Here is a 72,089-nt window from a genome sequence, read left to right on the forward strand (position 1 = left end):
ATTCTGAAACGGTACCTGAGATAACAGCTAAGATTTAGCTCTGCAACAGCTGTAACATTAGCTTATGCTGTTATTACATCGAGAATACCCTAGTGTATCATACTAGTCCTATAAACTAGGAGTCTGTATGTTGTGGTTCTCCAGAATACAAGTCTTGCAGTTTTTAGGGCATGCTGGGAGCAGTAGTTATTGATTGGCCGTGGAGCTTCAAGATGAGGATCGCAGCTGCATACACCGTGTAATCTATTTGAAATCTTTTGGAAACAATAACAGTAAATGTAATCTGTAGGACAGAATCAGGCAGAACACAAATGCTGCCCCCGAGGTACGTTCTTGTGATTGTTAACTCCTTCCTCTCACTGACACATGTCCTGCAACATAAAGAAGAATTTTTAAAGCAGATCTGTTGAGTGATTATTACAACCACAAGACTATTAGCCATGATGACACAAAACAAATTGCACCCTGCCTCGCCCTACACACAGACCTCTCTCCGCACTGATAGATGTTTGTGACCGTTTTTAGAAAATTTTGATCAATGAAGCCCCTGTTTTTGTGCAATTTTGACTAATAATAAAGTGGATCTGCATCTATAATATGTTGTCAACTAAAGTAGCTGTGGATCCACAATCACAGGGGCTTGAGATGGGAATAACAAATGTACACCCGTCACTGTGGGGATCTTTTACAAAACTGCCCACTCCGACACTGCCCTGCCGATCGCTGCTTAGCCATCCTACAGTGTTAGCCGTCCTGACACTCCCTCTGTCGATTATCAGCAGGTTTTCCCGCAATGCTTCCCACAAACACTCACTTGTCCATCACAAGTTGGGCCTCCTGCACTGCAGTGTGTCTCACTCTATCACTACATTGTCCATCATCAGTGGGCCCTCATGCAATGCCTCCCATTCTAACTCCCCCCCTGTCCATCACAAGTAGGCCTTCCTGCAATGTTTCCTACTCTAACACTCCCCCTTTCCATCACAGTAGGCCTTCCTGCAATGCCTCCTACTCCAACACTCCCTCTCTCCATCACCAGTAGGCCTTCCTGCAATGCCTCCTACTCTAGAACTCCCTCTCTCCATCACCAGTAGGACTTCCTGCAGTGCTACCCACTCCAACACTCCCCCATCCATCATCACTGGGCTTTCCTGCAATGCCTCCTACTCTAACACTCCCCCTCTCCATCACCAGTAGGCCTTCCTGCAATGCTACCCACTCCAACACTCCCCCTCTCCATCACCAGCAGGCCTTCCTGCAATGCTACCCACTCCAACACTCCCCCTGTCCATCACCAGTGGGCCTTCCTGCAATGCCTCCTACTCTAACTCTCCCCCTCTCCGTCACCAGTAGGCTTTCCTGCAGTGCCAGCCACTCCAACACTCCCCCTGTCCATCACCAGTGGGCCTTCCTGCAATGTTTCCTACTCTAACACTCCCCCTCTCCATCACCAGTAGGACTTCCTGCAATGCTACCCACTCCAACACTCCCCCATCCATCATCACTGGGCTTTCCTGCAATGCCTCCTACTCTAACACTCCCTCTCTCCATCACCAGTAGGCCTTCCTGCAATGCCTCCTACTCTAGAACTCCCTCTCTCCATCACCAGTAGGACTTCCTGCAGTGCTACCCACTCCAACACTCCCCCATCCATCATCACTGGGCTTTCCTGCAATGCCTCCTACTCTAACACTCCCCCTCTCCATCACCAGTAGGCCTTCCTGAAATGCCTCCTACTCTTACACTCCCCCTCTCCATCACCAGCAGGTCTTCCTGCAGTGCTACCCACTCCAACACTCCACCTGTCCATCACCAGTGGGCCTTCCTGCAATGCCTCCTACTTTAACACTCTCCCTCTCCATCACCAGTGAGCTCTCTTCCAGTGCTGACAGCCCTTACAGTTCCCTTTTCCATCATCAGGAGCCTGCATTGCTACCAGTTCTGTGAGCACACAAGCTATTGGAGTGGGTATAACTTCAGGAATTCCCCTGTGATCATGAGCGGGGGAACTCTGGGCCTTCTAGTTACGCCTCTGGCCATTGGCCAACATTTAATCAGTGTAAGTCTGACCTTTGGGATTCATGTCTCATCGTATCAAAGGGCTCTGGGTGCTTGGGTAAATACTGCATACCCCATCATTTTTCAGAAAGACATCTATCTTATGAGTGGTTGTCGCAGACATTAAGCTTAGCCCAAGAAAGGGTCATAGCACTTGAAAAAGTATTATGGACCCTTCACAATGTAGAATGTTGGGAGCTCCTGTGGTCAGACCCCAATCAATCGAAAATTCATGGTCTATTTTAAGAATAAGTCATTAATTGAAAGTCAGAAGAATCTCTTCAACTGGTTTATCTACCGTTATATCAATCCATTGACTTTAGATCATTCAGTAGGTTAAAATTACAAAAACCCAACATGAGTTGTGCTAATGACCAACACATCTAATAGATATCTATGCATCCATCATAGATCATAGATCATATCATATCATAGATATCGATATGTATCTATGTATATCTAGATATATCTATCTACCATTCTTCCCTTCCTTTAGGCTGTGAGCTTTTTCTCTACCTGTCCTGCTATTGTAGTCTAGCAGATTTCCTCCTCGTTTGAAGCCGTCATATACGGTAATTATAATGAATGCAGGGGCAGCAATGTCAAGTTTTATTATCTCTTGTCATTAAGGAGAAACTTTTAGTGTTTAACTTACTTTTAACATTTTCTTATGTTTCAACTTGTCCCAATGAACTTATAGATACTTGTATGCCGGCCTCAGGCTAGCTCCTCATTCCATACATTATATGGGACAACGTAATGTGACACACCGCCAATATATGCAGCACTGGGGATACACAGATATGGACTTTCATAAATGGCTCTATTGAAGGTTCTGCATCGCATAGCAAGAAGGATTACGCTGCCCTCTCCATCATGGGATTCTTTAATGGATTTTTAACTGAGGCCCTCAATGTCATCCATTCCAGTTGCACTACATGGAAAATTACCCTTATTCTCCTGCTTTACCTACAGTGTTCAGGTAAGAACGTAGAAGCTTTTAGTGAATTAATTTACCAAAAATTGGATAGGGCTCAATGGCACCCTGAACGTGTCCTCAAAGGAGAAAAAATTCAGAGTCCACCCCTTTTTTAATTATTAGGTAGGAATTACAGTTTTTTGTGGACATTACAGCTTCCCACATTCTTCTTTACAAAGTTTTGAAGATTTATCAAGTGCTGTGAAAGAGCAGAAAACTTCCCATACAAGCTGAAATTCTCAGTTGAGGTCTGGAGTTGACCATCGTAGACCACTATAATGGCTGTTTTTGAGAAATTCCTCTTTAAAAAATCCTTTTAGCATTATATTTGGTGTTACTATTGTGTGCTGTTAAGTTGCAGCACTGTTATAGACTGCAGATGGTTTTCCTCTAGTATACAGTATATTATATCTCATTGTATGCTTTGATACTCTAGGGTCTGAAGCAGAAAAAACTTCACATTTTCCACTTCTATGCTTTATTGTGTACTTTTGGCTTTATATTTGGTGTTATTATTGTGCTGCTAAGTTGCAGGTCTCTTGAAGACAGCAGATGGTTTTCCTCAAGGATTTACCTTATTATTATTATTTTTTAATAATTTCACTGTGTACCCCATTGCAGTAAGGACTGTTGTAGATAAGCTGTTGTAGATGTTCCTCTACGGTGCTCTACTGTGCACTTGTGGCTTTATAGTTAGGGTTACTGTTGTGATATATTAAAGTTCTCTTGCAGACTGCAGCAGGTTTTCCACCAGGTGTTTTATTGCCTTAATTTCGATATGCGTTCTACAAGGTTTTCTCTTCACGGAATAAAGTCCACTACGATGCTTGAGGCCAGTTACACGTGTTTGCATTTGTGCTCTTGTATTATGGCCACGAGTCTCGATCTGATGACAGCTCGAATCACGCAGGATACTAACATCATAGGAGTCTATGATACTGTCAGTTTGGGTCATTAAACCTATGGTCAGGGCAAAACTTTGGGTTCCAATATGGGAACAGAAATTCCCCAACATAATGTTCACTCTCTACTTGATTGAATATGCCATCAATTCCTAATCAGCGAGGATCAGGCAGCTAACATCTTCATTGATGATGAGAACTGAGCAGCTGTTTGACATAGGTGTGGTCCTATCAATTTTTTCTAAGTCAACTTCGAAAACAAAACCCTGTACAGTGTTTTTCAATTGGTGGAGACAGATGGACAGGTCGGGTCACGTGCTCCTCCACCAACAGCAATTTAGTGAGCAGGAGAACTGTGGAGGAAGGAGGAGAACCCATAGGATTAATATATTAGTAAGTATCACAAACCATGTCCCCAACTGATCTGTTAAAAGAAAAACAAAGTGGACAAACCATTTAGGTGATTTTATGATGTAATGTATAATAAAAACGGCAGCAATAATCTATAGCTCAGGTTGCTCACTATTCCCAGTATTTCTTATTTCCTCCTCGTTTGTAGAACTCCCACTACACATTACATTTGTATGACAATATGTCAGAATTTTAGAAGCTCGGGTTGTACATTTTTTGTATAAACACTCTATAAAGGCCCTGTGATTAGCTTTATAATTCTGAATTATGATGACTGTCATTTTTATTGTAGTTATAACACCATCTGTTTAGCTGTTCTAGTTCTTTTGTGTAGGTTGAGTATTTATTTTTTTATGTTGTTTCTTTTTGTTGTTTTTCATTGTTGTTTTTTATGGGGTTTTTTTTTATTCAAGGGCCTTTTACAGTATTGCTCCTCCCATATGGGTGAAGGGACCTTTTGAGCCCTTCTAAACCCGGCAACCCCTGCACCTACTGTAGTTACGCCACTAGCTACCTTGTTGTTCTCATCTCCTAAGATAATGGCATAATCTTATAGGATTACAGAAAAGGAACTAAAAGGCATTAATCCACTATTTAATTTAATATTATTTTTGAGGGTTGACCTTAAAATTTGACCAGTTAATTAGAAAATCATAGCAATTATAAGATTGTTTTGAGTTGGTCTCTAGTGTGATATTCCCTTCGACCTGTAAATCTGATCTTGAGAAGGGAGAAATGGAAATGTTTTATCTATGGGGATAGATGAAGAATAAGAGCTGTAAATGATGATAGTGGAAGGTTAGCCCTGCTTCTTCTCTGGTAACCTCCAGGCCAGTACCATATGCAGATTATATAAGACTAATGTGAGTACCCCATACACATTAGACTGACATCGGCCAAACGACAGATATTGGCTGGATTTGTCAACAATCGAAGGGGAGCTAAGTCCATCGGCATCAGGGGCTTATCTACAGCATTCTGTAATGCTGTAGATAAGCCCCCAATGTATCCTGAAAGATGAGAAAAGAGGTTACATTATACTCACCCAGGGGCGGTCCTCTCTGACCTTGCCCGGCGCACTGTAGTACTTCGCTCTGCCCTCAACAGGGCAGACAAAGTACGCCTGTGCTGAAGCCGCAGTGTGAAGACAAGAAGAGGACATCATCGTAAGAAGATGGGAGGCCCAGGACCGGACCGTGGCGCCCATCGGACCAGACCGCAGCGGGACCGTCCCTGGGTGAGTATAATCTAACCTCTTTTTCTCATCTTTCAGGATACATCGGGGTCTTATCTACAGCATTACAGAATGCTGTAGATAAGCCCCTGATGATGGTGGGCTTAGTTCACCTTCGATTTTGGGGGTGACAGGTTCCCTATAATAATGGTTGAGAAAAGGATCCGGCATATCTGATTTCAAACTGCAGTTCGTTTGCTCTCTGAGAGATAAGACTATGCAAGAGGAGTAGTTCTGTTATAGAAAAAACAGGAGCACTTGACTAAGTGCTCTAGTATATTGGGATACGTGAAGGATCGCTGTTGACCGAACAATCATCCAAACCATCATTCACCCAACAGTTCTCTCTTATCTAAGGTGGTGATATAGACTTTTAATCCTTGTGGGACATTTTACAAGAATGGCTATAGGACAGATTTATTTCCAAATTCGTCTTGATTTCTTGCAATATCCCCAGGACAGCCCATAGAATGACATCTAGTAAAGCTAAAATGATTGATCTTACTACTTTCTACATTGTATCCATGTGAATAATGAAGATTTAGGGCAGACTCAATTTTTATACTATCTGAACATTACCCAGGGGTAAAGCTGCTACAGCTGCACAGGGATGAGGAACCCAGCAAGTAATAGTGGCCACACTGCATGCATCTCAGCCAGGACACTGCTATAATCATTCTGTTTTCTCTCTGGGTAAATTCTCCTCCTGACATTGAGAGAGAGACACCCAGCAGCTATCTATGCTCAATCTACGTATATAGTTAATCAATTATTTGATATTCTTTTAGTTTGTCTTTCCAGGATTTAAGCTCCCAATGTGTAAGCTTGGCAGGCAGAATCTTTTGAATTTTTAGTCACAGGTTACACTGCTAAGTATAGGAGGATTTTCTCTGCCTGAAGGTCTAAAGCAGTATTCTTCTTTACAGGCATATTGTATTGGTAAATAAATACACCTTTTTATATCAGAAAATATCAATATAGAGTATTTAAGAATTAAAGCCACAGTCAAAAGTTTTATTCTTTAAAAAACAGGTATGAAAAATGATTGAAAAACAATAGTATCAATACATGTTTTAATACACTTTTTAAAAATAATTGTCACAAATCAGTAAATAATATGGACATATTTGGTATTTCTGTAATTATAACAACCCATACTTTAAAGTGAACAGATTATTTATGGTGATTGGTAAATGTCAATAATAATTTTTTTTTATTGTTATTTTTCTCCATTAGAGCCATGTAAAGTTAAGGGGAATGTAACTCTTACATACTTGTTAGGAAAAATGGCTCTTGAGTTCTGTGTAAATTCAAAATTATAAAAACAAATGTAGCATGCTTTATAAAATGCCTCAATACTAACAGACATGTAGATTGTCACTAATGGGGACAGAAAGGACTATATTTGTAAAGTGTTGTCAATATTAATGGGGCTATATAAACAAGTAAAATGAAAAAATAATAATAAAAAAAAAATCTGTAATTTGATGCTACATTGAGCACCACACAATAACACACAGGCTAAAAATGCTGGTAAGAAAATATATGAAATTCATGCATCTCTAATCATGACTTTATGTTATTATTTTACAGAAAGTTTAAAAACGGCAAAAATTGACAAACGCATCACAAATGTACCGACAACATATCCTTCTAAAGGTAAAGGAACAGAGACTACAAAAGTTATAACAACAGGAAGATCAATTGAAAGAACAACTATGAAGGTTAAAACTAAACAAATTACAATGGCACCTTCTGAAAGTATAGGTGGGGAAACAACAAAGCTTACAACTAAAAGAGGTACAACATCATCTTCTAAAAATAAAGGAGTAGAAACAGCAATGGTTACAACTAAAGTGAGTAAAATAGCATCTCCTAAAAGAAGAGTAGTGGAACCCACAATGGTTACAACTAAAAGAGCTACAACAGCATCTTTTAAAAGTACAAGCACAGAAAGTACAACTAAAGGAGGTAAATTGGCATCTTCTGAAAGTACAGGAGTAGAAACTACAAAGCCTACAAATAAAGGAGGCATAACGGCATCCTCTGAAAGTAAAGGAGTAGAAACTACAACAGTTAAAGCTAAAGGAGGTACAATGACATCTTCTAAAAGTACAGTACCGGAAACCACAAAAGTCACAACTAAAGAAGGTAGAATGGCATTTTCTGAAAGTACAAGAGCAGAAACTACAAAGATTACAACAAAAGAAGGTACAACGGCACCTTCTGAAAGTACAGAAACAAAACCCTCAATGGTTACAAGTAAAGGAGGTATAACTCCATCTTCTGAAAGTAAAAAAGGAGCAGAAACAACAAAGATTACTACTAAGGAAGGTACAGAAGCATCCGAAAGTAAAGGAGTAGAAACTACAATGGTTACAACTAAAGGCGGCACAACAGCATCTTCAGAAAGTAAAGGAGTAGAAAATGAAATGGATGCAACTAAAAGAGGTACATTGGCATCTTCTGAAAGTAAAGGAGTACAAACTACAAAAGTTACAACTAAAGGAGGTACAACAGCATCTTCTGAAACTAAAGGAGTAGAAACTACAATGGATACAACTAAAGGATATACAACAGCATCTTCTGAAAGCATTGGAGCAGAAATCACAGTGGTGCCAACTAAAGGAGGTATAATAGCATCTTCTGAAACTAAAAGAGTAAAAACTACAATGGTTACAAATGAAGGAAGTACAACATCATCTTTAGAAAGCAAAGGAGTAGAAACAACAATGGTTTCAACTAAAGGAGGTATCACTGCTTCTTCTGAAAGTAAAGGAGTAGTAAATACAATGATTACAATTAAAGGAGGAACAACATATTCTGAAAATACAGGAGCAGAAACCACATTGGTTACAACTAAGGGAGGTACAACAGCATCTTCTGAAAGTACTGGAGCAGAAACCACAAAAGTTACAACTAAAGGAGGAACAACAGGATCTTCTAAAAGTAAAGGAGTAGAAAATACAATGGTTACAACTAAAGGAGGTACAACGGCATCTTCTGTGAGTAAAGGAGCAGAAACCACAATAGTTACACCTAAAGGAGGCACAACAGCATCTTCTGAAACTAAAGGAGCAGAAACTATAATGGATACAACTAAAGGAAGTACAATAGCAACTTCTGAAAGTAAAGGAGTAGAAAATACAATGGTTTCAACTAAAGGAGGTAAAACGGCATCTTCTGAGAGTAAAGGAGTAGACACTACAGTGGTTACAACTAAAAAAGGTACAACAGCATCTTCGGAAAGTAAGGGATTAGAAAATACAATTGAAACAACTAAAGGAGGTACAAGAGCACCTTCTGAAAGTGAAGGCATAGAAACCACAATGGCTACAACTAAAGAAGGAACAACAACATCTTATGAAAGTAAAGGAGTAGAAACTACAATGGTTAAAACTGAAGAACGTACAACCGCATATTCTGAAAGCACGGGAGCAGAAACCACAATGGTTACAACTAAAGGAGGTACAACAGGATCTTCGGAAAATACAGGAGCAGAAACCAAAATGGTTACAACTAAAGGAAGTACAACGGCATCTTCTGAGAGTAAAGGAGTAGAAACTACAATGGTTACAACAACTAAAGGAGGTACAACGGCATCTTCTGAGAGTAAAGGAGTAGAAACTACAATGGTTACAACTAAAGGAGGTACAACAGCATCTTCTGAGAGTAAAGTTGCAGAAACTGCAATGGTTACAACTAAAAGAGGTACAACATCACCTTCTGAAAGTACAGGAACAGAATTCACAGTGGTTACAACTAAAGAAGGCACAATGGCATCTTCTGAAAGTAAAGGAGCAGAAACCACAATAGTTATAACTAAAGAAGGTACAACAGGATCTTCTGAGAGTAAGGGAGTAGAAAATACAATGGTTACATCCAAAGGAGGTACAACAGTATCTTCTGAGAGTAAAGGAGCAGAAACCACAATGGCTCCAACTAAAGGAGGAATAACGACATCTTCTGAAAGTACAGGAGCAGAAATCACAATGATTACAACTAAAGGAGGCACAACAGCATCTTCTGAGAGTAAAGGAGTAGAAACTACAATGGCTACAACTAATGGAGTTACAACAGCATCTTCTGAAAGTAAAGGAGTAGAATCTACAGTGGTAACATCTGAAGCAGGTACAACATTTTCACAAAGTAAAGGAGCAGAACTCACAATGGTTACAACTAAAGGAGGTACAATGGCATCTTCTGAAAGCAAAGGAGCAGAAACCACAATGGTTACAACTAAAGGAGGTATAACAGCATCTTCTGAAAGTAAAGGACTAGAAACCACAATGGTTACCACTAAAGAAGGTATAACTGCATCTTCTGAAAGTAAAGGAGCAGAAACTACAGTGGTTACCACTAAAGGAGGCACAACAGCATCTTCTGAAAGTAAAGTAGAAACCACAATGGTTACCACTAATGAAGGTACAACAGCATCTTCTAAAAGTAAAGGAGTAGAAACCACAATGGTTACCACTAATGGAGGTATAACAGCATCTTCTGAAAGTAAAGGAGCAGAAACCACAATGGTTACCACTAAAGAAGGTACAACTGCATCTTCTGAAAGTAAAGGAGTAGAAACCACAATGGTTACCACTAAAGGAGGTATAACAGTATCTTCTGAAAGTAAAGGAGCAGAAAACACAATGGTTACCACTAAAGGAGGTATAACAGCATCTTCTGAAAGTAAAGGAGAAGAAACCACAATGGTTACCACTAAAGGAGGTACAACAGCATCTTTTGAAAGTAAAGGAGAAGAAACCACAATGGTTACCACTAAAGAAGGCACAACTGCATCTTCTGAAAGTAATGGAGTAGAAACTACAGTGGTTACAACTAAAGGAGGTACAACAGCATCTTCTGAAAGTAAAGGAGTAGAAACCACAATGGTTACCACGAATGAAGGTACAACAGCATCCTCTGAAAGTAAAGGAGGAGAAGAAACCACAATGGTTACCACTAAAGAAGGTACAACAGCATCTTCTGAGAGTAAAGGAGCAGAAACCACAATGGTTACCACTAAAGGAGGTACAACAGCATCTTCTGAAAGTAAAGGAGTAGAAACTACAGTGGTTACAACTAAACAAGGTACAACTGCATCTTCTGAGAGTAAAGGAGCAGAAACCACAATGTTTACAACTAAAGGAGGTATAACAGCATCTTCTGAAAATAAAGGAGCAGAAACCACAATGGTTACCACTAAAGGAGGTACAACAGCATCTTCTGAAAGTAAAGGAGTAGAAACCACAATGGTTACCACTAAAGAAGGTATAACTGCATCTTCTGAAAGTAAAGAAGCAGAAACTACAGTGGTTACCACTAAAGGAGGCACAACAGCATCTTCTAAAAGTAAAGTAGAAACCACAATGGTTACCACTAATGAAGGTACAACAGCATCTTCTGAAAGTAAAGGAGTAGAAACCACAATGGTTACCGCTAAAGGAGGTACAACAGCATCTTATGAAAGTAAAGGAGCAGAAACCACAATGGTTACCACTAAAGGAGGTACAACAGCATCTTCTGAAAGTAAAGGAGCAGAAACCACAATGGTTACCACTAAAGGAGGTACAACAGCATCTTCTAAAAGTAAAGGAGTAGAAACCACAATGGTTACCACTAAAGGAGGTATAACAGCATCTTCTGAAAGCAAAGGAGCAGAAACCACAATGGTTACCACTAAAGAAGGTACAACTGCATCTTCTGAAAGTAAAGGAGAAGAAACCAAAATGGTTACCACTAAAGGAGGTATAACAGCATCTTCTGAAAGTAAAGGAGTAGAAACCACAATGGTTACCACTAAAGAAGGTACAGCTACATCTTCTGAAAGTAAAGGAGTAGAAACTACAGTGGTTAAAACTAAAGTAGGTACAACGGCATCTTTTGAGAGTAAAGGAGCAGAAACCACAATGGTTACCACTAAAGAAGGTATAACAGCATCTTCAGAAAGTAAAGGAGTAGACACTACAGTGGTTACAACTAAAGGAGGTACAACAGCATATTCTGAAATTAAAGGAGTAGAAACCACAATGGTTACCACTAAAGAAGGTACAACAGCATCTTCTGAAAGTAAAGGAGCTGAAACCACAATTGTTACCACTAAAGGAGGTAAGACAGCATCTTCTGAAAGTAAAGGAGCAGAAACTACAATGGTTACCACTAAAGAAGGTACAGCTGCATCTTCTGAAAGTAAAGGACTAGACATTACAGTGGTTACCACTAAAGGAGGTACAACAGCATCTTCTGAAAGTAAAGCAGTCGAAACCACAATGGTTACCACTAAAAGAGGTATAACAGTATCTTCTGAAAGTAAAGGGGATGAAACCACAATGGTTACCACTAAAGAAGGTACAACTACATCTTCTGAAAGTAAAGGAGTAGACACTACAGTGGTTACAACTAAAGGAGGTACAACAGCATCTTCTGAAATTAAAGGAGTAGAAACCACAATGGTTACCACTAAAGAAGGTATAACTGCATCTTCAGAAAGTAAAGGAGCAGAAACTACAGTGGCTACAACTAAAGGAGGTACAACAGCATCTTCTGAAAGTAAAGGAGCAGAAACCACAATGGTTACCACTAAAGGAGGTACAACAGCATCTTCTGAAAGTAAAGGAGCTGAAACCACAATTGTTACCACTAAAGGAGGTAAGACAGCATCTTCTGAAAGTAAAGGAGCAGAAACTACAATGGTTACCACTAAAGAAGGTACAGCTACATCTTCTGAAAGTAAAGGAGTAGAAACTACAGTGGTTAAAACTAAAGGAGGTACAACAGCATCTTCTGAAATTAAAGGAGTAGAAACCACAATGGTTACCACTAAGGAAGGTATAACTGCATCTTCAGAAAGTAAAGGAGTAGACACTACAGTGGTTACAACTAAAGGAGGTACAACAGCATCTAATGAAATTAAAGGAGTAGAAACCACAATGGTTACCACTAAAGAAGGTATAACTGCATCTTCAGAAAGTAAAGGAGCAGAAACTACAATGGTTACCACTAAAGAAGGTACAGCTGCATCTTCTGAAAGTATAGGACTAGACATTACAGTGGTTACCACTAAAGGAGGTACAACAGCATCTTCTGAAAGTAAAGCAGTAGAAACCACAATGGTTACCACTAAAAGAGGTATAACAGTATCTTCTGAAAGTAAAGGGGATGAAACCACAATGGTTACCACTAAAGAAGGTACAACTACATCTTCTGAAAGTAAAGGAGTAGACACTACAGTGGTTACAACTAAAGGAGGTACAACAGCATCTTCTGAAATTAAAGGAGTAGAAACCACAATGGTTACCACTAAGGAAGGTATAACTGCATCTTCAGAAAGTAAAGGAGCAGAAACTACAGTGGCTACAACTAAAGGAGGTACAACAGCATCTTCTGAAAGTAAAGGAGCAGAAACCACAATGGTTACCACTAAAGGAGGTACAACAGCATCTTCTGACAGTAAAGGAGCTGAAACCACAATTGTTACCACTAAAGGAGGTAAGACAGCATCTTCTGAAAGTAAAGGAGCAGAAACTACAATGGTTACCACTAAAGAAGGTACAGCTGCATCTTCTGAAAGTATAGGACTAGACATTTCAGTGGTTACAACTAAAGGAGATACAACAGCATCTTCTGAAAGTAAAGGAGTAGAAACTACAATGGTTGGAAATAAAGGAGGTACAACAGCATCTTCTGAAAGTAAAGGAGCAGAAACCACAATGGTTAGCACTAAAGGAGGTACAACAGCATCTTCTGAAAGTAAAGGAGCAGAAACAACAATGGTTACCACTAAAGAAGGTACGACTGCATCTTCTGAAAGTAAAGGAGTAGACATTACAGTGGTTACAACTAAAGGAGATACAACAGCATCTTCTGAAAGTAAAGGAGCAGAAACCACAAAGGATACCACTAATGAAGGTACAACTGCATCTTCTGTAAGTAAAGGAGTAGATGCTACAGTGGTTACAACTAAAGGAGGTACAACAGCATCTTCTGAAAGTAAAGGAGTAGAAAATACAATGGTTACCACTAAAGGAGGTACAACGGCATCTTCTGAAAGTAAAGGAGCAGAAAGCACAATGGTTACCACTAAAGGAGGTAAAACAGCATCTTCTGAAAGTAACGGAGCAGAAACCACACTGGATACCACTAAGGAAGGTACAACTGCATCTTCTGAAAGTAAAGGAGTAGACACTACAGTGGTTACCACTAAGGAAAGTACAACTGCATCTTCTGAAAGTAAAGGAGTAGACACTACAGTGGTTACAACTAAAGGAGGTACAACAGCATCTTCTGAAAGTAAAGGAGTAGACACTACAGTGGTTATCACTAAGGAAGGTACAACTGCATATTCTGAAAGTAAAGGAGTTGAAACTACAATGGTTACAAATAAAGGAGGTGCAACGGCATCTTCTGAGAGTAAAGGAGTAGAAACTACAATGGCTACAACTAAACAAGGTACAACGCCATCTTCTGAAAGTAAAGCAGCAGAAATCACAGTGGTTACAAATAAAGGAAGTAAAACAGCATCTTCTGAGACTAAAGGAGCAGAAACCGCAATGGTTACAATTAAAGGACATACAACAGCATATTCTGAAAGTAAAAGAGTAGAATCTACAGTGGTAACATCTGAAGGAGGAATAACAACATCTTCAGAAAGTAAAGGAGCAGAAACTGCAATGGATACAACTAAAGGAGGTACAACAGCATCTTCTGAAAGTACAGGAACAGAAACCACAATGGTTACCACTAAAGGAGGTATAATAGCATCTTCTGAAAGTGAAGGAGCAGACACCACAATGGTTACAACTAAAGGAGGTACTGCAACATCTTCTGAAGGAAAAGAAGTACAAACTACAATGCTTACAACTAAAGAAGGCACAACCACAACTTCTGAAAGTAAAGGAGTAGAAACTACAATGTTTTCAACTAAAGGAGGTACAACAGAATTTTCTGAAAGTACTGGAGTAGAAACTGCAATTGGTACAACTAAAGAAGGTACAACGGCATCTTCTGAAAGTAAAGGAGAAAAAACTACAATGGTTACAACTAAGGGAGGTTCAACAGCATCTTCTGAAAGTAAAGGAGTAGAAACTACAATGATTTCAACTAAATCCAATGCAGCAGCATCTTCTCAAAGTAGAGGAGCAGAAACCACAATGCTTACAGCTAAAGCAGGTACAACAGCACCTTCTGAAAGCAAAGGAGTAGAAACTACAATGATTACAACTAAAGGAGGTACAACAGCATCTTCTGAAGGTACAGGAGTAGAAACCACAATTGTTACCACTAAAGGAGGTACAACAGCATCTGAAATTAGAGGAGTAGAAACTACATTGGTTACAAGTAAAGGAGGTACAACAGCATCTTCTGAAAGTACTAGAGTAGAAACTCTTACAACTAAAGTAGGTTTAACACAATCTTCTGAAAGTACAGGAGCAGAATCCTCAATGGATACAACTACAGGAGCTACCGCAGGACCCTCTGAACATGCAGGAATGGAAACCACAAAGGATACAAGTAAAGGAGGAACAACAGCATCTTCTGAAAGTACAGCAGTGGAAAGTATGACGGTGACAACTAAAGAAGGTTCAATGTCATCTTTGGAAAGTGCAGGAGTGGAAACCACAATGGTTGCAACAACATCTTCTGAAAGTAAGTTTACAACTAAAAGAGGTACTACAACATCTTCTGAAAGTAATGGAGCAGAAACTACAATGGTTACAACTAAAGGAGGTATAACCACTTCTTCTGAAAGTAAAAAAGCAGAAACTACGATAGTTACAACAAAAAGTGTTACAACAGCTTTTTCTGAAATTGCACAAGGTGAAATTAAAAAGCTGATAGCTGAAGGAAACTCCACAGTCTATGAATCATCATCAGTAAAGGTTTCTACTATAGGTGTTACAGAAAACACAAGTTTGGAAACTACTAGAGTTACTACAACAATGACTAAATCTGGTAAAACACCAGTCGATACTACAGCATTAACATCTGAGAGAGCTACTAAAGAACCCTTCACGTCAGATGGAACACTAAGTAAAGGTGCAACAACACCAATTTCTGATGTCACAACAAAGGTGACAATAGTAGGTACAACAAAGTCATTTATAGAAAGTACATTAGTGCCATCCACAAAAGAAGCTATAACATCAACCACTATGTCAGGTGGATCTAAATTAATAAACACAAATGGTCAATTAACAACAGCTCTAGTAGAAATGACTGTCACAAAATCTAAACAAGCTCTAACAACCGCTATTACATCAGCCACTACAAAATTACATGAAACAGTTCCTGCAACAGAAATGATAAAAAAGGCAACAACAGGTGGCGCTATTTCTCCAGTTACAGAAAATACTATAACATCAAATGCAGAAGTAACAGCAAAATCTTCAGAAAGTTCACCAAAATCTACAGGAGGTATAACAGACCAATCCAAAACAGGTACAACTGCAACAGATACGGGTGGGTTAACAACTACAGGTATAGCAACCACATCAGTAGCGAAAGGGTCGACAGCTGTATTAATGGAAAGTACAGCAATGTTTTCACTAGGTACCACAGGAAAATCTAGCACAGGTACTACCTTCTTGTCAACGGTGCCACATAAAAGCTCAATATTAACAACAGTTATAACCACAGAAAGCACATTTTCCAAAGGCACAAAAACAACAATATCTGCCAAAATTCCAAAAACAGAAATTAATACGGATACCACAAAATCAATGAGTAATGATACACCACAAATATCAGCCACAACAAATCCAAAAATATTGATAGTTTCGTCAACATATGATACAACCTCAAGTGTGAATGCCATTCCATCATCTGAAAGAGGCACTGAACCAATGGGAAGTTCTTCGGAAGGTACAATTTTGACTAGTACAGCGCATACTGAACCATTGTCTACAAAGGACTTACCCGTGTCACCTACTGTAGGAATAGGACCATCAACAACAGTATCAGAACATGGTACCACAGCAGCTATCTCCACAAGCTCAATTTTAGAAGACTCTTCAAAAGTTGCAACCACAAAATTGAGCAGTGAAAGCATAAAAGTAACAACTTATGCAATAACACAAAGCATAGTAGTGTCAACACATGGAGAGACCTCAAGTATAGGAGATACTAAATCAATAACTGCAGATGGTGCGATAGTATTCACAACTGAAGGTGTAAAAGTAACATCAAGAGAAGATACTACAACAGGTCCACCGTCATCAAAGTCAGTTAGTTACGTGGTATCATCTACAACTGGTCCAGCAATAGTCTCTACAGATATTACAGCAGCAAAAATAAGCAAAGATTCCGAAACAGCTGCAACAGTCAGATCGGAATTGCCAACCACAGTACAAACCATGGAACCTGCTAAGGAAACATCATCAACTTTTACAACCATAACTTCTCAAAAGCATCCAGTTGTAGATCTAGGAACCTCAACAACCAGACAGAGTGAAATCAGTGCTTCCAGCATAGGTCCAACAGGATCACTTTCTGAAGGTTCCATAGCAATCATATCAGAAAGCACAACAGTGTCAACTTCTGGACCTACAGTGGTATCAACCTCCAAAGGTATGACCAAAAATACAACAAACCTAACTACAAAGGGAATCACATCAACAATCAGAAAAGATACAACAAGCACAAATGGTGTAACAGTATCCATGAGCGATGGAACAACAGAAGGAGCATCCAAAGCAGATATAAACTTCACTCTAAATCCTTCTGTTAGCTCTTTTTTTGAAAACTGTACAGAACTAGGTGATTGCATCATCCCTTTACATGAAAAACCCTTAGAGAGTCCAGGAATTATTCATACTTCAAGTACAAAACCTACAGATACAAATGTCACAGGTATGGTAAAAATGTTTTTCTCAATATAGTTGTGACAAGAATGCATGGCAAGGCTGGTTTCAGATAGCCATAAAGTGGTCAGTAGGGTTGAGCGACTTTCATTTTTTTAAGATCGAGTAGGGTTTTGGGAAACCCGATTTTGTCCAGAGTCGAGTCGAGTGCAGTCGGCCGATTATCGCTAAAAGTCGGGGATCGACCGAAACACGAAACCCAATGCAAGTCAATGGGGAAGCATAGTCGGCAGTGAGTGGAGGCCAGGAAAACATCTACAGTGCCCATTTTAATGCCAAAAACATCCATTCTTGTTTCTGAAGCTTGCCAATCTTAATTAACTGTATAATAATAGTTGGGCATAGGGAATTGGGGGAAAGTTGTGGGGGGAGTAGGGCTGGCTCAAGTTTTTCGTGGGCCCAGGAAATGCGGACTACGTCACGGCGGTGTTGCAGGGAAAGGTAAGTATTTAAAAGTTGCAAGTGCTGTGATCCTGAGCAAGCAGGGGGGGGGGCCCACTCGTTCGCATTGCCACTGGCACAGGGCCCCTCAAAGTACGGCGGTGTGTTTGCATGGCGGGGGCGCCTCCCACCAGCAGCGACACTTTTGCGTACTCTGAGGGGCCCTGTGCCAGTGACGTCGCCAACGAGTATGCCCCCCCACCTGATGAAGGAACCTGCACTTTCATCTGCACCTTCCTCTTTGTCCCTGTGTAAGATGGTATAACATGCGGGAAGGGGAACCTTACTTTCAGCAGGGACAGATTCTGGCTGTGTAGAGTACAAGGGGAATGTAGTGGTCTAGGTCAATGTACCAGCAGACTCATTTAGCAGTGGCTGGGCAATGGGCAGGATGAGGAGGAAACAGATATAGGGCCAAAGAATAAAGTAGGCTACATGCAGTTCAAAATTGGTAACAGGACTAAACAGGCGGCATTGCTTTGTTCAGTGGAGTAGCAAACCCAAGAGCAGCAGACACTGTTTCAAGGGCCTAACCACACTAGTAGGCCAAATGCAGTTTAATATCTGATAGTATAGGGCGAAAGCCAGAATGTGGAAGCTCAGCTTTGTTCAGTTGAGGACAACACCAGGGAGGGGCAGACACCTTTAGTAGGCCGGAAAAGCCTATTGCATTTTTTAAAATGGTAATTTGGAGCAGAAGGTTGAAGCTCAGCTTTATTTAGTTGAGGGCAACACCAGGGAGGGGCAGAAGCCGTTAGTAGGCCCTAACCACCATTTTTTTTTTTTAAAACCACTTAATGAGAGCCGGAAGGTTGAAGCTCAGCTTTATTTAGTTGAGGACAACACCAGGCAGGGGCACACAGACAGACACCTTTAGTAGGCCGGAAAAGCCTATTGCATTTTTCAAAATGGTAATTTGGAGCAGAAGGTTGAAGCTCAGCTTTATTTAGTTGAGGACAACACCAGGCAGGGGCACACAGACAGACACCTTTAGTAGGCCGGAAAAGCCTATTGCATTTTTCAAAATGTTAATTTGGAGCAGAAGGTTGAAGCTCAGCTTTATTTAGTTGAGGGCAACACCAGGGAGGGGCAGAAGCCGTTAGTAGGCCCTAACCACCATTTTTTTTTTTTAAAACCACTTAATGAGAGCCGGAAGGTTGAAGCTCAGCTTTATTTAGTTGAGGACAACACCAGGGAGGGGCAGAAGCCGTTAGTAGGCCCTAACCACCATTTTTTTTTTTAAAACCACTTAATGAGAGCCGGAAGGTTGAAGCTCAGCTTTATTTAGTTGAGGACAACACCAGGCAGGGGCACACAGACAGACACCTTTAGTAGGCCGGAAAAGCCTATTGCATTTTTCAAAATGGTAATTTGGAGCAGAAGGTTGAAGCTCAGCTTTATTTAGTTGAGGGCAACACCAGGCAGGGGCACACAGACAGACACCTTTAGTAGGCCGGAAAAGCCAATTGCATTTTTCAAAATGGTAATTTGGAGCAGAAGGTTGAAGCTCAGCTTTATTTAGTTGAGGGCAACACCAGGGAGGGGCAGAAGCCGTTAGTAGGCCCTAACCACCATTTTTTTTTTTTAAAACCACTTAATGAGAGCCGGAAGGTTGAAGCTCAGCTTTATTTAGTTGAGGACAACACCAGGGAGGGGCAGAAGCCGTTAGTAGGCCCTAACCACCATTTTTTTTTTTAAAACCACTTAATGAGAGCCGGAAGGTTGAAGCTCAGCTTTATTTAGTTGAGGACAACACCAGGGAGGGGCAGAAGCCGTTAGTAGGCCCTAACCACCATTTTTTTTTTTAAAACCACTTAATGAGAGCCGGAAGGTTGAAGCTCAGCTTTATTTAGTTGAGGACAACACCAGGCAGGGGCACACAGACAGACACCTTTAGTAGGCCGGAAAAGCCTATTGCATTTTTCAAAATGGTAATTTGGAGCAGAAGGTTGAAGCTCAGCTTTATTTAGTTGAGGACAACACCAGGCAGGGGCACACAGACAGACACCTTTAGTAGGCCGGAAAAGCCTATTGCATTTTTCAAAATGGTAATTTGGAGCAGAAGGTTGAAGCTCAGCTTTATTTAGTTGAGGACAACACCAGGCAGGGGCACACAGACAGACACCTTTAGTAGGCCGGAAAAGCCTATTGCATTTTTCAAAATGGTAATTTGGAGCAGAAGGTTGAAGCTCAGCTTTATTTAGTTGAGGACAACACCAGGCAGGGGCACACAGACAGACACCTTTAGTAGGCCGGAAAAGCCTATTGCATTTTTCAAAATGGTAATTTGGAGCAGAAGGTTGAAGCTCAGCTTTATTTAGTTGAGGACAACACCAGGCAGGGGCACACAGACAGACACCTTTAGTAGGCCGGAAAAGCCTATTGCATTTTTCAAAATGGTAATTTGGAGCAGAAGGTTGAAGCTCAGCTTTATTTAGTTGAGGACAACACCAGGCAGGGGCACACAGACAGACACCTTTAGTAGGCCGGAAAAGCCTATTGCATTTTTCAAAATGGTAATTTGGAGCAGAAGGTTGAAGCTCAGCTTTATTTAGTTGAGGGCAACACCAGGGAGGGGCAGAAGCCGTTAGTAGGCCCTAACCACCATTTTTTTTTTTAAAACCACTTAATGAGAGCCGGAAGGTTGAAGCTCAGCTTTATTTAGTTGAGGACAACACCAGGCAGGGGCACACAGACAGACACCTTTAGTAGGCCGGAAAAGCCTATTGCATTTTTCAAAATGGTAATTTGGAGCAGAAGGTTGAAGCTCAGCTTTATTTAGTTGAGGACAACACCAGGCAGGGGCACACAGACAGACACCTTTAGTAGGCCGGAAAAGCCTATTGCATTTTTCAAAATGGTAATTTGGAGCAGAAGGTTGAAGCTCAGCTTTATTTAGTTGAGGACAACACCAGGCAGGGGCACACAGACAGACACCTTTAGTAGGCCGGAAAAGCCTATTGCATTTTTCAAAATGGTAATTTGGAGCAGAAGGTTGAAGCTCAGCTTTATTTAGTTGAGGGCAACACCAGGGAGGGGCAGAAGCCGTTAGTAGGCCCTAACCACCATTTTTTTTTTTAAAACCACTTAATGAGAGCCGGAAGGTTGAAGCTCAGCTTTATTTAGTTGAGGACAACACCAGGCAGGGGCACACAGACAGACACCTTTAGTAGGCCGGAAAAGCCTATTGCATTTTTCAAAATGGTAATTTGGAGCAGAAGGTTGAAGCTCAGCTTTATTTAGTTGAGGACAACACCAGGCAGGGGCACACAGACAGACACCTTTAGTAGGCCGGAAAAGCCTATTGCATTTTTCAAAATGGTCATTTGGAGCAGAAGGTTGAAGCTCAGCTTTATTTAGTTGAGGGCAACACCAGGGAGGGGCAGAAGCCGTTAGTAGGCCCTAACCACCATTTTTTTTTTTAAAACCACTTAATGAGAGCCGGAAGGTTGAAGCTCAGCTTTATTTAGTTGAGGACAACACCAGGCAGGGGCACACAGACAGACACCTTTAGTAGGCCGGAAAAGCCTATTGCATTTTTCAAAATGGTAATTTGGAGCAGAAGGTTGAAGCTCAGCTTTATTTAGTTGAGGGCAACACCAGGCAGGGGCACACAGACAGACACCTTTAGTAGGCCGGAAAAGCCTATTGCATTTTTCAAAATGTTAATTTGGAGCAGAAGGTTGAAGCTCAGCTTTATTTAGTTGAGGGCAACACCAGGGAGGGGCAGAAGCCGTTAGTAGGCCCTAACCACCATTTTTTTTTTTAAAACCACTTAATGAGAGCCGGAAGGTTGAAGCTCAGCTTTATTTAGTTGAGGACAACACCAGGCAGGGGCACACAGACAGACACCTTTAGTAGGCCGGAAAAGCCTATTGCATTTTTCAAAATGGTAATTTGGAGCAGAAGGTTGAAGCTCAGCTTTATTTAGTTGAGGGCAACACCAGGGAGGGGCAGAAGCCGTTAGTAGGCCCTAACCAAAGTTGAAGGCCAAATGCAGTTTAATTTCTGATACTATAGGCCGAAAGCCAGAAGGTGGAAGCTCCGATTTAGACAGTGGAGGACAATTTGAATTAGGGACTGCAGACAGACTTAGTAGGCTGTCCCCTGTGGACCATGCATCCACCACATTAACCCATTGCGCCGTAATGGACACGTAATCTTCCGTGGCCATGCCTACAGGTCCATGCGTCTGTTGTCAGGTGCACCTTTGTACTCACAGATTGCCAGAGTGCATGGACAATGCGGTCTTCTACATGCTGGTGGAGGGTTGGGATGGCTTTTCTCGCAAAAGAAGTGTCGACTGGTTAGCTTGTAGCGTGGTACAGCGTAGTCCATCATGGCCTTATTAATAGTAAATAAAATATATAACTAGGCTCTATGAACTTTTAAATAGGGTCCAGGGGTACACGGGCAGCATTGGTGTGGTCAGTGGAGGAGTATTGCAAGTAGGGGCTGCAGACAGGCTATCAAAGGCCTAAAATAACAAACAGTAGGCAGTCATGGCAGTTTTACATCGGTTACATGGATACACAGGCAGGCACTCCAGGCAGCATTGTGGTCAGTGGAGGAGTATTGCAAGTAGGGGCCGCAGACAGGCTATCAAAGGCCTAAAATAACAAACAATAGGCTTATGGCAGTTTTACAGCGGTTACATGGATACACGGGCAGGCAGCTTGGTGGTGAGTGGAGGAGTATTTAAAGTAGGGACCGCAGACAGGCTATCAAAGGCCTAACATAACAAACAATAGGCTCATGGCAGTTTTACAGCGGTTACATGGATACACGGGCAGGCAACTTGGTGGTGGTGAGTGGAGGAGTATTTAAAGTAGGGACCGCAGACAGGCTATCAAAGGCCTAAAATAACAAACAATAGGCTTATGGCAGTTTTACATCGGTTACATGGATACACGGGCAGGCAGCTTGGTGGTCAGTGGAGGAGTATTTAAAGTAGGGACCGCAGACAGGCTATCAAAGGCCTAAAATAACAAACAATAGGCTTATGGCAGTTTTACAGCGGTTACATGGATACACGGGCAGGCAGCTTGGTGGTCAGTGGAGGAGTATTTAAAGTAGGGACCGCAGACAGGCTATCAAAGGCCTAAAATAACAAACAATAGGCTTATGGCAGTTTTAGAGCGGTTACATGGATACACGGGCAGGCAGCTTGGTGGTGAGTGGAGGAGTATTTAAAGTAGGGACCGCAGACAGGCTATCAAAGGCCTAACATAACAAACAATAGGCTTATGGCAGTTTTACAGCGGTTACATGGATACACGGGCAGGCAGCTTGGTGGTCAGTGGAGGAGTATTGCAAGTAGGGGCCGCAGACAGGCTATCAAAGGCCTAAAATAACAAACAATAGGCTCATTGCAGTTTTACAGCGGTTACATGGATAGACGGGCAGGCAGCTTGGTGGTGAGTGGAGGAGTATTTAAAGTAGGGACCGCAGACAGGCTATCAAAGGCCTAAAATAACAAACAATAGGCTCATGGCAGTTTTACAGCGGTTACATGGATACACGGGCAGGCAGCTGGTGATGAGTGGAGGAGTATTTAAAGTAGGGACCGCAGACAGGCTATCAAAGGCCTAAAATAACAAACAATAGGCTTATGGCAGTTTTACAGCGGTTACATGGATACACGGGCAGGCAGCTGGTGATGAGTGGAGGAGTATTTAAAGTAGGGACCGCAGACAGGCTATCAAAGGCCTAAAATAACAAACAATAGGCTCATGGCAGTTTTACAGCGGTTACATGGATACACGGGCAGGCAGCTTGGTGGTGGTGAGTGGAGGAGTATTTAAAGTAGGGACCGCAGACAGGCTATCAAAGGCCTAACATAACAAACAATAGGCTCATGGCAGTTTTACAGCGGTTACATGGATACACGGGCAGGCAGCTTGGTGGTGGTGAGTGGAGGAGTATTTAAAGTAGGGACCGCAGACAGGCTATCAAAGGCCTAAAATAACAAACAATAGGCTTATGGCAGTTTTACAGCGGTTACATGGATACACAGGCAGGCAGCTTGGTGGTCAGTGGAGGAGTATTTAAAGTAGGGACCGCAGACAGGCTATCAAAGGCCTAAAATAACAAACAATAGGCTTATGGCAGTTTTACAGCGGTTACATGGATACACGGGCAGGCAGCTTGGTGGTCAGTGGAGGAGTATTTAAAGTAGGGACCGCAGACAGGCTATCAAAGGCCTAACATAACAAACAATAGGCTCATGGCAGTTTTACAGCGGTTACATGGATACACGGGCAGGCAGCTTGGTGGTGGTGAGTGGAGGAGTATTTAAAGTAGGGACCGCAGACAGGCTATCAAAGGCCTAAAATAACAAACAATAGGCTTATGGCAGTTTTACATCGGTTACATGGATACACGGGCAGGCAGCTTGGTGGTCAGTGGAGGAGTATTTAAAGTAGGGACCGCAGACAGGCTATCAAAGGCCTAAAATAACAAACAATAGGCTTATGGCAGTTTTACAGCGGTTACATGGATACACTGGCAGGCAGCTTGGTGGTCAGTGGAGGAGTATTTAAAGTAGGGACCGCAGACAGGCTATCAAAGGCCTAAAATAACAAACAATAGGCTCATGGCAGCTTTACAGCGGTTACATGGATACACAGGCAGCTTGGTGGTGAGTGGAGGAGTAGTGCAAGGAGTGTCTGTCCCAGTACTCCCAAAATATAAATAGATGTTAATGTCTCGCAAAACAACCACAACAAAAAAAAAGGTGGCATACTTAGGTACAGGGGTGGGCTCATCTACTAAGTTTCTGACATAGTAATTTGGCAGTAACTATTTAATGGTGCCAATATAGGACACAGACACAGACTACTTTAAGTTGCATCATAGATGTCTACAAATTTGTATTGTCAGTGCCAGACATTGAATGATGTCAGCGAATAGACTAAAGATTGGTGGAGCTGTGCGACATAATTTTGGACGTGGTAGAGCACATTTTGAGCTGGGGTAGGGGGGAACTCTCTTGAGGCCGGCGGGACCGCCCCAGGGCCCCTCATGTTACAACGGTGTGTCTGACGTTGGGTGCGCACCACCACCGCCAGAGACACTACATTGTACTATGAGGGACCCAGTAGCAATGCCGTCAACCAAAAGCGAGCACACCCACCTCTTCAGACAAACAGCAGTCTCACGGGTGCTTGCGCCAAGTCGCGATACCACGGCCCCGTGTGGGGAGTTTTGCCATTTAGGGAGGTGTAAACATGTCGTATGCTGTACAATCAGCTGCAGCAAATTAGACATTAGAAAAGTAATTCACAGGCAAGAGCTTTTCATAGGAAAGCTAGGTGTCGGCCGGGCAAGGTGGGGCAAAAGATTTCGAAATCCAGTTGTGGTTCATTTTAATGAATGTTAGATCGTCAACATTTTGGGTAGCCAGACGAGTCCTTTTTTCGGTTAATATTGAACCTGCAGCACTGAATACTCTTTCTGATAGGACACTTGCTGCCGGGCAAGCAAGCTCCTGCAATGCATATTCTGCCAATTCTGGCCAGGTGTCTAATTTGGAGGCCCAGTAATCAAATGGGAATGACGGTTGAGGGAGAACATCGATAAGGGATGAAAAATAGTTAGTAACCATACTGGACAAATGTTGTCTCCTGTCACTTTCAATTGATGCAGCAGTACCTGTCCTGTCTGCGGTCATAGCAAAATCACTCCACAACCTGGTCAGAAAACCCCTCTGTCCAACGCCACTTCTGATGTGTGCACCCCTAACACTCCTAGTCTGCTGCCCCCTGGAGCTCGTGTGAGAACGATCACGTGCGCTGTGTGCTGGGAATGCCTGAAGCAAACGGTCAACAAGAGTTGATTGTTTGGTTGCTAATATTAGTTCCAAGTTCTCATGTGGCATAATATTTTGCAATTTGCCTTTATAGCGTGGATCAAGGAGGCAGGCCAACCAGTAATCGTCATCGTTCATCATTTTCGTAATGCGTGTGTCCCTTTTTAGGATACGTAAGGCATAATCCGCCATGTGGGCCAAAGTTCCAGTTGTCAAATCTCCGGTTGTGATTGGTTGAGGGGCAGTTGCAGGCAAATCTACGTCACTTGTGTCCCTCAAAAAACCAGAACCCGGCCGTGACACGCAACCAATTTCCTGTGCCCCCGGGAAAGGTTCGGCATTAAAAATATACTCATCCCTATCATCCTCCTCGTCCTCCACCTCCTCTTCGCCCGCTACCTCGTCCTGTACACTGCCCTGACCAGACAATGGCTGACTGTCATCAAGGCTTTCCTCTTCCTCTGGTGCAGACGCCTGCTCCTTTATGTGCGTCAAACTTTGCATCAGCAGACGCATTAGGGGGATGCTCATGCTTATTACGGCGTTGTCTGCACTAACCAGCCGTGTGCATTCCTCAAAACACTGAAGGACTTGACACATGTCTTGTATCTTAGACCACTGCACACCTGACAACTCCATGTCTGCCATCCTACTGCCTGCCCGTGTATCCTCCCACAAATAAATAACAGCACGCCTCTGTTCGCACAGTCTCTGAAGCATGTGCAGTGTTGAGTTCCACCTTGTTGCAACGTCTATGATTAGGCGATGCTGGGGAAGGTTCAAAGACCGCTGATAGGTCTGCATACGGCTGGCGTGTACAGGCGAACGTCGGATATGTGAGCAAAGTGCACGCACTTTGAGGAGCAGGTCGGAGAACCCAGGATAAGTTTTCAATAAGCACTGTACCACCAAGTTTAAGGTGTGAGCCAGGCAAGGAATGTGTTTCAGTTGGGAAAGGGAGATGGCAGCCATGAAATTCCTTCCGTTATCACTCACTACCTTGCCTGCCTCAAGATCTACTGTGCCCAGCCACGACTGTGTTTCTTGTTGCAAGAACTCGGACAGAACTTCCGCGGTGTGTCTGTTGTCGCCCAAGCACTTCATAGCCAATACAGCCTGCTGACGCTTGGCAGTAGCTGGCCCATAATGGGACAACTGGTGTGCAACAGTGTCATCTGCCGATGGAGTGGTTGGCAGACTGCGTTCTGTGGAAGAGCTGTAGCTTCTGCAGGAGGACGAGGAGGAGGAGGAGGAGGGGGTGCGAACGCCTACAGCCAACTGTTTCCTAGACCGTGGGCTAGGCACAACTGTCCCTAAATTGATGTCGCCTGTGGACCCTGCATCCACCACATTCACCCAGTGTGCCGTGATGGACACATAACGTCCCTGGCCATGCCTACTGGTCCATGCATCTGTAGTCAGGTGCACCTTTGTACTCACAGATTGCCTGAGTGCATGGACGATGCGCTGTTTAACATGCTGGTGCAGGGCTGGGATGGCTTTTCTGGAAAAAAAGTGTCGACTGGGTAGCTCGTATCGTGGTTCAGCGTACTCCATCAGGGCTTTGAAAGCTTCGCTTTCAACTAACCGGTAGGGCATCATCTCTAACGAGATTAGTCTAGCTATGTGGGCGTTAAAACCCTGTGTACGCGGATGCGAGGATAAGTACTTCCTTTTTCTAACCAGAGTCTCATGTAGGGTGAGCTGGACTGGAGAGCTGGAGATCGTGGAACTTTCGGGTGTGCCGGTGTACATGGCAGACTGAGAGACGGTTGGAGACGGTATTGTTTCCGCCGGTGCCCTAGATGCAATATTTCCTCCTACAAAACTGGTGATTCCCTGACCCTGACTGCTTTTGGCTGGCAAAGAAACCTGCACAGATACTGCCGGTGGTGCGGAAAATGGTGGCCTTACAGTGACGGAAGGGATGTTGCGTTGCTGACTAGCTTCATTGGCCGAGGGTGCTACAACCTTGAGGGATGTTTGGTAGTTAGTCCAGGCTTGAAAATGCATGGTGGTTAAGTGTCTATGCATGCAACTAGTATTTAGACTTTTCAGATTCTGACCTCTGCTTAAGCTAGTTGAACATTTTTGACAGATGACTTTGCGCTGATCAGTTGGATGTTGTTTAAAAAAATGCCAGACTGCACTCTTCCTAGACTCGGATCCCTTTTCAGGGATTGCAGACTGAGCTTTAACCGGATGGCAACGCTGTGCTCCAACAGGTTTTGGCTTTGACACGCGTTTTGGGCCAGATACGGGCCCGGCAGATGGAACCTGTTGCGATGTTGATGCCTGCTGCGGCCCCTCCTCCACCTCCGCTTCTGAACTACTGCCGCCTGCACCCTGTTCCCCCAATGGCTGCCAATCGGGGTCAATAACTGGGTCATCTATTACCTCCTCTTCGAGCTCGTGTGCAACTTCGTCTGTGTCACTGTGTCGGTCGGTGGTATAGCGTTCGTGGCGGGGCAACATAGTCTCATCATGGTCTGATTGTGGATCTGTACCCTGAGAGGGCAATGTGGTGGTCTGAGTCAAAGGAGCAGCATAGTACTCTGGCTGTGGCTGTGCATCAGTGCACTCCATGTCAGAATATACTTGTAATGGGCATGGCCTGTTAAATGTTTCACTTTCTAAGCCAGGGACGGTATGTGTAAAGAGCTCCATGGAGTGACCCGTTGTGTCGCCTGCTGCATCCTTCTCTCTTGTTGTAGTTTTTGCTGAGGAGGACAAGGAAGCGACTTGTCCCTGACCGTGAACATCCACAAGCGACGCGCTGCTTTTACATTTACCAGTTTCGGAAGAGGAGGCAAAAGAGCTAGAGGCTGAGTCTGCAATGTAAGCCAAAACTTGCTGTTGCTGCTCCGCCTTTAAAAGCGGTTTTCCTACTCCCAGAAAAGAGAGTGTTCGAGGCCTTGTGTAGCCTGACGACGAAACTGGCTCCACAGCTCCAGACTTAGGTGGAATATTTTTATCCCCACGACCACCTGATGCTCCACTACCACTACCATCATTACCAGCTGACAATGAACGCCCACGACGACCTCTTGCACCAGACTTCCTCATTGTTTTAAAATCTTAACCAAAGTAACTTTATTTGTTGCTGTCAAACAACTTACACGGTGAGCTATAACTTCAGTATGATTTCAATATCAATTAACAGGTTGGTGAGACCACAAGGAAAATCAGGCACAATGTTACACACTCTGTTTTCTGTGGCACAAAATCACAGAGATGACACACACGCAGGACTGTCACTCAAGCACTAATGTCAATATTAATCTCCCACCTAATTTATGTATTTTTTTTTTCAGGGAGACTTTAGAAACCAAATAATAAGAAAAAAAATAAATAAATAAATAGGCTTTCTATAGCCCACTGAATGAGAGATAGCACACACAGCAGTGGCACACAAGCCCTGACTGAGGCCAATATTTTTCTCCCACTGATTGATGTAGTGTTTTTGTGTTGAGGTAGATTTTAGAACACAAATCAAGGAAAAAAAAAAAAAAAAAAGCTTTCTATGGCCCACTGAATGAGAGAGGTGGCACACCCAGGAGTCAAGACTGGCACACAAGCTGAAAGGGCAATATTACTCTCCCACTGTTTTTTGTATTTTTTTTTTTTTTTTCAGGGAGACTTTAGAAACCAAATAATATTAAAAAAACCAAAAAAAAAATAGCCTTTCTATGGCCCACTGAATGAGAGAGAGAGGTGGCACACCCAGGAGTCAAGACTGGCACACAAGCTGAAAGGGCAATATTACTCTCCCACTGTTTTTTTATGTATTTTTTGTTTTTTAAGGGAGACTTTAGAAACCCAATAATATTTAAAAAAAAAAATAAATAGGCTTTCTATGGCCCACTGAATGAGAGGGAGAGAGGTGGCACACCCAGGAGTCAAGACTGGCACACAAGCTGAAAGGGCAATATTACTCTCCCACTGTTTTTTTAGGTTTTGTTTTTTTTTTCAGGGAGACTTTAGAAACCAAATAATATTAAAAAAAAAATAAAAATAAATAGGCTTTCTATAGCCCACTGAATGAGAGATAGCACACACAGCAGTGGCACACAAGCCCTGACTGAGGCCAATATTTTTCTCCCACTGATTGATGTAGTGTTTTTGTGTTGAGGTAGAATTTAGAACACAAATCACGGAAAAAATAAATAGGCTTTCTATGGCCCACTGAATGAAAGGGAGAGAGGTGGCACACCCAGGAGTCAAGACTGGCACACAAGCTGAAAGGGCAATATTACTCTCCCACTGTTTTTTTATGTATTTTTTGTTTTTTAAGGGAGACTTTAGAAACCCAATAATATTTAAAAAAAAAAATAAATAGGCTTTCTATGGCCCACTGAATGAAAGGGAGAGAGGTGGCACACCCAGGAGTCAAGACTGGCACACAAGCTGAAAGGGCAATATTACTCTCCCACTGTTTTTTGTATGCTTTTTTTTTTTTTTCAGGGAGACTTTAGAAACCAAATAATATTAAAAAAACCAAAAAAAAAATAGCCTTTCTATGGCCCACTGAATGAGAGAGAGAGGTGGCACACCCAGGAGTCAAGACTGGCACACAAGCTGAAAGGGCAATATTACTCTCCCACTGTTTTTTTATGTATTTTTTGTTTTTTAAGGGAGACTTTAGAAACCCAATAATATTTAAAAAAAAAAATAAATAGGCTTTCTATGGCCCACTGAATGAGAGTGAGAGAGGTGGCACACCCAGGAGTCAAGACTGGCACACAAGCTGAAAGGGCAATATTACTCTCCCACTGTTTTTTTAGGTTTTGTTTTTTTTTTCAGGGAGACTTTAGAAACCAAATAATATTAAAAAAAAAAATAAAATAAATAGGCTTTCTATAGCCCACTGAATGAGAGATAGCACACACAGCAGTGGCACACAAGCCCTGACTGAGGCCAATATTTTTCTCCCACTGATTGATGTAGTGTTTTTGTGTTGAGGTAGAATTTAGAACACAAATCACGGAAAAAATAAATAGGCTTTCTATGGCCCACTGAATGAAAGGGAGAGAGGTGGCACACCCAGGAGTCAAGACTGGCACACAAGCTGAAAGGGCAATATTACTCTCCCACTGTTTTTTTATGTATTTTTTGTTTTTTAAGGGAGACTTTAGAAACCCAATAATATTTAAAAAAAAAATAAATAGGCTTTCTATGGCCCACTGAATGAAAGGGAGAGAGGTGGCACACCCAGGAGTCAAGACTGGCACACAAGCTGAAAGGGCAATATTACTCTCCCACTGTTTTTTGTATGTTTTTTTTTTTTTTTCAGGGAGACTTTAGAAACCAAATAATATTAAAAAAAAAAAAAAAAAATAGGCTTGCTATAGCCCACTGAATGAGAGATAGCACACACAGCAGTGGCACACAAGCCCTGACTGAGGCCAATATTTTTCTCCCACTGATTGATGTAGTGTTTTTGTGTTGAGGTAGAATTTAGAACACAAATCACGGAAAAAATAAATAGGCTTTCTATGGCCCACTGAATGAAAGGGAGAGAGGTGGCACACCCAGGAGTCAAGACTGGCACACAAGCTGAAAGGGCAATATTACTCTCCCACTGTTTTTTGTATGTTTTTTTTTTTTTTTCAGGGAGATTTTAGAAACCAAATAATATTAAAAAAACCAAAAAAATAAATAGGCTTTCTATGGCCCACTGAATGAGAGAGAGAGGTGGCACACCCAGGAGTCAAGACTGGCACACAAGCTGAAAGGGCAATATTACTCTCCCACTGTTTTTTTATGTATTTTTTGTTTTTTAAGGGAGACTTTAGAAACCCAATAATATTTAAAAAAATAAATAAATAGGCTTTCTATGGCCCACTGAATGAAAGGGAGAGAGGTGGCACACCCAGGAGTCAAGACTGGCACACAAGCTGAAAGGGCAATATTACTCTCCCACTGTTTTTTGTATGTTTTTTTTTTTTTTTTCAGGGAGACTTTAGAAACCAAATAATATTTAAAAAACCAAAAAAAAATAGCCTTTCTATGGCCCACTGAATGAGAGAGAGAGAGGTGGCACACCCAGGAGTCAAGACTGGCACACAAGCTGAAAGGGCAATATTACTCTCCCACTGTTTTTTTATGTATTTTTTGTTTTTTAAGGGAGACTTTAGAAACCCAATAATATTTAAAAAAAAAAATAAATAGGCTTTCTATGGCCCACTGAATGAAAGGGAGAGAGGTGGCACACCCAGGAGTCAAGACTGGCACACAAGCTGAAAGGGCAATATTACTCTCCCACTGTTTTTTTAGGTTTTTTTTTTTTTTCAGGGAGACTTTAGAAACCAAATAATATTAAAAAAAAAAAAAAAAAAATAGGCTTGCTATAGCCCACTGAATGAGAGATAGCACACACAGCAGTGGCACACAAGCCCTGACTGAGGCCAATATTTTTCTCCCACTGATTGATGTAGTGTTTTTGTGTTGAGGTAGAATTTAGAACACAAATCACGGAAAAAATAAATAGGCTTTCTATGGCCCACTGAATGAAAGGGAGAGAGGTGGCACACCCAGGAGTCAAGACTGGCACACAAGCTGAAAGGGCAATATTACTCTCCCACTGTTTTTTTATGTATTTTTTGTTTTTTAAGGGAGACTTTAGAAACCCAATAATATTTAAAAAAAAAAATAAATAGGCTTTCTATGGCCCACTGAATGAGAGGGAGAGAGGTGGCACACCCAGGACTCAAGACTGGCACACAAGCTGAAAGGGCAATATTACTCTCCCACTGTTTTTTTAGGTTTTGTTTTTTTTTCAGGGAGACTTTAGAAACCAAATAATATTAAAAAAAAAAAAAAAAAAATAGGCTTGCTATAGCCCACTGAATGAGAGATAGCACACACAGCAGTGGCACACAAGCCCTGACTGAGGCCAATATTTTTCTCCCACTGATTGATGTAGTGTTTTTGTGTTGAGGTAGATTTTAGAACACAAATCACGGAAAAAATAAATAGGCTTTCTATGGCCCACTCAGTGAGAGATGGCACACACAGGGATGGCACTGTAGCAGAAATGCCAATCTTAATCTCCCACAAAAAAAAACAAAAAAAAAAAAAAAACTGTCCTACAATTACTATCTCCCTGCAGTAATGTAAGCCAGGTATGGCAGGCAGCAATAGGAGTGGACTGATGCACAAATTAAATAAAAAGTGTGGACAAACAAAAAAGATAGCTGTGCAGAAAGGAAGGAACAAGAGGATATGTGCTTTGAAAAAAGCAGTTGGTTTCCACAGTGGCGTACACACAGCAATACAGCTATCACGGAGCCTTCTAGGGCAGCCCAATGAGCTACAGCGCTGAGGGGAAAAAAAATAAAAAATAGCTTCCACAATCCCTGCACACCGAAGGTGGTGTTGGACAGTGGAAATCGCTGCAGCACAAGCGGTTTGGTGGTTAGTGGACCCTGCCTAACGCTCTCCCTGCTTCTGACGAAGCGGCAGCAACCTGTCCCTAAGCTCAGATCAGCAGCAGTAAGATGGCGGTCGGCGGGAACGCCCCTTTATAGCCCCTGTGACGCCGCAGACAGCAAGCCAATCACTGCAATGCCCTTCTCTAAGATGGTGGGGACCAGGATCTATGTCATCACGCTGCCCACACTCTGCGTTCACCTTCATTGGCTGAGAAATGGCGCTTTTCGCGTCATTGAAACGCGACTTTGGCGCGAAAGTCGCGTACCGCATGGCCGACAAGCACAGGGGTCGGATCGGGTTTCATGAGACGCCGACTTAGCCAAAAGTCGGCGACTTTTGAAAATGATCGACCCGTTTCGCTCAACCCTAGTGGTCAGGTTTCCATTACAATTTGAAGGACAGTCTAGGGTAGTATTCCACATTGTTCTACTTATACATGATAGTAACTTTAGAGACAATATCAGGTAGGGGTTTCAACAAAGGTTCGGTTAGTTACTGGACATTCATGTAACAATGACAGTCTTCTGTGAAAACAGAAGTCACAATATGACTGCAAAAATATTGTCTTATAAAAATCCTACAAGTCATAATGTGTCTGTGATAAAGCTGCCGGTGAAGGTCGATTTCATTCACAATCTTTTCCCGCTGATGAGGTTTGGCCACACGGCTGTGTGGAGTGACTTTCACAGCATAGGTTTTATTAGTGAAAACCTCAGTCATTTCATAGCATCGAGCAAATCCCCCCTTGCCCAGGATCCTGCCCCGCATATAGCTCCGTCCGGTCAGGGGGTCAGTGATGACCTTGTAGGGTGCTGGCTGTCCAGGTCTGGGGGACTCTGGTTTGGGGGTCGCCAGCAGAGCGCTGGGGTAGGACTAGGTCTGGATATAACAGGCAGCCTCCATCTCTCATCTCTGCTGCCCGCAGCGCCTCTGACCCGGACCCCTGCCTACAGCTTTTATGAATGAGAACATGTTATACATATTTGGCCAAATCAATTTCTGCTATTGGGTAATTAAAGGGTTATTCATAAGTAGACATTTGAGAATTAAGTTTATTCAAATAACATTTTTTGCCACTTTTAGGAAGTTGCTAAGTTGAACAAAGAAGAGAAGGGCCTAAATACTTTGTCTTAGATAATGCATCTTATCAATGGCCCTACCTGACCTCGGAGGTTGGCACCTTTGATAAAGTACGTAAGTTTGATGCCCCGCTCACTGTCATCTTTCCCTAGCTGACCCTAGGGAGTTTGTAATTTCTAACCCCTTGGGTGCCAATTATTTGGGGATTTACAGTACAGTCTTTAATAGCCAATCTTCTTGGCCAGGATAGTCACCTTAGTACCCAGACTTTTGGATGTTCTGTCTTCCTTATATATACCAAAAAGGGGTGACACAGCAGCACTCTACAAAGTCCAATGTATATGCAAACACAAGATCTAACATTATTGCTGAATAAACTGTACCAAAAATGTTTTTTTTTAAGTACTTACAATAAATGAAGGTTCTTATCGCATAAATTGGCCCATTCATGTGTGCCCATAAACCACGGCAAGGTGACACTTTTCTGAGAGACTTATTGTCCTAAACATGCCTCTCTTGGGCTCTAAACCTACAGTGTGAATTGGCAAACATACCTCTTTGGGTTGCAAACCTCAAATTTAAATGGGCTTCTAGGAACCAGTGCTAATTAAAATCACCCTTGGGCTGATGGGAGGAGGGCAGAGTCAGAAAGGAGGCAACCACAACCTCCATGTTTGCCCATTCACACTGTAGTAGTGATGAGTGAGTATACTTGTTGCTCAGGTTTTCCTGAGCACACTCGGGTGACCTCCGAGTATTTATGACTGCTCGGAGATTTAGTTTTCATCATGGCAGCTGAATGACTTACAGCTACTAGCCAGGCTGAGTACATGTGGGGGTTGCCTGGTTGCTAGGGAATCCCCACATGTAATCAGGCTGGCTAATAGCTGTAAATCATTCAGCTGCCACGATGAAAACTAAATCTCCGAGCAGTCATAAATACTCGGAGGTCACCCAAGCGTGCTCGTGGAAACCCGAGCAACGAGTACACTTGCTCATCACTACACTGTAGGTTTAGAACCCAAGAGAGGCATGTATTGGATGATAGGACCCATCAGAGAAGTGTCACCTTGCCATGGTTGATGGGCACAGATGATGAATTGGCCAATTTATGCGCTAAAAACCTTTATTTTTTGTAAGTACTTTAAAAAAATATATTTTTTAGTACAGTTTATTCAGTAATAATGTTAGATCTTGTGTTTGCATATATATTGGTCTTTATAGTGTGCTGCTGTGTCCCCTTTTTGTACATGTTATGCAGTCATTGCAGTGTGCACCTATTCACACCACATGGAGGTACTAGTCAGGCTTTTTGGTTTTCTGTCTTATAATATCCTTTTTCATCTATACCAGGTGTTAATAATTACAGGACAGGAATCCCTGGGATCAGCTAGGGCAAGACGACGGTGAGCAGGTCACCAAACTTGTATGGTTTATCGAAAGGTGCCAACTTCCGAGGTCTGGTAGGGCTATTGATAGGATGCATTATCTAGGGCAAAGTATTTAGGCCCTTCCTGTTTTGTGTGGCTTACTAATAAGAAACAGTATCTAAACTGTTTGGGCCACTATAGTTACATGTAGATGTTGTTGTTTTCGGAAATTGCTTATGGAGTTCCCTTTTAAGTGTTATTAATAGTGATGAGCGAATATACTCGTTACTCGAGATTTCTTGAGCTTGCTCGGGGGTCCTCCGAGTATTTTTTAGTGCTGGGAGTTTTAGTTTTTCTTGCCACAGCTGAATGATTTACATCTGTTAGCCAGCATAAGTACATGTGGGGGTTGCCTGGTTGCTAGGGAATCCCCACATGTACCTATCCTGGCTAACAGATGTACTGTAAATCATTCAGCTGCGGCAAGAAAAACTAAAACTCCGAGCACTAAAAAATACTCGGAGACCCCCAAGCATGCTCTGGAAAACCCGAGTAACAAGTATATTCGCTCATCACTAGTTATTAATAACAGTTTAATTTTTAATTAGTGTGGATTTTTTTTAACATTTGTAATATCCTTCACATTCTTGGTAGTTTTGTTAGTCTATCACACCAAGTGGTAGTTAGTTGGGAGGGACTATCATCGCGTGTATAAAATCAGAAGCAGGAAATGCAGCAGCCATTTTTTGGCGAACAATAGAGATAGGAAGACAAAGCCATAAAAGAAACTATACAGATAGTGTGTGACAGCACAGCAGTGTGTAAGGAGAAGAGAACAGTACCAAACACTTCTTTTCAGAACAATTGGAAGCTTCAGAGTACTTTTGATTCATGACAAATTGATTCGCAGCAAATTGAATTTCCTGGGACAATTCTGTAAAGATAACTATGTTGAATTTCAAAAGATTCACTCATTTCATATATTAACCTAATAAATAATTAGACTCCTTTTCGTCAGAGTTTTCATTTTATGTTTTGGTAGATAACTTGTCACTTTTTTAATTTTTAGAGGAAGCACATCCACAAAAAGATCTCATGCCTTGGAGTATCCTTCTTATCGCTCTGGCTACAGCCTGCGGGACAGTATTAGCCTGTATTATCTGTTTTGGGGTAAGTCTTAAGTCTTTATACAATGGCGAGTTTCATAGTGTAAGATGATGAAGAAGACATTTTAAATACTAGAGATGAGCATAATATTTGCAGGACTCCAAATAGCCCTCATTTTTGCATCATGTGAAAACAAACACACAGAAGGCGAGCATGGTGTACCGGCTATGTAGGTTATTTTTTAACACCATGCACTAAAGAAAACATTTGGTGAATATCTGGTCCCTCTATTGAATTATGCGACAAAGTGAAGAGTTGCATTCAAGGAACAGCACGGATCTGCACACGTGGTGCATGGATTATAATATAGAACTAGTGCTCTGCAACAGTCGGACCAGTGTCCTGCAAAATTCTTGAGCCGACACTGGAATTCCGTGCGCCTCTGGCATTCACAAGATCTTTGTGACTTAATGACTAGAGATGAGTGAATTTGCTTGGAAAATGGTCGCCAATCTCAATTTCGGTACAAACATAGCACAATTGGAATCATGTTCGGTTTCCCGAGCATTTTTCCTCAAAGTCGGCAAAATTCGGTCACAGATCAGTAAATGTTCATGTTTCCACTAATGCTTTTGTTTTGACTTTGTCTAGGATAGTGGTGCTGTATGATGAGCGGGTGGTATGGGGGGAAGTGTTTTATGAGGAGGGGGGTGTCTAGATCAGAAGAGCGTAATTTTTTTTTTCTTTTTTTTGTTCTGTAATAACAACCCCTTCACGCCGCAGCCCTTTTTCTTTTTTCGCTCCCCTTATTCCCAGAGCCATAACTTTTTTATTTTTCCATCAATATGGCCATGTGAGGGCTTATTTTTTGCGGGACGAGTTGTACTTTTGAAAGACTCCATTGGTTTTATGATGTCTTGTACTAAAAAACGGGAAAAAAATTCCAAGTGCGGTGAAATTGCAAAAAAAGTGCAATTCCTCACTTGTTTTTTGTTTGGCTTTTTTGCTAGGTTCACTAAATGCTAAAACCAAGCTACGATTATGATTCTCCAGGTCATTACAAGTTCATAGACACCTAACATGTCTAGGTTATTTTTTATCTAAGTGGTGAAAAAAAAAATTCAAAACTTTGCTAAAAAAAATTGCGCCATTTTCCGATACCTGTAGCTTCTCCTTTTTTCAGGATCTCGGATCAAGTGAGGGCTTATTTTTTGCATGCCAAGCTGGCATTTTTAATGATGCCACTTTTGTGCATATACGTTCTTTTGATTGCCCGTTATTGCATTTTAATGCAATGTCGCGGCGACCAAAGAAACAATTCTGCCGTTTTTAATTTTTTTCTCGCTACGCTGTTTAGCGATCAGGTTAATGTTTTTTTTTATTGATAGATCGGGCGATTCTGAACGCGTCGATACCAAATCTGTGTATGTTTGATTTTTTTTTATTGTTTTATTTTGTATGGGACGAAAGGGGGGTGATTTAAACTTTTATATTTTTTTATTTTTTTCATATTTTTTAAAACATTTTTTGTTTACTTTTGCCATGCTTCAATAGCCTCCATGGGAGGCTAGAAGCTGGCATAGCCTGATCGGCTCTGCTGCATAGCAGCGATCATCAGATCGCTCCTATGTAGCTGAATTGCAGGCTTGCTATGAGCGCCAAACACAGGGTGGCACTAACAGCAAGCTGGCATCAGTAACCATAGAGGTCTCAAGGAGACCTCTGGTTACTATGCCGACGCATTGCTGACCCCCGATCATGTGACGGGGTAGGCGATGCACATTTATGGCTGCGCGACCGGAAGCAGTAGTTAAATGCCGCTGTCAGCATTTGACAGCGGCAATTAACTGGTTAATAGCGGTTGGTGAATTGCGATTTCATGCACATGTCAGCTGTACAAAACAGCTGACATGTCGCGACTTTGATGTGGGCTTACTGCCGGAGCCCACATCGAAGGGGGCGACACGACATGCGCCGTACTAGTACGGGGCATGTCAAGAAGGGGTTAATGTGTGTACAGTCCAGCAGCCTATCAAGGCACAGAAACCATCCATAATGTAATGACTCAAAGTCTTCTGTGATTGGCTGCCGAAGTCACATGTCCCTGCCCATATAAAAAGTGGATGTCTTTTTTTGCTGTCACAATTGTCTAAGTGTAAAAGCACAGAGAGGCCGCTCCTGGTGCAAGTGAACTTGTCACTTAGACTTCTTTCACACTTCCATCGGTACGGGGCCCTCACGAAGCATCGGCGCGACGTACCGACGGACGTTGTGAAAATTCGGCACAACGTGGGCAGCGGATGCAGTTTGTCAACGCATCCGCTGCCCGTTCTAAAGTCCCGGGGAGGAGGGGGTGCGCATGCGCGGTAGGAAATGCAGGACCGGACGTACGAAAAAACGTTCCCTTGAACGTTTTTTTGTGACAACGGTCTGCCAAAACACGACGTATCCAGTGCACAACGAACGCGACATATGGCCATACGTCACGATCCATCGGCAATACAAGTCTATGGGAAAAAAAACGCATCCTGCGGGCACATTTGCAGGATGCATTTTTTTCCCAAAATGGCGCATTACGACAGAGGCCAAACTAAAGAAGTGTGAAAGAAGCCTTACTTAGATAGGATCCCGTCCTGTGTGAAATTGATCTTCCAGCATCTAACTAGATTGTGCTAAAACTGTTGCAACCAGAAGTCCCTATTTGCTAATAGAAATTGTTTGGGTATAAACTGTGTTGCAGTGAGGAATCAGAAGGCTTCATTTGCTCTTAAAAATCATTAGGTCTAATTTTGGTGTTCTGCCAGGAGATCCTATTTGCTTATTCAAATTGCATGTGATAAAACTGTTTTGAAGTGAGGAATCAGGGGTCATCATTTTCTCTGAAAATCGTTTGGTTCTCTGAAAATCGTTTGGTCTAATACAGGGGTTCAGCCTGGAGGCCCTATTTGCTAATCCAAATCGTATGTGATAAAACTGTTTTGCACTGAGGAATCAAAAGGCCCCATTTCCTCTTGAAAAACATTAGGCTTAATATAAAGATTCAGCCAGGAGGCCCTAGTTGCTAATCCAATCGTTGGTAATAAACTGTGTTGCAATGAGGAATCAGAAGGATGCATTTCCTCTTAAAAATCATTAGGCCTAATATAGGATTTTGTGAGAAGCACCTTTATTCCATGGGCATCAGAGGTCTACTCCAAAGATTCACAGAATTCAGAGGAGGAAAGCATCTGCACCGATGCCCAACATTTTTTCATGTTGGATCTGGAGCAGGACGAAGTAGAGTCAGAGAAGAATCCAGACCCTCATCACCAGACATTAACCACTGGTGGAGGAGGTGATCCTGATGAGACTCAGATAACAAAGTCACACGGAGACTGTAGTGCGGTATCAGGGCAGGAAGATGAGGAGGGTGATTTTCAGGGTGAGAAGTGGGAGAATAGAGAGGAAGATCATGAGGTTGTAGATCCCACTTGGTGTGAACCCAGAGGTACGCAGCTGAGTAGCTCAGCAGAGGAGGTAAAGGATGAGGAAGACAAAGAGGTTACATTAAGGCTCCCTGCACACACACAGAGTGATGAAACCATGACAAGAACTGCATCCTCAGTCACAACTCTGGCTAAGGCTAGCATCGGTGGCAAGTCTGCAGTTCGCAGGGGCGGCAAGGGTTGCCTAGCTTGGGCCTTTTTTGAGACTGCAAGGGATAAACCAACTCACGTGATCTGCCAAATATGCCAAAAAACCCTCAGTTGATTAAAAAATTGTAATAACTTAACAACTACATGGATGAACCGACACATGCTTGATCAACGTGCCTCACTGCTCAAGCATGGGAATCTCGCTGCTCTGAAATGTAGACTATCGAGCCTCACCAACCATCAGCCATCCCATCAAAAATATCTGCTGCTTCTTCCTCCTCCATCACCATGCCAAGTGTTCTGACACAGGTCTCTGGCAGCAGAACCTTCACTTGTTTACCCCCTATAGTTGAGGTGAGTGAGAGCCCACCATCAGCTGTTAAGTGGACATGCCTGCTGTTTGTGTCACCTAGCACAACACATCTTTCTCAATCCACCATAACGTCTATGCCTGCACTTGACTCTCAGTCTAGCAGTTTGTCCTGTTCACCCTACTCCACCTTATCTCAGTACAGCAGCCAGCCCTCAGTCCTGCAGTTGTTGTCACATAGAAGAGTGTTTCCTCCTAGACATGCCAAAGGTAAGAGCTTCAACCCCTCCATCTCCAAACTGTTGGCCACAGAAATGCTGCCTTTCTGCCTGTTGGATACCGATAGTTTCTGAAATTTGATGGCCATCGCAGTCCCCCACAAAGCTGTACCTGTGCTACACCAGCATGTCGCAGACAACATCATCCATTCATGGAAAAAATCTATGTCTGCCAGGGTGCATTTCACCACTGACACCTGGACGAGCAAACATGGGCAGGGGCATTAGATTTCACTGACTGGGTACTGGTTGACTCAGGTGGCTGTGGGGGCAGGCGGTCAAGGCTTGCGGGACAAACTTCTGTGTTTAACACTTCCTCCACTACTTCTGGGTCCTCAACCTCCTCTAGGGCCTTCACCTGCATGCTCAACCTCTTCTTTAATGGGATACGTGTTTCAACAGTGCAGACAGTATCCCCCACCTTCATACTGCACAGCCAGGGCTCACCGCAATCAGCAGTGTTCAAATTAATATTCCTTGGAGATTGCAGGCACAAGAGTTGTGGACAGCTATCCAGGTAGAGCCAGGGAAGGCCTTGTGCGATAACAGTGCATACCTGGTGGCGGCCCTACATCAGGGCAACCTCACATGTGCCTTGCATGGCTCACATCTTCAACCTAGTGGTACAGCGATTTCTCCACCATTATCCCAGCCTGGATGAGCTGCTGCATAAAGCACGGTCGATGTCTGCTTACTTCTGACTATTGCACCCTGCAGGTAATCGACTTGCTTCACTACAGAGGTCTTTTGACCTACCAGTTAACAGTTTGATTTGCAATATTCCGACATCATGACATTCCACTCTCCACACGTTGCAGAGACTGTGGCAGAAGTGATGAGCCCTGTTGCAGTATGTCCTTTTTCATAGCCTGCGCCAAGGCAGTACAGACATAGTGCAAATCACGCTTGCTGAGTGGGCACAGATGAAGGACCTCTGCACCATTCTGCACAGTTTCGAAATGGCTACTAAGATGGTTAGCACTGACAATGCCATTTTCAGCAACTTTACTCCGGTCATCTTTAAGCTGGAGCACACTTTGAATAGTCTGCGTGAGGAGGGGGTGGTCCGAGAGGAAGAGGTGGAAGCACAGGAGGATGCCGAAGGGATAACAATATTTCTAAGTCCCAGACTGTCATCACACAGTCGGGTGCCATGGGAGGGTGGATTACAGTGATCAAGGGGGCTCATAGTACCAGACAAGCAATTAGGGAAGGTGCAGGAGCTGAACAAAATGAGCAAGATATGGATCTCCAAGGACTTTTGCACCCCAGTCACAGAATGGGCAGACTTGGCGATGCTGTCGTTTTTAGTGAGCTGCATTAATCTTGCATAATTGCTGTCTGTAACACCATTTTCATGCTTTCTGTGCCTGATGTTGCTACTGCTGCTGATCTTACAAACAATTTTTTGAAATGTGGGGACTCCAAGTTAGGTCTCCATCTGGTGTGTTGCCTCTAGTATAAAGGGTGTCAGAGGCATATCACACTGTTTCTACTCTATGAAAATTGATGCCTCTTTAGTGGTGAGTGGCAATAATTTTTTGAAATGTGGAGACTCCAAGTTGGGTCTCCATCTGGTGGATTGCCTGTAGTGGAAGGTGTGTCAGAGGCCAATTATGCTAATTTTACTCTGTGGAAATTTATGCCACTTTATTGATGTGTGACAATAATTTTTTGAAGTGTGGAGAATCCAAGTTGAGTCTTCATCATGTCTGTTGCCAGTAGAATTAGGGCTCCCAGACTGGCAGGACTTCATCTACTTTCACTCAACTACTTGTGTTACTATCCTTACATTTTTCTACCAATAGTAGTCTATGAAACTGATGTTTGTGCTATATTAGTGTGGCTGGGAAAAAAATTTAAAGCCTTTGCATGAGGTATCAGGGCTCCCAGCAAAGAAGGCTTACACCGCTCCCTTAACCACCAGGTCTTAGTTTAAACTTCAATTCAAAGCTGTAAATACTGGACCAGACCCTGATACCTCATGCATGGCCCATGGCTGACTGCTGCTGTGCCATTAGCAAATTTCTACTGTGGGTCAATTGATGCCACTTCTCTTGCTGTCTGCCCCTAATTTTAACTGTTTGGGAATCTTTTTCTCACCCATTAAGGTGTTGTATATACGTTTGGTTTGGCCTCTCATTGAATATAATGGGGTTCAGGTATGTTCGTCAAACTGTTTGGCAAACCGAACCCATCCTTGATTCTCTATGAATGACATCTGTTATGACCCCAATGGCGAGGGTCTCAGAGGAACAAGTAAGTCTGCGAAGTACAAAAATCCAGCTCATAGGGCAGTGGTAACTGGGTTGACCATATATCTACTCCTAACGCCAACACTAGAAGTAGCCGGGGAACATGCCTACGTTGGTCGCTAGATGTCTCGCGCCAGCCGGAGGACTAACTACCCCTAGAAGAGGAAAACAAAGACCTCTCTTGCCTCCAGAGAATAGACCCCAAAAGTTGGATACAAGCCCCCCACAAATAATAACGGCGAGGTAAGAGGAAATGACAAACACAGAGATGAACTAGGTTTAGCAAAGAGAGGCCCACTTACTAATAGCAGAATGTAGTAAGATAACTTATATGGTCAACAAAAACCCTATCAAAAATCCACACTGGAAATTCAAGAACCCCCGAACCGTCTAACGGCCCGGGGGGAGAACTCCAGCCTCCCTAGAGCTTCCAGCAAGGTTAGGATACAGATTATGTACAAGCTGGACAAAAATGCAAACAAAAACAAATAGCAAAAAGCAAGAAAGCAGACTTAGCTGAATCTAGCAGGAACCAGGATCAGTAGACAAGAGCACAACAGATTAGCTCTGATTACAACGTTGCCAGGCATTGAACTGAAGGTCCAGGGAGCTTATATAGCAACACCCCTGACCTAACGACCCAGGTGAGCATACAAGGGATGGCAGACATTCCCAGAGTCAAATCACTAGTAACCACTAGAGGGAGCCAAAAAGGTAAATTCACAACAGTACCCCCCCCTTAGTGAGGGGTCACCGAACCCTCACCAAGACCACCAGGGCGATCAGGATGAGCCGTGTGAAAGGCACGAACCAAATCGGCCGCATGCACATCAGAGGCGACCACTGTCATGGTTCTCAATGGCAAGAGAACGTAGTAAAGCATACAAAAAGGACTAGCTCTTGGAAGATGGGAACTCGAGCTGACTGTGAGCTAAACCTACCGCACAAATAACAGTGGCCGGTTAGCGTGCCTACGTTTTATCCCTAGACGCCCAGCGCCAGCCGGAGAACTGACTGACCCTAGCAGAGGAAAATACAGACCTGGCTTACCTCTAGAGAAATTTTCCCCAAAAGGCAGACACTAGCCCCCACATATATTGTCGGTGATTTCAGAGGAAATTAACATACGAAGTATGAAGATAGGTTTAGCAAATTGAGGTCCGCTTACTAGATAGTAGGAAGACAGAAAAGGGAACTTCACAGTCAGCTGAAAACCCTTTCAAAACACCATCCTGGAATTACTTTAAGACTCTAATATCAACTCATGACACCAGAGTGGCAATTCCAGCTCACAAGAGCTTCCAGCCTCAGAAATAAACAATCACAGAGAACTGGAACAAAAATGCAAAACAAACTTAGGACTACAAGTCCAACTTAGCTGATAGTAGTCTAGGAGCAGGAACATGCAACAGAAAGGCTTCTGGTAACATTGTTGGCCGGCATAGAAATGACTGAGGAGCAAGGCTAAATAGACAACTCCCACATCCTGATGGAAACAGGTGAACAGAGGCGATGAAGCACACAAGTTCAGAACCACCAGTGACCACCGGGGGAGCCCAGAAACCAAATTCACAACAGTACCCCCCCCTCAAGGAGGGGGCACCGAACCCTCACCAGAACCACCAGGGCGATCAGGATGAGCCCTATGAAAGGCACGGACCAAATCGGAGGCATGAACATCAGAGGCTGTCACCCAAGAATTATCCTCCTGACCGTAGCCCTTCCACTTGACCAGATACTGAAGTCTCCGTCTGGAAACACGGGAGTCCAAGATCTTCTCGACAACGTACTCCAACTCACCCTCAACCAACACCGGAGCAGGAGGCTCAACGGAAGGCACAACCGGTACCTCATACCTGCGCAACAATGACCGATGGAAGACATTATGAATAGAAAAAGATGCAGGGAGGTCCAAACGAAAGGACACAGGGTTAAGAATCTCCAATATCTTGTACGGGCCGATGAACCGAGGCTTAAACTTAGGAGAAGAAACCTTCATAGGGACAAAACGAGAAGACAACCACACCAAGTCCCCAACACAAAGACGAGGACCAACACAACGACGGCGGTTGGCAAAATGCTGAGTCTTCTCCTGGGACAACTTCAAATTGTCCACCACATGCCCCCAAATCTGATGCAACCTCTCCACCACAGCATCCACTCCAGGACAATCCGAAGACTCCACCTGACCGGAAGAGAAACGAGGATGAAACCCCGAATTACAGAAGAAAGGAGAAACCAAGGTGGCAGAACTAGCCCGATTATTGAGGGCAAACTCCGCCAAGGGCAAAAAGGCAACCCAATCATCCTGATCCGCAGACACAAAACACCTCAAATAAGTCTCCAAGGTCTGATTAGTTCGCTCGGTCTGGCCATTAGTCTGAGGATGGAAAGCAGACGAAAAAGACAAATCAATGCCCATCCTAGCACAGAACGCTCGCCAAAATCTAGACACGAATTGGGTTCCCCTGTCAGACACGATATTCTCCGGAATACCATGCAAGCGAACCACATTTTGAAAAAACAGAGGAACCAACTCGGATGAGGAAGGCAATTTAGGCAAGGGAACCAAATGGACCATCTTAGAAAAACGGTCACACACCACCCAGATGACAGACATCTTCTGAGAAACAGGGAGATCAGAAATAAAATCCATGGAGATGTGAGTCCAAGGCCTCTTCGGAATAGGCAAAGATAACAACAATCCACTAGCCCGAGAACAACAAGGCTTGGCCCGAGCACAAACATCACAAGACTGCACAAAACCTCGCACATCTCGCGACAGGGAAGGCCACCAGAAGGACCTAGCCACCAAATCCCTGGTACCAAAGATTCCAGGATGACCAGCTAACGCAGAAGAATGGACCTCCGATATGACTCTACTGGTCCAATCATCAGGAACAAACATTCTACCAGGCGGGCAACGATCAGGTCTATCCGCCTGAAACTCCTGCAAGACCCGACGCAAGTCTGGGGAAACAGCAGATAATATCACTCCATCCTTAAGGATACCTGTAGGTTCAGAATTACCAGGGGAATCAGGCTCAAAACTCCTAGAAAGGGCATCCGCCTTCACATTTTTAGAACCCGGTAGGTAAGAAACCACAAAATTAAACCGAGAGAAAAATAACGACCAGCGCGCCTGTCTAGGATTCAGGCGCCTGGCAGACTCAAGATAAATCAAATTCTTGTGGTCAGTCAATACCACCACCTGATGTCTAGCCCCCTCAAGCCAATGACGCCACTCCTCAAAAGCCCACTTCATAGCCAAGAGCTCCCGATTACCAATATCATAATTTCGCTCAGCGGGCGAAAATTTACGAGAAAAGAACGCGCAAGGTCTCATCACGGAGCAGTCGGAACTTTTCTGCGACAAAACCGCCCCAGCTCCGATTTCTGAAGCGTCGACCTCAACCTGAAAAGGAAGAGTAACATCAGGCTGACGCAATACAGGGGCGGAAGAAAAGCGGCGCTTAAGCTCCCGAAAGGCCTCCACAGCAGCAGGGGACCAATCATCAACATCAGCACCCTTCTTAGTCAAATCAGTCAACGGTTTAGCAACATCAGAAAAACCAGTTATAAATCGACGATAAAAATTAGCAAAGCCCAAAAACTTCTGAAGGCTCTTAAGAGAAGAGGGCTGCGTCCAATCACAAATAGCCTGAACCTTGACAGGGTCCATCTCAATGGAAGAGGGGGAAAAAATGTACCCCAAAAACGAAATCTTTTGAACCCCAAAAACGCACTTAGAACCCTTTACACACAAGGAATTAGAGCGCAAAACCTGAAAAACCCTCCTGACCTGTTGGACATGAGAGTCCCAGTCGTCCGAAAAAATCAAAATATCATCCAGATACACAATCATAAATTTATCCAAATATTCACGGAAAATGTCATGCATAAAAGACTGAAAGACTGAAGGGGCATTTGAAAGACCAAAAGGCATTACTAAATACTCAAAATGGCCCTCAGGCGTATTAAATGCGGTTTTCCACTCATCCCCCTGCTTAATTTGCACTAAATTATACGCCCCATGAAGATCAATCTTAGAGAACCACTTGGCCCCCTTTATTCGAGCAAACAAATCAGTAAGCAGTGGCAAAGGATACTGATATTTAACCGTGATTTTATTCAAAAGCCGATAATCAATACACGGCCTCAAAGAGCCATCTTTTTTAGATACAAAGAAAAAACCGGCTCCTAAGGGAGATGACGAAGGACGAATATGTCCCTTTTCCAAGGACTCCTTAATATATTCCCGCATAGCAGCGTGTTCAGGCACAGATAGATTAAATAAACGACCCTTTGGAAACTTACTGCCCGGAATCAGATCTATTGTACAATCGCAATCTCTGTGCGGAGGTAGTGAACCAAGTTTAGGCTCCTCAAAAATGTCACGATAATCAGATAAAAATTCCGGAATCTCAGAGGGAATAGATGACGAAATGGAAACCAAAGGTACGTCCCCATGAGTCCCCTGACATCCCCAGCTTAACACAGACATAGCTTTCCAGTCGAGGACTGGGTTATGAGATTGCAGCCATGGCAATCCAAGCACCAACACATCATGTAGATTATACAACACAAGGAAGCGAATAATCTCCTGGTGATCCGGATTAATACGCATAGTTACTTGTGTCCAGTATTGTGGTTTATTACTAGCCAATGGCGTGGAGTCAATACCCTTCAGAGGTATAGGAACTTCCAGAGGCTCTAAATTAAACCCACAGCGTTTGGCAAAGGACCAATCCATAAGACTCAAAGCGGCGCCAGAGTCGACATAGGCGTCCGCGGTAATAGACGATAAAGAGCAAATCAGGGTCACAGATAGAATAAACTTGGACTGTAAAGTACCAATTGAAACAGACTTATCAACCTTCTTAGTACGTTTAGAGCATGCTGATATAACATGAGTTGAATCGCCACAATAGAAGCATAACCCATTTTTTCGCCTAAAATTCTGTCGTTCGCTTCTGGACAGAATTCTATCACATTGCATAATCTCTGGCGCCCTCTCAGTAGACACCGCCAAATGGTGCACAGGTTTGCGCTCCCGCAAACGCCGATCAATCTGAATAGCCATTGTCATGGACTCATTCAGACCTGCAGGCACAGGGAACCCCACCATAACATCTTTAATGGCATCAGAGAGACCCTCTCTGAAATTCGCCGCCAGGGCGCACTCATTCCACTGAGTAAGCACAGACCACTTACGAAATTTTTGGCAGTATATTTCAGCCTCATCTTGCCCTTGAGACAGGGCCATCAAGGCTTTTTCAGCCTGAATCTCTAAATGAGGTTCCTCATAAAGCAACCCCAAAGCCAGGAAAAACGCATCCACACTGAGCAACGCAGGATCCCCTGGTGCCAAAGCAAATGCCCAATCCTGAGGGTCGCCCCGGAGCAAGGATATTACAATCCTGACCTGCTGTGCAGGATCTCCAGCGGAGCGAGATCTCAGAGACAAAAATAATTTACAACTATGTTTGAAATTCTGGAAGCGAGATCTATCCCCGGAGAAAAATTCAGGCAAAGGTACTCTAGGTTCAGATATAGGAGCATGAATTACAAAATCCTGTAAACTTTGAACCTTCATAGCGAGATTGTTCAGACCTGTAGCTAAACCCTGAGGATCCATTTTCATCAGGTGAAGTCAGAACCATTCAAGGATTAGAAGGAGAGAGAGACGAAGGCTGCAGTAAGCAGAGAAGCTAGTAAATCAACTAATGAGCAAACTCAGAAAAAAAAAAAAAAAAAAAATTCTCTGCAGACTTCTTTTCTCTCCTTTCTTCTGCCAATAATTTTAACCCTTGGTCCGGCCAAACTGTCATGGTTCTCAATGGCAAGAGAACGTAGTAAAGCATACAAAAAGGACTAGCTCTTGGAAGATGGGAACTCGAGCTGACTGTGAGCTAAACCTACCGCACAAATAACAGTGGCCGGGTAGCGTGCCTACGTTTTACCCCTAGACGCCCAGCGCCAGCCGGAGAACTGACTGACCCTAGCAGAGGAAAATACAGACCTGGCTTACCTCTAGAGAAATTTTCCCCAAAAGGCAGACAGTAGCCCCCACATATATTGTCGGTGATTTCAGAGGAAATTAACATACGAAGTATGAAGATAGGTTTAGCAAATTGAGGTCCGCTTACTAGATAGTAGGAAGACAGAAAAGGGAACTTCACAGTCAGCTGAAAACCCTTTCAAAACACCATCCTGGAATTACTTTAAGACTCTAATATCAACTCATGACACCAGAGTGGCAATAGACAAGGGCAGGGAATCTCCATGAATTCCATGGCAGCCCCAACTTGACACCGACATTGCCTTCCAGTCCAAGACTGGATTATGGGTCTGTAACCATGGCAAACCCAAAACAACCAAATCATGCATCTTATGCAGAACAAGAAAACGTATCACCTCCCGATGTTCGGGAGTCATGCACATGGTAACCTGTGTCCAAAACTGCGGTTTATTTTTTGCCAAAGGCGTAGCATCAATACCCCTAAGAGGGATAGGATTTTCTAATGGCTCCAGAACAAAACCGCAGCGCTTGGCAAATGACAGATCCATCAGACTCAGGGCAGCACCTGAGTCTACAAACGCCATGACAGGATACGATGACAGTGAGCAAATCAAAGTTACAGATAGAATAAATTTAGGTTGCAAATTACCAATGGCGACAGGACTAACAACCCTAGTAAGACGTTTAGAGCATGCTGAGATAACATGTGTAGAATCACCACAGTAGTAACACAAGCCATTCTGGCGTCTATGAATTTTCCGCTCATTTCTAGTCAGGATTCTATCACATTGCATTAAATCAGGTGCCTGTTCAGACAACACCATGAGGGAATTTGCGGTTTTGCGCTCCCGCAACCGCCGGTTGATTTGAATTGCCAGGGCCATGGAATCATTCAGACCTGTGGGAATGGGAAAACCCACCATCACATTCTTAATGGCTTCAGAAAGGCCATTTCTGAAATTTGCAGCCAATGCACACTCGTTCCACTGGGTCAGCACGGACCATTTCCGAAATTTTTGGCAATACACTTCAGCCTCGTCCTGGCCCTGAGACATAGCCAGCAAGGCTTTTTCTGCCTGAATCTCAAGATTGGGTTCCTCATAAAGCAAACCGAGCGCCAGAAAAAACGCATCAATATCAGCCAATGCCGGATCTCCTGGCGCCAGCGAGAAGGCCCAATCCTGAGGGTCGCCCCGTAAAAAAGAAATAACAATTTTCACTTGCTGAGCGGAGTCTCCAGATGAACAGGGTCTCAGGGACAAAAACAATTTACAATTATTCCTGAAATTTCTAAATTTAAATCGGTCTCCGGAAAACAGTTCAGGAATCGGTATCTTAGGTTCTGACATAGGATTTCTGATAACATAATCTTGTATGCCCTGCACACGAGCAGTAAGCTGGTCCACACCTGTAATCAAGGTCTGGACATTCATGTCTGCAGCAAACACAAGCCACTCAGAGGTAAAGGGGAAAAGAAAAAAAAAATGAGAAAGAGAAAAAAAAAAAAACTCAGAATTTTCTTTCTTATAATCCCGCTTCTGCAATGCATTTAACATTTAATACTGGCCTGGCAAACTGTTATGACCCCAATGGCGAGGGTCTCAGAGGAACAAGTAAGTCTGCGAAGTACAAAAATCCAGCTCATAGGGCAGTGGTAACTGGGTTGACCATATATCTACTCCTAACGCCAACACTAGAAGTAGCCGGGGAACATGCCTACGTTGGTCGCTAGATGTCTCGCGCCAGCCGGAGGACTAACTACCCCTAGAAGAGGAAAACAAAGACCTCTCTTGCCTCCAGAGAATAGACCCCAAAAGTTGGATACAAGCCCCCCACAAATAATAACGGCGAGGTAAGAGAAAATGACAAACACAGAGATGAACTAGGTTTAGCAAAGAGAGGCCCACTTACTAATAGCAGAATGTAGTAAGATAACTTATATGGTCAACAAAAACCCTATCAAAAATCCACACTGGAAATTCAAGAACCCCCGAACCGTCTAACGGCCCGGGGGGAGAACTCCAGCCTCCCTAGAGCTTCCAGCAAGGTTAGGATACAGATTATGTACAAGCTGGACAAAAATGCAAACAAAAACAAATAGCAAAAAGCAAGGAAGCAGACTTAGCTTAATCTAGCAGGAACCAGGATCAGTAGACAAGAGCACAACAGATTAGCTCTGATTACAACGTTGCCAGGCATTGAACTGAAGGTCCAGGGAGCTTATATAGCAACACCCCTGACCTAACGACCCAGGTGAGCATACAAGGGATGGCAGACATTCCCAGAGTCAAATCACTAGTAACCACTAGAGGGAGCCAAAAAGGTAAATTCACAACAGACATCTGAGTGCGACACATCATGACTAGTGTTGAGCGATACCTTCCGATACTTGAAAGTATCGGTATCGGATAGTATCGGCCGATACCCGAAAAATATCGGATATCGCCGATACCGATACCCGATACCAATACAAGTCAATGGGACACAAGTATCGGAAGCTATCCTGGATGGTTCCCAGGGTCTGAAGGAGAGGAAACTCTCCTTCAGACCCTGGGATCCATATTCATGTAAAAAATAAAGAATTAAAATAAAAAATATGGATATACTCACCCCTCCGGAGGCCCCTGGACCTTACCGATGTAACCGGCAGCCTCCGTTCCTAAGAATGAGGAGTTTAGGACCTTAAATGACGTCGCGGCTTGTGATTGGTCACGTGACCGCTCATGTGACCGCTCACGCGACCAATCACAAGCCGCGACGTCATCGCAGGTTCTAAACTCCTCATTCTTAGGAACGGAGGCTGCCGGTTACATCAGTAAGGTCCAGGGGCCTCCGGAGGGGTGAGTATATCCATATTTTTTATTTTAATTCTTTATTTTTTACATGAATATGGATCCCAGGGCCTGAAGGAGAGTCTCCTCTCCTCCAGACCCTGGGAACCATACACTGGGAACTTCCGATTCCGATTTCCAATATCACAAAAATATCGGAACTCGGTATCGGAATTTTGATACCGCAAGTATCGGCCGATACCCGATACTTGCGGTATCGGAATGCTCAACACTAATCATGACATTCGAGCCCTTGTAGATGCCAGAGGCACCCAGAATGTTGGAATTTAAGTGTCGGTGGAGGAAGTTTGCAGAACCCCAGTTGCTATGGAATACCGGACCAGGATCTTGCAAATATTTGATCTCATCTTTATTAATTACTAGCTATGTATAATTAACTATAACATACAGTATATCCCGCTTACCTACTCATTTCAGCACATTACATATAAACTGTGTATCCCTTGAGTATCCTATAATCATGATTTGTGATATTTACAATTGCTTGCTGTAGGATTCTGAGTAATAAAATGTCAGATAGGATGTGCCAGCTCTAGGGCATAATAATAAAATGGCCACTGAGGGAAAGCCAATGTCTGCTAAGCCCTGAGAACTTTGTTTTTAACTGCTTCAGTTAAGGGTGTAATTTGGGTGCTGCCCTTGACATGCATGCTGCTGAACATACCACAGGCTGCAGTCTTGCCTCTCCTGTGCCTTATATCTGCATCTTCATCTCCTGCTCACAATTTGTAAAAAATCTATATACTAAAACTAAAGTCACTGACATGTATAATCTGGTGATACTTGGTCACGGCAGGATTTAGTACTGCTTAATAGAGACGAGCAGATCTGGAAAACATTTGAATTGATCAGTTTGCATGGTTTTACCCAGGAAACTTGATTCACGGAGAAGTTATTCCCAACAAATGTATTGTCCCTTATTATGCTTTGAAGTCTCTCCAGTTCCTATTGATTAATAAGTGTATAATGTAAAAAATAGAAGAAATGCTTCTACTCACCTCATTGCTCACCTCTCTGGACCCTCCACTCCTCAGTCTCACCCAATCAGTGCTCTTCTCCTCTTCTAATCCCCACTTCGAGAACTGAAATCCCCAAGTGTCTTACAATTAGCTCAGAGTTATGGTTCTGATGAGGCCCAGGATGGTTTTGCACAATCCACGATGTGATGACCTTCCTTGCATGAGCAGAACCACCCTGGGTGTCATCAAAACCACAAGTTCCAGCTCAGTGTGAGAGGCCTGAGGATTTCAGCACGAGGGGGAGGATCAGAAGATGCAACGAGGGCTGGACGGTGACAGTGAGGAGAGGACGGGCCAGAGAGGTGAGCAGTGAGGTGAGTATAAGGATATTTTTAACTTTTTTTTTTTTTACTTTTCACTGTTCAAAAAATAGTCAACAGCTTCCATTTTGCTGAATCAGAGCTGACGTGAATTATTAGAAATCTACATTTTGGTGCATGCATATTTTCATAAAATTTGAGTAGAATGCAATTCAGCAAAAAGTTATTTGCTCATCTCTACTAGTTACTTGTTGGCAGACATTTATTCATATCATGAAGATTGACGACCAAAGCTGGATAATTCTATATTCTTGTAGGCACTGCCTTGAACTTATTGACTTGGGAATGTCTATTATTTATTTCTAGATGGGCACTCACATGTTAGCATAGGGCTTATTTCTTGCTGGAGGAGCCCTGATTGTGATATAAATGGTAACATATACTGTATTTATGCTTCTTTACATTATAAATCTATATTTTCATTTTCTTTCAGTGTATACGGCGTAAAAAGAGATTTCGCCACATATATGTTGTACACGAGCCATGAAGGGTGTATTTCTGAGAACTACAAGGAAATTTCTGAATATTTCATCTTCCAAAAAAATAAATATTTTGTTTATGATTATGAGTGTTTTTTATTACTTGCCTGTATTACAGTCTACAGAGGTGTCAGAACCGAATTTGTCATTTATCTGTCTAGTTTTTGAAATTTTGGCTTCAGTCTTACTGAATATTCCTGATTTTTGTTGATATCACCGCACAGTTGTCCACATGACAAACTCATTTCTGCTATATATATGTATGTATGTATGTATGTATATATATATATATATATATATATATATACATATATATATATAGCAATTTTTACCTTTATTTTTAATTGTATATGGTCATTCATGAAATTATAAGGTAAGACATTTATGGCTTGTGATATAATGGGGCGTGGTGGACAACTCTGTTTCCACATGGATCCAAAGCTGAGTAGGGAACCTCTGCATGGAATTATTATGTTCTTCCTTCCTTCACATAAGTGATTTTTTTTCAAAACATACTTTTTCCCCAAATTGAAGGTTAGCCCATATCCTTAGGAAATAGAACTACACTCATCCTTCTTGGGCAGTCCCATGGACAATGAATGATAGGTGGTCAAACTCTGGTCAAACTCTGGGCAATCAGACATTGCTCTGTAGAGTCCTGTTCATGGGATTGCTAGAGGCCCCTGCAGTCAACCCTCAGCGATCAGAAAGTTGTCTCCAATCCTACAGGTAAGAGATAACATTGAAACCCCTTTGGTAATGGTGTTTTCCACTTTGGACAATCTCTACTAAAATGATCTTCTGAACATGAGCTGACCACCAGACATCAGATTTTGACACCATCAGTGATCAAATCCTCAAGACAGGAGCTCTGCAAGAGATGTTCATGTTCCCACATCAACATCCTAGAGGAAACAAAGAATTATACTCTGCTCATTGGTAGGGATGAGAAAATTTGCTGAAATTCCACTCAACTTTTTTGCTCAAATTTGGCCAGGAAACCTGATTCACATGCAACTGAATGTGTGTGAACATTCTGTGAGATTTCTCCAAATCCCAGAGCATACTAATTATTGGGAAAAAATGAAAAAAAAATACTCTCCTCACCTCGGCCCTTACTTGTCCAGCTGCTCAGTCCCTCTCTGCTCCTGTCTTGGCTCCGTTGAGTCTACAGTGGCCTTCTTTCTCTGTATTCCTGCTTGTTTGGCCCCTACACATGTCTAGCCCTCAATACATAATGACATTGCCCCACACATCATGACGCTGTCACTGACTACACCTGATTAGCTAAGCCCCAAATGACATGAGGGCGATTTCATCATTTTGAGGACCGGTCAGAGTAGAAGGACTAAAACAGTCGGGACATGGAGGAAAACCAGGGTGGAGGGAAGACTGGAGCTGATAGGAGGATTGGTGCAGACTGTGGTGGGAGAGTACAGGGTGGGCCATTTATATGGATAAACCTGGGTGGGCCATTTATAAAGTTGGATCCAAAATGGCCGACTTCAAAATGGCCGCCATGGTCACCACCCATCTTGAAAAGTTTCCCCCCTCCATATACTAATGTGCCACAAACAGGAAGTTGATATCACCAACCATTCCCATTTTATTTAGGTGTATCCATATACATGACCCACCCTGTATATACTGTATGTATAACTTTAAATACTATTTGTTTATGCTCTTGGTATGTGTAAGTGATCTGAGGTATTGCCACATTAATGTAATTGCTACTGACTATGAACAAGATTGGAAATTTTTATAGAAATATGGAATCAATCATATTTTAACCCCTTCATGCAGCAGCAAACGTTACACAGTCTTTTCCTTGTAATTCATGCAATGCCAAATTTATGTACAATGTGTAAGTAGGAAGAATGAAAAAGTGAAGAAAATTGGTGTATTAGTTTTATGCAACACCTTGTATAGGCAGTAGGGGGAGACATGCACTATCTGATATTCTGAGCGTGTGTATAGCGTTTTCATTCTTATCGCCAGTATTACATCAGTCATCAACATGTTTTCATTTGATATTTGGGTTTGCTTCTGCATCATGTGTATGAATTTGTAAGCCCGATTCAGATAACTGCCTTATTAATGTGTGAACATACACCAAGATGCACTGGATTTTAAGGGGGAGCAGGGTTTGGATGGCAAGTGAAAATAAAGAAAAGATGTTACTCTAGCAGACTAGAGTAATCAAGGTGATAATGTCAACTTTCCTGGTCATCTACAGGGATTGGCTATGGATCCTGCCAAGCTACAGGCTGTGATGGACTGGCAGGAACCCCATTCTCTCAAAGCGGCGCAGCACTTTATGGGGTTCATTAATTACTATCACCAGTTCATTCCCCACTTCTCAACTTTGGTAGCTCCCTTGGTTGCCCTCACCAAAAAGGGAGGAAATCCCAAATTGTGGTCGGAGGAGGTCTCCAAGGCCTTCCTCTCTATTAAGTCCCACTTTGCTAGCGCTCCCATTCTACATCGCCCCAATGTAGATAAACCTTTCATAATGGAGGTGAATGCCTCATCTGTCGGTGCTGGAGAAGTCCTATTCCAAAAGTATGCTCAAGGTCGGAAGCATCCTTGCTTCTTTTTCTCTAAGAACTTCACTCCAGCGTAGAGGCATTATTCCATCGGGGACAGGGAGTTTCTAGCTATGAAGTTGGCCTTCTCAGAGTAGAGACACCTCCTGGATAGGGTTGAGCGAAACGGATCGGTCATTTTCATAAGTCGCCGACTTTTTGAAAAGTCGGGTTTCATGAAACCCGACCCGATCCCTGTGTGGGGTCGGCCACGCGGTACGCGACTTTCACGCCAAAGTCGCGTTTCAATGACGCTAAAAGCGCCATTTCTCAGCCAATGAAGGTGGACGCAGAGTGTGGGTAGCGTGATGACATAGATCTCAGTCCCCACCATCTTAGAGAAGGGCATTGCAGTGATTGGCTTGCTTTCTGCGGCGTCACAGGGGCTATAAAGGGGCGTTCCCGCCAACTGCCATCTTATTGCTGCTGATCTGAGCGTAGGGAGAGGTGCCACTTCGTCAGAAGCAGGGATAGTGTTAGGCAGGGTACATTCACCCCCAAACCGCTTGTGCGGTAGCGATTTCCACTGTCCAACACCACCTTTTGTTTGCAGGGACAGTGGAAGCTACATTTTTTTTTCCTCAGCGCTGTAGCTCATTGGGCTGCCCTAGAAGGCTCCCTGATAGCTGTGTTGCTGTGTGTACGCCGCTGTGCAAACCAACTGCTTTTTTCAAAGCACAAATCCTGTTGTTCCTTCCTTTCTGCACAGCTATCTTGTTTGTTTGTCCACACTTTTGTTTTTTTTGTGCAGCTGTCCACTCCTTGTTATTGCTGCCTGCCATACCTTGCTGAGATTACTGCAGGGAGATAGTAATTGTAGGACAGTCCATTTTTTTTTTTTTTTTTAAATTCTCCCTGAAAAAAAAAAAATAGTGGGAGATTAAGATTGGCATTTCTGCTTGAGTGCCGGTCCTGTATGTGCCATCTGTCTCAAATTTTTGGGGCACAGAAAACCTAGTGTGTCATACTGGGAATTTTTTTTTTTTTTTAAATTCTCTCTGAAAACAAAAAAATAGTGGGAGATTAAGATTGGCATTTCTGCTTAAGTGCCGGTCCTGTGTGTGCCATCTGTCTCAAATTATTTGGGCACAGAAAACCTAGTGTGTCATACTGGGAATTTTTTTTTTTTAATTCTCCCTGAAAAAAAAAATAGTGGGAGATTAAGATTGGCATTTCTGCTTGAGTGCCGGTCCTGTGTGTGCCATCTGTCTCAAATTATTGTGGCACAGAAAACCTACTGTGTCATGCTGGGAATTATTATTATTTTTTTTTTTATTCTCCCTGAAAACAAAAAAAAGTGGGAGATTAAGATTGGCATTTCTGCTTGAGTGCCAGTCCTGTGTGTGCCATCTGTCTCAAATTATTGGGGCACAGAAAACCTAGTGTGTCATACTGGGAATTTTTTTTTTTTTTTTTAAATTCTCCCTGAAAACAAAAAAAATAGTGGGAGATTAAGATTGGCATTTCTGCTTGAGTGCCGGTCCTGTGTGTGCCATCTGTCTCAAATTATTGGGGCACAGAAAACCTAGTGTGTCATACTGGGAATTTTTTTTTTTTTTTTTTAAATTCTCCCTGAAAACAAAAAAATAGTGGGAGACTAAGATTGGCATTTCTGCTTGAGTCACGGTCCTGTGTGTGCCATCTGTCTCAAATTATTGGGGCACAGAAAACCTAGTGTGTCATAGTGGGAAATTTTTTTTTTTTTTTTAATTCTCCCTGAAAAAAAAAAATAGTGGGAGATTAAGATTGGCATTTCTGCTTGAGTGCCGGTCCTGTGTGTGCCATCTGTCTCAAATTATTGGGGCACAGAAAACCTAGTGTGTCATACTGGGAATTTTTTTTTTTTTTAAATTCTCCATGAAAACAAAAGAAATAGTGGGAGATTAAGATTGGCATTTCTGCTTGAGTGCCGGTCCTGTGTGTGCCATCTGTCTCAAATTATTGGGGCACAGAAAACCTAGTGTGTCATACTGGGAATTTTTTTTTTTTTTTAAATTCTCCCTGAAAACAAAAAAAATAGTGGGAGATTAAGATTGGCATTTCTGCTTGAGTGCCGGTCCTTTGTGTGCCATCTGTCTCAAATTATTGGGGCACAGAAAACATAGTGTGTCATACTGGGAATTTTTTTTTTTTTTTAAATTCTCCATGAAAACAAAAAAAATAGTGGGAGATTAAGATTGGCATTTCTGCTTGAGTGCCGGTCCTGTGTGTGCCATCTGTCTCAAATTATTGGGGCACAGAAAACCTAGTGTGTCATACTGGGAATTTTTTTTTTTTTTACATTCTCCCTGAAAACAAAAAAAATAGTGGGATATTAAGATTGGCATTTCTGCTTGAGTGCCGGTCCTTTGTGTGCCATCTGTCTCAAATTATTGGGGCACAGAAAACCTACTGTGTCATACTGGGAATTTTTTTTTTTTTTTAAATTCTCCCTGAAAACAAAAAAAATAGTGGGAGATTAAAATTGGCATTTCTGCTTGAGTGCCGGTCCTGTGTGTGCCATCTGTCTCAAATTATTGGGGCACAGAAAACCTAGTGTGTCATACTGGGAATTTTTTTTTTTTTTAAATTCTCCATGAAAACAAAAAAAATAGTGGGAGATTAAGATTGGCATTTCTGCTTGAGTGCCGGTCCTGTGTGTGCCATCTGTCTCAAATTATTGGGGCACAGAAAACCTAGTGTGTCATACTGGGAATTTTTTTTTTTTTACATTCTCCCTGAAAACAAAAAAAATAGTGGGATATTAAGATTGGCATTTCTGCTTGAGTGCCGGTCCTTTGTGTGCCATCTGTCTCAAATTATTGGGGCACAGAAAACCTAGTGTGTCATACTGGGAATTTTTTTTTTTTTTTTAATTCTCCCTGAAAACAAAAAAATAGTGGGAGTTTAAGATTGGCATTTCAGCTTGAGTGCCGGTCCTGTGTGTGCCATCTGTCTCAAATTATTGGGGCACAGAAAACCTAGTGTGTAACATTGGGCTTGATTTTTCTTTCAGTGTCAGCCACCTATAAAGGTATATATAAATCCTACAGAAGTTTGAGTTCACCTTATAAGTTGTTTTACAGTAACAAATACCGTTACTTTGGTTACGTTTTGCAAACAATGAGGAAGTCTGGTGGAAGAGGTCGTGGCCGTGGGTGGTCATTGTCAGCTGGTAATGATGGTAGTGGTGGTGGAGCATCAGGTGGTTGTGGTAAAAGCAATACAGCACCTAAGTCTCGAGTTGTTGAGCCAGGTTCGTCGTCTGCCTACACAAGGCCTCGAACGCTCCCTTTTCTGGGAGTAGGAAAACTGCTTTTAAAGCCGGAGCAGCAAGAACAAGTTTTGGCTTTCCTTGCTGACTCAGCCTCTAGCTCTTTTGCCTCCTCTTCTGAAAGTGCTAAATGTAAAAGCAGCACGTCGTTAGTGGATGTTCACGGTCAGGGACAAGTCGCTTCCTTGTCTTCTTCACCCAGAACAAGAGAGAAGGATGCGTCAGGCGACACAACGGGTTACTCCATGGAGCTCTTTACACATACCGTTTCTGGGTTAGACAGTGAAACAGTTAACAGGCCATGCCCATTAGAAGTTGAATCGGACATGGAGTGCACAGATGCACAGCCACAGCCAGATTACTATGCTGTTCCTTTGACTCAGACCAGAACATTGCCCTCGCAGTGTACTGAGCCAGAATCAAACCCAGCTGAGACTATGGTGCCCCGTCACGAACGCTATACCACCGGCTTACACGGTGACACAGACGAAGTTGCACACGAGATAGAAGAGGAGGTCATAGATGACCCAGTTGTTGACCCCGATTGGCAGCCATTGGGGGAACAGGGTGCAGGCGGCAGTAGTTCTGAAGCGGAGGAGGAGGAGCCGCAGAAGGCATCAACATCACAACAGGTTCCATCTGCCGGGCCCGTATCTGGCCAAAAACACGTGGCAAAAACAAAACCAGTTGGAGGACAGCGTGGCCATCTGGTTAAGGAAGCTCAGTCTGCAATGCCTGAAAAGGTATCCGATAGTAGAAAGAGTGCAGTCTGGCATTTTTTTAAACAACATCCAAATGATCAGTGCAAAGTCATCTGTCAAAAATGTTCAACTACCTTAAGCAGAGGTCAGAATCTTAAACGTCTAAATACAAGTTGCATGCATAGACATTTAACCACCATGCATTTGCAAGCCTGGACTAACTACCAAACGTCCTTAAAGGTTGCAGCACCCTCGGCCAATGAAGCTAGTCAGCAACGCTACATCTCTTCCCTCACTGTAAGCCCACCATTTCCCGCACCACCTGCAGTATCTGTGCAGCTTTCGTCGCCAGGCCAAAGCAGTCAGGGAATCACCAGGTTCGTAGTAGGAAACACTGCATGTAGGGCACCGGCAAGAATACCATCTCCAACCCTCTCTGAGTCTGCCATGTCCACCGGCACCACCGCTAGTTCCACGATCTCCAGCTCTCCAGTCCAGCTCACCCTACATGAGACTCTTGTTAGGAAAAGGAAGTACTCATCCTCGCATCCGCGTACACAGGGTTTGAACGCCCACATTGCTAGACTAATCTCATTAGAGATGATGCCCTACCGGTTAGTTGAAAGTGAAGCTTTCAAAGCGCTGATGGACTATGCTGTACCACGCTACGAGCTACCCAGTTGACACTTCTTTTCGAGAAAAGCCATCCCAGCCCTCCACCACCATGTTAAAGAGCGCATCGTCCATGCACTCAGGCAATCTGTGACTACAAAGGTGCACCTGACAACAGATGCATGGACCAGTAGGCATGGCCAGGGACGTTACGTGTCCATCACGGCACACTGGGTGAATGTGGTGGATGCAGGGTCCAAAGGGGACAGCAATATTGGGACAGTTCTGCCTTGCCCACAGTCTAGGAAACAGTTGGCTGTAGGCGTTCGCCCCCCCTCCTCCTCCTCCTCGTCCTCCTGCAGAAGCGAGAGCTCATCCACAGACCGCAGTCGCACAACCGCTCCATCCGCAGCTGCCACTGTTGCACACCAGGTGTCCCATTATGGGACAGCTAGTGGCAAGCGTCAGCAGGCTGTATTGGCAATGAAGTGTTTGGGCGACAACAGACACACCGTGGAAGTTCTGTCCGAGTTCTTGCAGAAAGAAACTCAGTCATGGCTGGGCACTGTACATCTTGAGGCAGGCAAGGTAGTGAGTGATAACGGAAGGAATTTCATGGCTGCCATAGCCCTTTCACAACTGAAACACATTCCTTGCCTGGCTCACACCTTAAACCTGGTGGTGCAGTGCTTCCTGAAAAGTTATCCGGGGTTACCCGACCTGCTCCTCAAAGTGCGCAGACTTTGCTCGCATATCCGCCGTTCGCCCGTACACTCCAGCCGTATGCAGAACTATCAGCGGTCTTTGAACCTTCCCCAGCATCGCTTAATCATCGATGTTGCAACAAGGTGGAACTCAACACTGCACATGCTTCAGAGACTGTGCGAACAGAGGCGTGCTGTTATGTATTTGTGGGAGGATACACATACATGGGCAGGCAGTTGGATGGCAGACATGGAGTTGTCAGGTGTGCAGTGGTCGAAGGTACAAGACCTGTGTCAAGTCCTTCAGTGTTTTGAGGAATGCACACGGCTGGTTAGTGCAGACAACGCCATAATAAGCATGAGCATCCCCCTAATGCGTCTGCTGATGCAAAGTTTGACGCACATAAAGGAGCAGGGGTCTGCAGCCGAGGAAGAGGAAAGCCTTGATGACAGTCAGCCATTGTCTGGTCAGGGCAGTCTACAGGACGAGGTGGGGATGAGTATTTTTTAAATGAGGAAGCTTCTCCGGGGCCAATGGAAATTGGTGGCGTGGCAAGGCCGGGTTCAGGTTTTTTGAGGGAGACAAGTGACGTAGATTTGCCTGTAACTGCCCCTCAAACCAGCACAACCGCAGATTTGACTACTGGAACTTTGGCCCACATGGCGGATTATGCCTTACGTATCCTCAAAAGGGACCCACGCATTATTAAAATGATGACCGATGATGATTACTGGTTGGCCTGCCTCCTTGATCCTTGCTATAAAGGCAAATTGCAAAATATTATGCCACATGAGAATCTCGAACAAATATTAGCAACCAAACAAGCAACTCTTGTAGACCGTTTGATTCAGGCATTCCCAGCACACAGCGCCGGTGATGGTTCTCACACGAGCTGCAGGGGGCTACAGGGCAGAGGTGTTAGAGGTGCACAAATCAGAAGTGGCGTTGGACAGAGGGGTTTTCTGACCAGGTTGTGGAGTGATTTCGCAATGACCGCAGACAGGACAGGTACTGCAGCATCTATTCAAAGTGACAGGAGACAACATTTGTCCAGTATGGTTACTAACTATTTTTCAGCCCTTATCGATGTTCTCCCTCAACCGTCATTCCCATTTGATTACTGGGCATCCAAATTAGACACCTGGCCTGAATTGGCAGAATATGCATTGCAGGAGCTTGCTTGCCCAGCAGCTAGTGTGCTATCAGAAAGAGTATTCAGTGCTGCTGGTTCAATATTAACCGAAAAAAGGACTCGTCTGGCTACCCAAAATGTTGATGATCTAACCTTCATTAAAATGAACCACTCCTGGATTTCAAATTATTTTGCCCCACCTTTCCCGGCTGACACCTAGCTTTCCTATAAAAAGGTCTTGCTTGTGGACTGGTCTTACTGAGTGTTCCAATCTCTTAATTTGCAGCAGCTGTTTGTCCAGCATACGACATGTTTACACCTCCCTAATTGGGAAAACTCCCCCCACGGGGCTGTGGTCTCGCCACTTGGCGCAAGCACCCGTTAGAGTGCCGTTTGTCTGAAGAGGTGGGTGTGCCCGCTTTTGGTCGACGGCACTGCCACTGGGTCCCTCATAGTACAATAAAGTGTCTCTGGCGGTGGTGGCGCGCAACCAACGTCAGACACACCGTTGTAACATGAGGGGCCCTGGGCCTGTACCGCCGGCCACAAGAAAGTTCCCCCCCCCCAGCTCAAACTGTTCTGTACCATGTACAAAATGATCTCTCACAGCTCCAACAATGTTTAGTCTATGCGCTGACATCCTTCAATGCCTGGCACTGACAATACCAATTTGTTGACATGTATGATGCTAGTTAAAATAGTCAGGGTCAGTGTCCTATATTGACATCAGTAAATACTTAGTGCCAAATTACTATGTCTGAAACTCAGCAGAGGAGCCCACCCCTGTACCTAAGTATGCCACACTTTTGTTTTTTTGTTTTGTTGTTTTGCGAGACATTAACATCTATTTATTTTTTGGGAGTACTAACTGTGTCAGACACTCCTTCCAATCGTCCTCCGCTGACCACACCAATGCTGCCTGTGTACCCATGCAACCTATTTAAAACTGCATAGAGCCTATTTTATTATTTTAGGCCTAGTAAGTCTGTCTGCGGTCCCTCCTTGCAATCGTCCTCCGCTGACCACACCAATGCTGCCTGTGTACCCATGTAACCTATTTAAAACTGCATAGAGCCTGCTTTTTTATTTTAGGCCTAGTAAGTCTGTCTGCGGTCCCTCCTTGCAATCGTCCTCCGCTGACCACAACAATGCTGCCTGTGTACCCATGTAACCTATTTAAAACTGCATAAAGCCTATTTTTATTTATTTTAGGCCTAGTAAGTCTGTCTGCGGTCCCTCCTTGCAATCGTCCTCCGCTGACCACACCAATGCTGCCTGTGTACCCATGTAACCTATTTAAAACTGCATAGAGCCTGCTTTTTTATTTTAGGCCTAGTAAGTCTGTCTGCGGTCCCTCCTTGCAATCGTCCTCCGCTGACCACAACAATGCTGTCTGTGTACCCATGTAACCTATTTAAAACTGCATAGAGCCTATTTTTATTTATTTTAGGCCTAGTAAGTCTGTCTGCGGTCCCTCCTTGCAATCGTCCTCCGCTGACCACACCAATGCTGCCTGTGTACCCATGTAACCTATTTAAAACTGCATAGAGCCTGCTTTTTTATTTTAGGCCTAGTAAGTCTGTCTGCGGTCCCTCCTTGCAATTGTCCTCCGCTGACCACACCAATGCTGCCTGTGTGCCCATGTAACCTATTTAAAACTGCATAGAGCCTGCTTTTTTTTATTTTAGGCCTAGTAAGTCTGTCTGCGGTCCCTCCTTGCAATCGTCCTCCGCTGACCACAACAATGCTGCCTGTATACCCATGTAACCTATTTAAAACTGCATAGAGCCTATTTTTATTTATTTTAGGCCTAGTAAGTCTGTCTGTGGTCCCTCCTTGCAATCGTCCTCCGCTGACCACACCAATGCTGCCTGTGTACCCATGTAACCTATTTAAAACTGCATAGAGCCTGCCTTTTTATTTTAGGCCTAGTAAGTCTGTCTGCGGTCCCTCCTTGCAATCGTTCTCCTGTGACCACACCAATGCTGCCTGTGTACCCCTGCGAGATAACTCTAAGTGCCTTGAGCCTATTTTTATTTATTTTAGGCCTAGTAAGTCTGTCTGCGGTCCCTCCTTGCAATCGTCCTCCGCTGACCACACCAATGCTGCCTGTGTACCCCTGCGAGATAACTCTAAGTGCCTTGAGCCTATTTTTATTTATTTTAGGCCTAGTAAGTCTGTCTGCGGTCCCTCCTTGCAATCGTCCTCCGCTGACCACACCAATGCTGCCTGTGGACCCATGTAACCTATTTAAAACTGCATAGAGCCTGCTTTTTTTTTTTAGGCCTAGTAAGTCTGTCTGCTGTCCCTCCTTGCAATCGTCCTCCGATGACCACACCAATGCTGCCTGTGTACCCATGTAACCTATTTAAAACTGCATAGAGCCTATTTTATTATTTTAGGCCTAGTAAGTCTGTCTGCGGTCCCTCCTTGCAATCGTCCTCCGCTGACCACACCAATGCTGCCTGTGTACCCCTGTAACCAATTTAAAACTGCATAGAGCCAACTTTTTTAGTTAACACATACTACCTTTGTCTGTCTGCGCCCCTAAATCACGCTGTCCTCCACTGAAAAAGCTGAGCTTCAACCTTCAGGCTCTCATTGAGTATTTTTTAATGTCACACAGCAGTTGGCCTACTACTTTGGTTGGGGCCTAGTAACGGTGTCTGTCGCTCCCTGGTGTTGTCCTCCACTGAAAAAGCTGAGCTTCAACCTTCAGGCTCTCATTGAGTATTTTTTAATGTCACACTGCAGTTGCCCTACTACTTTGGTTGGGGCCTAGTAACGGTGTCTGCCGCTCCTTGGTGTTCTCCTCCACTGAACAAAGCAGTGCTGCCTGTTTACTCCTGTTACCAATTTTGAACTTCATTTGGCCCACTTAATTACTTGGGCCTACTAACTGTGTCAGCCTCTCATTACAGTTGTCCTCCACTGAACAAACCAATGCCGCCTGGTTAGTCCTGTTACCAATTTTGAACTGCATTTAGCCTAGTTTATTCTTTGGCCCTATATCTGTGTTTCCTCCTCATCCTGCCCATTGCCCAGCCACTGCTAGATGAGTCTGCTGGTACATTGACCCAGACCACTAAATTCCCCTTGCACTCTACACAGCCAGAATCTGACCCTGTTGAAAGTAAGGTTCCCCTTCCCGCATGCTATACCACCTTACACGGGGACAAAGAGGAAGGTGCAGATGAAAGTGCAGGTTCCTTCATCAGGTGGGGGGGTATACTCGTTGGCGACGTCACTGGCACAGGGCCCCTCATAGTACGCAAAAGTGTCGCTGCCGGTGGGAGGTGCCCCCGTCGTGCAAACACACCGCCGTATTTTGAGGGGCCCTGTGCCAGTGCCAATGCCAAAGAGTGGGCCCCCCCTGCTTGCTCAGGATCACAGCACTTGCAAAGTTGAAATACTTACCTCTCCCTGCGCCACTGCCGTGACGTGGTCCAGATTGCCTGGGCCCACAAAATACTTGAACCAGACCTACCCCCAACAACTTTAGCCAAATGACCCCCAATTTCCAATGCCTAACTATTATTATAAGGGAAATTAAGATTGACAAGGTTCATTAACAAGAATGGATGTTTTTGCCATTAAAATGGGCACTCTAGGTGTTTTCCTGGCCCCCACTCACTGCCGACTATGCTGCCCCATTGACTTGCATTGGGTTTCGTGTTTCGGCCGATCCCGACTTTACGAGATAATCGGCCGATTTCACTCGACCCGACTTTTGAGATAGTCGAGTTCCGCGAAACCCGACTCGACCCTAAAAAAGTCAAAGTCGCTCAACCCTACTCCTGGAGGGGGCTCGTTTTCCCTTCCAAGTCTATACCGACCACAAAAATTTGATTTACTTGCAGACTGCCCAGTGGCTAAATTCTCGCCAGGCTAGATGGTCCTTGTTCTTCTCCCATTTCCACTTCACTCTCCATTATCTTTCCGGGGAGAAGAACATCCGTGCTGATGCTCTCTCCCGCTCCGTAGTATCATCAGCGGAGGAGGAGGAGGAACCTCGGCTTATTGTACCTCCTGAGAGCCTGACGACCGTGGCCCCAGTTTCTCTAGAGTCTGTGCCCCCGGGCAAGACTTTTGCGCCATCATATTTGTGACTGAAGGTTCTCTCTTGGGCTCACTCGTCCAGGGTGGGTGGACACTTTGGGACCAAAAGGATATCTGAGCTTCTGGCGAGGACGTACTGGTGGCCACATATGGCCTGTGACACTGGAGACTATATTCGGGCGTGTGTCTCCTGCGCCAAGAGTAAGTCTCCTCAACAACAGCCTGCTGGATTACTTTACCCCCTGCCGGTGGTGGACAGGCCCTGAGAGATGGTCGGGATGGACTTTGTGGCTGCACCATCATTTCGGTAATCACCAACCATTTTTCCAAAATGGTGCACTTGGTGCCTCTTCCATAGCTACCTTCTGCATGGGCCTTGGCAGCATTGTTTATTAAACACAAAGAAGCAGAGCAAAACACGCGTTGGGGCAGAGGGACGTCCGGGAACTCCCACCTACTCATTATTTGGTATGTCTAAGCTGATATAATGATTGAGTTCACATTATTATAGTTTGCTTATTACTTTGGGTCTATTGATGCATATTTGGAGCATTGTCTCTGTATGAAATTGAAATTTTCTAGTGGGCATATATTTGTGGTTAGTATCAGATTGGTACATTAATATGAGACTATTGCCATGATTATTTATGATCTTTATCCATATTGTATATTGGGCGATATGATATCAGTGAGTTAGTTTGTGGTAAGTCCCAGGACATTGTAGTCCCTCATTTTTTGGATCAAGCACCTTCTCTGGATGATGTTTTTATAATTATATTAATAAAGATATATTTTATTGTTATAAGTACTGTTGTTGGAGACCCTTATTTCTATTTTTGAGGTTCCCATTATGTGAAGTATGATTTAGTGTAGGTACTTTTACCCCCCTTTTTTCATAGGGGTTGAGTTATTTGGGGCAAATTACTGTGATTGTTATGTTCATGAGTGTATGTACTTTGTGGTCTGTGTCAGCATGTGCTCAGGGTCGGCTGTAAGCCGTTAGAATTCTGGCACCTCCAGAGAGGAGTTTGTGTGTGTGAATTTAGGGCTGACGTATAGCCACTAGAATTCCGGCACCTCCGGAGAGGAGTCTGTGTGAATTCAGGGCAGGCATATAGCCACTAGAATTCTGGCACCTCTGGAGAGGAATTTTTTTGAGTGCTGTTGCTGACTGTATGACCACTGTATGCTACCTGCTCCGTTAGTGAGTTTCGATCCTCTGTGAGGTTAACAGAGCACAGCGTTACCTTTAATCCCGGCGACTCTTTGAAGCAACAGAGTTCGCTTCTATACAGACCAGGTGACGGAACCCGTGTCTATTCAGGCGTAGTACCGCCATATAGTCCCGCCATTTACTAACTGCAGGTTTCAGTCTTGCAAGGTGGACCCCGGGCTGCGAACGCTCCTATGCCAGCTCTATATTTACTCGGTGCGTTCCGCCAGTCCTAACAGACCTCAGCTCAGATTCACTGTATATAGGCATTAGACTGGTGTCCTGTTGACAGATTGCAGACCAGATACACCTGTATTTAGTTTCTGTACCAGACCCCTTCACACAGGCCACAGACAAGACTCTTAGTCAAAATTTATAAAAAAGACAGTGCTCCATAGGACAAGACCTGTTGGATGGAGAAATTCCGAGATTCACTGTCCATCCCCCCAAAAGTTGCCTATTTACATAATGGGATTGTGTACAGGACACAACACCAAAGATGCTACTGACTTCCTCATTCGAGAATCTCATTCTGTTCACATACGATGTGCAAGACATAAAACAAAAAAATATGGCAACAGGCCAATGTGTTTCAGGGTTGCACCAAGATTGTCCTGATGAAGGCATCGGTGTGACCAATAAAGCATCTATATTTCATCAAAATCTCACCATTATCTTTCCAGGCTAGGGCGGTGACCCGAGAATCCTTTTCCAGAGCAAGATGATTCTCCTGGGCACAACCGTACAACATCTGATTGTAAATAAAGGAGCATGGTAGATTAGCTTTCTCTTCTAGATTTAGTCTTTTTCACAGAGATATCCTGGAGAGTTGGAAAGAATATAAAAAAAAATAAAGAGACAGAAGGGCACAAATATGGTGGATAATATGGCTCAAGAAAGGAACTATGCTAACCACAATATGTGGTGCCAAGAGGTTTTGTAATGCCAAGGGTTGCTTTTGGAGGATGGTAAACAGTGATATCTCCTGCTCCCACCTGCTAACACTATCTCTGCTCCTTCTCACTGCTGGTGACATCTCTCCAAATCCAGGTCCTCCTCACCATATTCCCAAAGTCATTTCTACCTCCCATCCACGCTCCATCACAAACTTCCGTAACCTCTCTAACCTTATACCCATTTGTCCAGCCACGGCTTCCCCTGTCCCACTAACAGGAGCTCTGTGGAATGCTCGCTCTGTCTGTAACAAGCTTTCCTACATCCATGATCTTTTTGTTACTACCAAACTTTCCTTCCTCGCCATCACTGAAACCTGGCTCACCCCTTCTGATCAGCCTCCCCTGCTGCACTCTCTGGCTTCCACCTTTCTCACACACCCCGCCCCAGCAGCAAGCATGGTGGAGGAGTTGGTTTTCTCCTGTCAGATAACTTCTCCTTCACCCCAATCCCACTGCCACCCTCTGTTACCCTCCCTTCCTTTGAGGTGCACTCTGTGCGCATCTACTCCCCCTCCAACCTCAAACTGGCTGCCATTTACTGCCCCCCAGGGCCAGCTACCACCTTCTTTGACCACTTCACCACCTGGCTACTTCATTTCCTTTCTGCGGACATCCCCACTATCATCATGGGCGATTTCAACATCCCCATTGACACTTCCCTCTCAGCTGCCACTAAACTTCTATCTCTCACTTCCTCCTTCGGCCTCACTCAATGGTCTTCTGCAGCCACTCACAAAGATGGTCACACACTGGACCTCATCTTCACCCGCCCCTGCTCCCTATCTAACCTCTCTAACTCACTTCTTCCACTCTCTGACCACAACCTTCTCACATTCTCATCTCTATCCACTCCATGTCTACAATCCCCACCCCACAAGCTTTCACACCCTCGCAGAAATCTTAAACATCTTGACTAGTGTTGAGCGATACCTTCCGATACTTGAAAGTATTGGTATCGGATAGTATCGGCCGATACCCGAAAAATATCAGATATCGCCGATACCGATACCCGATACCAATACAAGTCAATGGGACACAAGTATCGGAAGCTATCCTGGATGGTTCCCAGGGTCTGAAGGAGAGGAAACTCTCCTTCAGGCCCTGGGACCATATTCATGTAAAAAATAAAGAATTAAAATAAAAAATATGGATATACTCACCCCTCCGGCGGCCCCTGGACCTTACCGATGTAACCAGCAGCCTCCGTTCCTAAGAATGAGGAGTTTAGGACCTTCGATGACGTGGCGGCTTGTGATTGGTAGCGTGACCGCTCATGTGACCGCTCACGCGACCAATCACAAGCCGCAACATCATCGCAGGTCCTAAACTCCTCATTCTTAGGAACGGATCTGCCGGTTACATCGGTAAGGTCCAGGGGCCTCCGGAGGGGTGAGTATATCCATATTTTTTATTTTAATTCTTTATTTTTTACTTGAATATGGATCCCAGGGCCTGAAGGAGAGTCTCCTCTCCTCCAGACCCTGGGAACCATACACTGGGAACTTCCGATTCCGATTTCCGATATCACAAAAATATCGGAACTCGGTATCGGAATTCCGATACCGCAAGTATCGGCCGATACCCGATACTTGCGGTATCGGAATGCTCAACACTAATCTTGACCTACATTCATTCTCTGAATCCCTTTTCCCTCTCACAGACATAAGTTCCATACACAATGCGGATGACGCTGCCGCTCTATATAACACCACAATAGCTGCAGCTTTGGAATCTGCTGCCCCACTTACACATACCAAAGCTCGCAAAATCAACAGACAGCCCTGGCACACCAGCCTGACCAAAGAACTGAGGCGAGCTTCCAGGGCTGCTGAGCGCAGATGGAAAAGATCCCACTCCAACGACCACTTCATCGTATTCAAACAGTCCCTCACTACTTTCAAGACCACACTCGCCACAGCTAAACAAACCTACTTCTCATCTCTCATATCCTCCCTGTCTCACAACCCTAAACAGTTGTTCAACACCTTCAATTCTCTCCTCCGTCCCCCAGCACCTCCTCCCTCCCCACTTATCTCCGCTGAAGACTTTGCCTCATTTTTCAAGCAGAAGATTGATAGCATCAGAGACAGTTTTGGTCAACAACCCCCAGAGCCCTTCCTCCCGACTTCCCAGCCCTCCACCTCCAAAACCAACTTCTCCACCATTTCAGAAGATCAACTCTCCACTCTACTCTCAAGATCGCATCTCACCACCTGTGCACTTGACCCGCTCCCATCCCACCTCATCCCAAACCTCACCACAGTCTTCATCCCAACCCTAACCCATCTCTTCAACCTATCACTAACAACTGGTGTTTTCCCCTCAAGCTTTAAACATGCCTCCATCACACCTATCCTCAAAAAGCCCTCTCTTGACCCATCCTCTGTATCTAGCTATCGCCCTATATCACTTCTCCCTTATGCCTCCAAACTACTGGAACAACACGTTTACCTTGAACTGTCCTCCCATCTTTCTTCTTGCTCCCTCTTTGACCACTTACAATCTGGCTTCTGGTCACACCATTCCACTGAAACTGCCCTAACTAAGGTCATCAATGACCTCTTAACCACCAAGAGCAAGCGACACTACTCTGTCCTCCTCCTCCTCGACCTGTCGGCTGCCTTTGACACAGTGGACCATTCCCTATTATTACATACCCTCTCATCCCTTGGCATCACAGACTTGGCCCTATCCTAGATCTCATCATACCTAACAGACCGGACATTCAGCGTCTCCCACTCACACACCACCTCCTCACCTCGCCCCCTATCTGTCGGAGTCCCACAAGGTTCAGTCCTTGGGCCCCTGCTCTTCTCCATTTACACCTTTGGCCTGGGACAGCTCATAGAATCTCATGGCTTTCAGTATCACCTCTATGCTGATGACACACAGATCTACATCGCTGGACCAGATATCACCTCCCTACTAACCAGAATCCCTCAATGTCTGTCCACTATTTCATCCTTCTTCTCCGCTAGATTTCTGAAACTTAAAGGGCCACTGTCACCCCCCTCCAGCCGTT

The 72,089-nt window shown here is 43.7% G+C and overlaps 1 protein-coding gene across 5 annotated transcripts; it reads left to right on the forward strand.

Moving 5' to 3' along the window:
* Positions 1–2,852: 2,852 nt before the first annotated feature.
* Positions 2,853–53,934, forward strand: LOC143806074 (uncharacterized). Of its 5 annotated transcripts, XM_077286011.1 has the most exons (6): positions 2,853–3,040; positions 7,178–9,112; positions 9,176–10,732; positions 14,570–17,428; positions 36,644–36,744; positions 53,806–53,934. In XM_077286011.1, exons 1-6 carry the CDS (start codon positions 2,935–2,937, stop codon positions 53,857–53,859), a joined length of 6,612 nt encoding a protein of 2,203 aa, XP_077142126.1. In that variant the 5' UTR covers positions 2,853–2,934; the 3' UTR covers positions 53,860–53,934. The 5 variants fall into 5 exon arrangements, with proteins under 5 accessions (XP_077142126.1, XP_077142125.1, XP_077142128.1 ...); XM_077286010.1 differs by having other exon boundaries at positions 7,178–10,732; XM_077286013.1 differs by lacking the exons at positions 2,853–3,040; positions 7,178–9,112; positions 9,176–10,732 and adding an exon at positions 10,740–11,149 and having other exon boundaries at positions 11,630–17,428.
* Positions 53,935–72,089: the final 18,155 nt, after the last annotated feature.

This window comes from Ranitomeya variabilis, chromosome 2 (genome assembly GCF_051348905.1).
Source record: "Ranitomeya variabilis isolate aRanVar5 chromosome 2, aRanVar5.hap1, whole genome shotgun sequence".
NCBI lineage: Eukaryota > Metazoa > Chordata > Amphibia > Anura > Dendrobatidae > Ranitomeya > Ranitomeya variabilis.

Coding starts and splice junctions, on each gene's coding strand:
- LOC143806074 (XM_077286009.1), top strand. CDS start 10,774: ATGGTTACCACTAAAGGAGGTACAACAGCATCTTCTGAAAGTAAAGGA. Junction 17,429..36,643: donor TACAGATACAAATGTCACAG/GTATGGTAAAAA, acceptor TTTAATTTTTAG/AGGAAGCACATCCACAAAAA. Junction 36,745..53,805: donor CCTGTATTATCTGTTTTGGG/GTAAGTCTTAAG, acceptor ATTTTCTTTCAG/TGTATACGGCGTAAAAAGAG.